This window comes from Salvia miltiorrhiza, chromosome 1 (genome assembly GCF_028751815.1).
Source record: "Salvia miltiorrhiza cultivar Shanhuang (shh) chromosome 1, IMPLAD_Smil_shh, whole genome shotgun sequence".
NCBI classification, from domain to species: Eukaryota; Viridiplantae; Streptophyta; class Magnoliopsida; order Lamiales; family Lamiaceae; genus Salvia; species Salvia miltiorrhiza.
Window position 1 is genome coordinate 28,967,645 of NC_080387.1, and position 60,948 is coordinate 29,028,592.

General features: G+C 36.4%; 3 protein-coding genes and 1 long non-coding RNA gene across 10 annotated transcripts in view; 3 read left to right on the forward strand and 1 right to left on the reverse strand.

The window, feature by feature from the left end:
- LOC131018597 (tubby-like F-box protein 8) overlaps positions 1–3,716 on the forward strand; it is a 5,173-nt gene extending 1,457 nt beyond the window's left edge. For 3 of the 4 annotated variants that reach the window (XM_057947311.1, XM_057947321.1, XM_057947323.1), the window contains 4 exons: positions 130–597; positions 777–864; positions 1,604–1,736; positions 2,796–3,716. In XM_057947311.1, the coding sequence (XP_057803294.1) occupies positions 250–597; positions 777–864; positions 1,604–1,736; positions 2,796–3,507 (1,281 nt within the window). In that variant the 5' untranslated portion in view covers positions 130–249 and the 3' untranslated portion in view covers positions 3,508–3,716. The remainder of the gene's footprint in view (positions 1–129; positions 598–776; positions 865–1,603; positions 1,737–2,795) is intronic. The other variant, XM_057947317.1, reaches the window with a different exon arrangement.
- An 11,396-nt stretch (positions 3,717–15,112) lies between these two features.
- Positions 15,113–18,066, forward strand: LOC131018614 (uncharacterized). The gene is made up of 4 exons (XR_009100088.1): positions 15,113–15,503; positions 15,976–16,307; positions 17,410–17,513; positions 17,621–18,066. It is a non-coding gene; the product is annotated as an uncharacterized LOC131018614 (long non-coding RNA).
- Positions 18,067–30,659: 12,593 nt separating this feature from the next.
- LOC131018619 (protein ROH1-like) lies at positions 30,660–33,006 on the forward strand. 3 transcript variants are annotated; one of them, XM_057947335.1, is made up of 2 exons: positions 30,660–30,976; positions 31,518–33,006. In XM_057947335.1, the coding sequence occupies exon 2, from the start codon at positions 31,561–31,563 to the stop codon at positions 32,719–32,721; it is 1,161 nt and encodes a 386-aa protein (XP_057803318.1). In that variant the 5' UTR covers positions 30,660–30,976; positions 31,518–31,560; the 3' UTR covers positions 32,722–33,006. The 3 variants fall into 3 exon arrangements, with proteins under 3 accessions (XP_057803318.1, XP_057803320.1, XP_057803323.1); XM_057947337.1 differs by having other exon boundaries at positions 30,703–30,976; positions 31,529–33,006; XM_057947340.1 differs by having other exon boundaries at positions 30,719–30,976; positions 31,642–33,006.
- A 1,804-nt stretch (positions 33,007–34,810) lies between these two features.
- LOC131018627 (bZIP transcription factor 12-like) lies at positions 34,811–39,627 on the reverse strand. 2 transcript variants are annotated; one of them, XM_057947342.1, is made up of 4 exons: positions 38,481–39,627; positions 38,271–38,342; positions 38,048–38,077; positions 34,811–35,226 (listed from the first exon to the last, which is right to left on the reverse strand). In XM_057947342.1, the coding sequence occupies exons 1-4, from the start codon at positions 39,195–39,197 to the stop codon at positions 35,152–35,154; spliced, it is 894 nt and encodes a 297-aa protein (XP_057803325.1). In that variant the 5' UTR covers positions 39,198–39,627; the 3' UTR covers positions 34,811–35,151. The 2 variants fall into 2 exon arrangements, with proteins under 2 accessions (XP_057803325.1, XP_057803327.1); XM_057947344.1 differs by lacking the exon at positions 38,048–38,077.
- Positions 39,628–60,948: the final 21,321 nt, after the last annotated feature.

Here is a 60,948-nt window from a genome sequence, read left to right on the forward strand (position 1 = left end):
TTCTACTCCTCTTTAAATTTTCTTTTCCTTTATAATATTAGTTTATTTCCTTCGCTTCTCCCCATGGATGCTTTTCTCCTTTTTACTTTTATCTTTTCTTCTATTGAATTTGTTTTTGTTTATTCACAGCCAGGGTGGTAACATTCCCAGTGGTCTATAAATTATCGATAAACGACTTCATATAAAGGATCAAGAAAACCTAGCACTTGATTCTGCCATTTCTCCTTACATACCACTTTGGGCGGTTCAATGTCTTTCCGCAGTATAGCTCGGGATTTGAGAGAGAGTTTTGGCAGCCTATCGAGGCGGAGTTTTGATGTGAGGTTGCCTGGACATTATAGGGGGAAATCACATGGTTCATTTAATGACTTGAGTGACCAGCCTTTGGTGATTCAGAACAGCAGGTGGGCTAATCTGCCTCCTGAGCTACTTTACGATGTAATTAGGAGGTTGGAGGAGAGCGAGAGCACGTGGCCCACTCGGAAACATGTAGTTGCGTGTGCAGCTGTTTGCCGGTCTTGGAGGAGCATGTGCAAGGAAATAGTTAAAAATCCGGAATTTTGTGGAAAACTTACTTTTCCGGTTTCTCTTAAGCAGGTATTCACTGCACATTTTGTGTTGTTTATACACGAGTGCACTAAAATTTCCTTTGTCTTCGATTGTTTCTGCTACCACTTAATGTTTTACTTGCACAATGTAGTACTAACCTTAGAACTAGAGCTTTCAGTATCCTTACAAGAAGTTGATATGGAATCTGCTTTTTTCCCATTTTGCAGCCTGGGTCTCGTGATGGAACTATTCAGTGCTTCATTAAGCGAGACAAATCTAATTTAACCTACCATCTGTTTTTGTGTCTTAGTCCTGGTTAGTTCACTTCTGAATTGGCAATATGCTATTACATGTTCTTCGATGTTGTTGTTTCAGCATATAATATTTGCTGTGTGTTTCTCCAATTCTGTCTTGTAAGTCGTAACTAGTGTTTCTATTCAATTTTTTATATGTAACAAGTATATTCTGCCTTTGCTTCTCTGAAGATGACTGTGTTCTTTTTAGTAATTCTTGTTACATATGTTAATTGATACAAAGATTTGCTAATTTTTTATTTCACAAATGGATTAAAGGTCATCTCTTAGTACCATTAAAAACGATATTTCAAACTGGCCGTACTAATATTGTAGGACCTTGTCTTGTTGAGGATTTGGTTTTGTTTATATCTTATCCTAACGAGGTGATTGAACTTAGTTTGCTTTTGGAATTTAATGAAACAATCATAGGTGCTTCAATGCTTAATCCAACTCAATTGTCAAGCAAATATTCGACTTCGGTTTCAAGAATCATGTAACAGTTGTCAGTGGTGTTCTGCTCATCATTATTTTTTTGTCCTTGCCAAGGAAATAGATTTCTTCCCATTTTTGTGAGGATGTAAGACATTAGAGTTGTGTCTTTTTGTGTTTTTTTGTTAGCATTATATGAGATAGTAGGGGAAATGTGTGTATTTAGAATAAAAAATTATACGAAAACATGAATTATGTATTCTTGTACATTGGGAGAATGTTTTGAGAATGACCCTAAGTATCATTGTGTATGATGTTTGATTTTTCAGCTTTGCTAGTTGAAAATGGGAAGTTTCTTCTGTCTGCTAAAAGAACTCGAAGAACAACTTGTACAGAGTACGTCATCTCTATGGATGCAGATAACATCTCCAGATCAAGTAGCACATACATTGGTAAACTAAGGTAGCCTTTACTTTCTTACTATCCTATTTCATGTTATACCTTTGAGTCTTCCAAAGAATGTGTTCATTGCTTACAGAAGCTTCTTGATTTCAGTAGTCCCTATTATTTTTCGAGAATAGTCAACCCCGTGTGTGTGTGTGTGTGGGTGGGTGTGCGAAAAACAATAGTCAAACCCACTTAGTTAAGTAAAGGCAGAGTTTGTGGCTGTTGTTTGTTATGCTTCAACAATAAGGGTGCGTTCACTTTGAGGTATAAGGGAGGGATAAGCTACATTTACCACCTTATACCTCGTTTGCTTTGATGTATGAAAAAATTCGGGCAGGTGATATAATTTTTCGGGCAGCCCCTTATCCCTTAGGAAAGGGATAATTTTATATCTAAGAAAGAGTGGTATAATTTTATACCACGTATAAAGGGAGGGATAAATGTATTATCATTCAAACCAAACAAGATATAAAATATGTAGTCCCACTTGAAGGGATTAATTTATACCTATTTATATTATCCCTCCATTTAGAGGGATAAAAAGCAAACACACCCTAATGATATATTCACTGTGCCTTGGAATCTATGCACAGTTATTTTACCTGTAGAATATAATTGAAAGAATATGCACATCTCTTTCATTTCGTGTATTCTAACATATATTTGTATTGTACAACATAAAAATTATGAATTTTAGTTTCTTTATTAACTGGTTCAGAAATAGAGCAATCTTATCAACTCTAGTCTTGCCTGCATCATCCGTCTCAGGAAGCACCTGCTGTAAAATTTTAGAAGATAGTCTTAATATTGAAATTTTATAGTATGATATTTAGCTTGAAATCTTTTATCATAGCATGAAGATAAATTATTCAGACAGTGTTTTGCAACGCCGAATATTAATAGGTTGCCCTAGGTTGTGTGAGGATTCCTTTCGAAGGGTGAAGAATGACAAAGAGTGATTGTTGCTGTGTAGAGTTTTAGCTTGCTATGCGCACCTTTAACTGTATTTATTATTATAATTATTATTCATTACTTATTTTAGCATTTTACTGAATTATTGATGGTAAATCGCAGATCAAATTTTCTGGGTACGAGGTTTTTGATATACGACACACAGCCTCCACATGCTTGTTCACACATCCCGCCGCCGGGGAGGTCGAGCCGCCGGTTCTACTCCAAGAAAGTATCTCCGAAAGTACCAACTGGGAGTTACAACATAGCTCAAATCACATACGAGCTGAACGTGCTTGGGACGCGCGGTCCACGGAAGATGAACTGCATTATGCACTCAATCCCCGCGGCATCCCTCGAACCCGGTGGTGTGGTGCCTGGGCATCCGGAACTTCTCCCGAGATCCCTAGAAGACTCGTTCCGGAGCATCTCATTCTCAAAGTCTATGGACCACTCCACTGAATTCAGCAGCTCGAGATTCTCCGATATGGCCCGGCTGTCGAACGAGGACGACAACAGTAAAACACGGCCCTTGGTTCTGAAGAACAAGTCCCCCCGATGGCACGAGCAGCTGCAGTGCTGGTGCCTCAACTTCCGGGGACGGGTGACGGTCGCATCGGTGAAGAATTTTCAGCTGATCGCCTCGACACAACCAGCCGCCGCTGGCGCCCCGACGACTTCCCAGCCGGCCCCGTCGGAGCACGACAAAATAATTCTGCAGTTTGGTAAGGTTGGGAAGGACATGTTCACCATGGATTATAGATATCCGTTGTCAGCATTTCAGGCATTTGCAATCTGCCTGAGCAGCTTTGACACTAAACTGGCTTGTGAATAGACGAAATTTCCCCTGGCTTGCTTCTAACTCAACCCATGCAAACTGTAAGTTGGTGTTTGTAGCTCTTTGTTTCTGGATATTGATCTTCTCCTTCTTTAGGGAGGATGGTGATGGTGATGGTGATGGTGATGGTGATTATGTTAGTTTGTATTTTCTTTGCCACCATAATTTGATCCCCAGCTTTGCCAGAAATAAGATTTCCTTCATCACATCGCTCACCGTTTCGAGACGTTTCCAATTTTACAGTGCTGTTTTCACCTCTTATTCCAATATTATCGAGAACATATACATTTGTGGTTTTATAAATTATTATTGTCAAAGGCTAGGATTAGCTGCAAATTCATTTGAAAATAGGAACGATTAATTCTCTATCAAATATGATGAATTAAAAAAAAAATGAATTTTGTTTCTTATGGGATTCAAATATGAGATTATGAATTTTATTTAACAAAGTAATGAATCTATCATAAATTTCTACGATTAAAAATGGTTAATTTATATTTTAAAATAAATTTTATTTTTCCAATCACTTATTGTTTAATTTATATCCTTTTCACGGTTTTTCCCTCTGGGTTTTCAGTGAAAAGGTTTTAATGAGGTTCGGCCCTTAGTCTGCTCCTTCTGTGCTTTCAAGGGTTTTTTTTTAGGTTTTTTCTTTCCTTTTTTATATAAAATCGTCATTTAATAATTGTTTAATTTATATATTAAAATAAATTTTATTTTTTCTAATCACTTATTGTTAATTTGTATCTAAGTATAAAAGTGCTCATTTACCTGGTAGAAGCAGTATTTTTACAAAGTGTCATACCACTTATGCAGTCTTTTCCTAATGATGCGTTATTTTTATGGATAAATTTATCATAGAAAAATTATGGATAGTAAAAATATTTAAATATCTCTTTTTTTTTCCTTATTTTTTATAAAAAAGAAGTTCACCATATTATCTTTTGACTAAGAGTGGGTTTTCCTTGATGGAAAATGATAAAATACATATATACAGACATACATATAAGGGAGGGCTACGATATAAACACATCTTAACCTATAAAATAAGATCTAGCTATAATGTATGAACACGTTGTGTAAATGTATTAATTGCGAAAAATAAATTTTTTGCTACCTATGACTCTATGAGATTCGAACTCGGGACCATGAATTCATCCAATAAGGTGATGAATCAACCGTAGATTTTGATGATGTAAAGGCTGAAAATGTTTCCTATTTTATATTCTAAAAGGTGTTTTTATTTTAGCCCCCCATATATATATATATATATATATATATATATATATATATATATATATATATATATATGGTCAGCTTCTATGGAGACCATTTCATATATAGAGAATGAAGACCAAATCAAGGCCATTCATCTCAATCCAATCAATGATCCAGATTATTTCCTGATTTGATTTTTCATGTAATTAAATATTGGTTAATTACATTTATTTAATCCAAAAAAGGGCAAAAACGTCCACTCAAATCCACGAATTATGGCATCTGGTTGAACAAATCCCGAAAATTACTCTCTTTCAATTCTGGGACCTGATCCGTCAATGAACATAATAGGTGAACATTAGTATGTTCATTTGTTTTCCTACAAACATATTGATGAATATTAGTATGTTCATTTATTTTTCAACGAACACAGTACAAAAAAATCGATGAACATTTATTTTTTTTCTACAAACACACTACAAACAAGACAATGAACATTATCATGTTCATTATATTTTTCTACGAACACAGTACAAAAACATCGATGAACACATGGAAAAAATTGATGAACAAGGGCGATAGGCGGCGTCCTCACCGGAGGAGCAAGGGCGGCGACGGCGATGTAAGATCTGAAAAATGGAGGCGGCGGCTGGGCGGATTTGCGGTCGTTGCTGCCACCGGTCGAAGTACAGATGGGTGCATGAACTAGCGGAGCAGAGGAGGAGGCGCCCACGACGATTGGGGAGGCGGAGCAGAGGAGGAGGCAGCGGAGCAATATGAGGAGAGATGAAGGCGATTGGGGAAGCGGCAGAGCAGCAGCAGGAGAGATGGAGGCGATTGGGAAGGTGGCGGGGAGGGAGGCGGTGGAGCAGTAGGAGAGATGGAGGGGATTGGGGAGGCGGCGGGGAGAGGGGAGAGTGATTGAGAGAGAGAGCGTGAATTGAGAGAGAGTGAGTGAGATTAGGGTTAAATAGAAAATGACATGCTTAACCTTTTGATTATAAAATAAATGAAAATTAATAAATTTAATCAATTAAATTACCACCATTAGATTAAGTTAGATCAAGGAACCAGATTTGGTCTTCATTCTCTATATAAGAAGTGGTCTCCATAGAACTCTATCCTATATATATATATATATATATATATATATATATATATATATATATATATATATATATATATATATATTTTCTTTTCTTTTTTCACTTTTTTTTCGCTTTCTCTTAATTGATTTTTTTTTTCTCGTGTAGGAAGGAAAGTTTTTCCGGACAATCCCAACTTTTCACTCCAATTCATAATAATAATATTATCACAAACTATCTATGTGATAATATTTTCTCATATTGTATATTTTTATGATCTTTCAATTTTACCTTCAAATATATATACTTCATCCGTCCACCAAGAGTGTAACACTTTGGGTGGATACGGGTTTAAAAAAAATAGTTGGTAGATGTGTATAAATTAGAAATAAGTTATTGTGGTTGAATTGAGTGTGGGACCATAAAATATGAATGATTGTAATTAAAAGTAGAAAGTATGGGTCATGTCCTAAAAAGAAAAGTGTTACAGTATTTGTGAACGCTATCAAATAATTGTGTTACACTCTTAGTGGGCAGATGTACAATTTAATTCATCTCTCTCTCTCTCTTCTCTCTATATTTTGTTCTATCTCTTCCCTCTCTCTATTTTCTTTTCTCCCTCATCCCAATCACTTTCTGTCTATTTCTTTGCTTTCTTCCCTCTCATTCTCTCTCTTTCCTTTCACCCTCTCTTTCTTTTCTTCTCGATATATATTTATATATGTATATATATAGGGCTTGTCTGTTACGCGCACGGTATGAAATAACGTGTGATATCTTTAGTTTAATAGATATCAATATTATATTTGATAAAAATATATTAAAAAACGTGTTATGCTATCACACCTCTCAAGTGTGATACAAAATTCAAAAAATATGGATAATAGAGTACGAGCCATTAATTTATAAAGAGGTTTGATCTTTGAAGCAAACAATATATTAAGGTGTTATTGGTATTTATCCGACACCTATCATGCATAGTAAACGAACCTATAGAGAATGAATCACATATATTGAGAGAGAGAATGGTTCGATGGAGAATCACGTAAATGGAGAGAATAGAGAATGAATCCCGAGCATTCAAAATTCTAAATCTAACGGATATGATTATGCAGGCTTTATTTTCTTTTTCTTTTTTTGACTGAAAAAGTCAAACTTGTAATATTAACTTTTATTAAAACAATTATTTAAGATATTGAAAATTTGTCATTATTTATTTATTTTTGGTAAAATATTATAATCCATATCTTTACATCTTTTTTATTTTAAACCGCGTGCACAAAATATATTTTTAACGTTAATATTTTCATAATCTATATAATTTTCATAATCTGTACAATATATTTTTATTTAAATGTTCGTAATTTTTTTACGCTTATTCGAAATGTTTTATGTTAACAAGAAAAAATCGAATATTTTATTTAGATGTTTGAAATTTTGTTACGCTTATTTGAAAAGTTTTATGTTAAATATTTTTACAATTCTCAAGCAGAAATCAATATTCAAAACTTTTACTAGAATATCATAATTTTATGATGTTTATTTGAAAAGCTTCATGTTAATCATTTTTTATAAATCATATTGTAACGACCCAGCTCTAGACTTACTGACTGTCCCCACAAACTAATACAATCTTTTCTAGCGTGTTTTGTCCTCACTTGCACGTTTCTTGAGAAACTTCTCAGGGGGTCTCCCATCATGAAATTGCTTCAAGCCAAGCACGCTTAACCTTGAACTTTCTTCCACGTGGTCACCAGGAAAAAAAAATATGCATCTTGTTAGTATGAATAACACCAATGAAATCATTTAATCTATCCTTGAATACGCAGTCTCATACCTGCATATTCTTGGAATTCCTCTATTTTTGGTGTGTTTTCGGTTCGTTTATGTACCCCTCTGCTTCGAAGCTTTAATTAGGAGCCGCTCTTTGTCCATGCCTTGTGCACCAGTGATCACTCCTTACTTCTGCCTTGGGCGTCACATCCCAACCAACTTCCGCTTGGTAAGTCCCTGAATCACACCTTATTGCGAGAGGTTCGGCACAGATATCACCTGTAACAACCCGGCTCCAGTCTTGACGACTGTCCCCATAGATCAATACAAGTCTTTTCTAGCGTGTTTTGTCCTCAGTCGCACGCTCCTTGAGAAACTTTTCAAGGGGTACCCATCATAGAATTGCTCTAATCTAAGCACGCTTAACCTTGGAGTAGGGGGTCACCCATCATGGAATTGTTCCAAGCCAAACGCGTTTAACCATGCAGTTTCTTCCACATGGTCACCAGAAAAAAAAAACAAAAGAATCTTATTAGTATGTGTAGCATCAATCAAATTATTCAAGCTCTCATCAAATACACAGTCACATACCTGTATATTCTTGGAATCCCTCTCTTTCTTGTGTGTTTCAATTTGTTTATGTACCCCTCTGGTTCAAAGCTTCAATTAGGAGTCGTTCTTTGTCTGTACCTTCTGCATCGACGATCACTCCTTATCTCTATCCCGAGTGTGACACATATTATTATTTTAAAATATTTTGGTGAATAATGTATCTGCTAATCATAAATTGTGAATAGTGAAAATGTTACACTGAATAAAGTAATATTATTCATGAATATATTACGTAACGAGTAATCACAATTTTTCAATGAACAGAACATAATTTGTTACTCATTAATTGTGAATAATAAAAATGTAAAGTCGACGATGAAGCGCAGTCTGTTGGTAAGACGCTTCCCCTCCAACCAATAGGTCAGGGGTTCGAGTCACCCTAGGAGCTAGAGTGTGAGTGGGTTTTTATCTTTCTTTGGTTGTAACAAAATTAAAATAAAAATAAAAATGTTAAGTTGAATAAAGTAATATTATCCATGAATATAATATGTAATGATTAATCACAAATTTTCAATTAACAAAACTCAATTCCTCAATGAACATAACACAATTAATCAATGAATAAAACACAATTCTTCAATGAACAAAAATCCAGATGAAAAGTCAGTCCAACGTAAACTCTTAGCTCAAACCTCTCACCGGAGCGTCATTTCTGCCAAAGTTTCAAACAATATTCACCATTTCGAATTCAGTCCCTTCAACATCTAGTTTGCATTTCTCTCTTAAATTTCTTCATCTAGTGAAAGAGAGAGAACTAAGGTGAGAGGCTAGAAAAACGTATAGAGGAGAGAGCGATAATGAAAGAGAGAAAAAAAAAAATAGGGACGGAAACCTAGAGCCTAACCGCGAAGCTCTGCGCCTCGTGCAAGGAAACATCAACGGTCGTCTTCTCCCACGCCGACTCAGCGTTCCTGTGCAATGCGTGTGACGACAAGATTCACGCTGCCAACAAGTCGGCGTTGCGCCATGGCTGCATCAGTATCTACGAGGTGTGCGAGTAGGCCCTAGCCTCCTTACCTGCAAGGCCGACGCCGCTTTCCTTTGCGTCGACTGCGACCGGGACATCCACTCTGCCAACCCCCTCGTCCACTGCCATGAGAATATCCCCGTGGTCTGCCGAGTACATGGTCACCGATATGGCAGCGAAAACCAGCAACGTCGTTGAAGAAGAAATAGATGGAGAGATTGCACAGAGAGTGAAAGATGGCTGAGAGGTAAATGAACGATATATATATATATATATATATATATATATATATATATATATATATAGGGGAAGGCTAAACTAAGAACACTTCTTAAAATATAAATTAGGAACCATTTTCAGCCCTTAGATCATCAAGATCTACGGTTGATTCATTACCTTGTTGGATAAATTCATGGTCCTGAGTTCGAATCCCAAAGGTAGCAAAAAATTATTTTTCGCAATTCATGTCTTTATACAGTTTATTCATGCGTGTTATACATAAAATTCATGCATTTTTGCTGGTTCGTAATTCTTAAAATAAGGGTGGTTTATTGAATAACCGCCCCTATATATATATATATATATATATATATATATATATATATATATATATATATATAGGGGCGCGCTCCAGTGAGACCCCCTACTTTTCGTGAAATACTGAGGACAATGAATAAGACATATAATACTAATGAACAAAACGTATATCTAACGAACAAGATGTATATACTGATGAAAAAAAAAATAAAAAAAAATGATAATGAATAAGACATATATACTGGTGAACAAGACGGTATATACTAATGAACAATGCAGTATATACTGATGAATAACAAAATTTAAAATATTCTGCTCCCTCCAGGATTCGAACCCTGCGAAAAAAAAATTCCCTCTAGAAACCATATCAGCCATATGATTGATAAAATAAACGAACCAGATCGTGCCCTAGATCTCACTAAAATTAGAGGGTCTCATTGGAGCGGCCCCCTATATATATATATATATATATATATATATATATATATATAGAGAGAGAGAGAGAGAGAGTAGTGAAATTAAGGTTTGCAGTTTTCACTCGTACGAAAGTTACCCAATTATCATTTTAGTAATTATTTTTTAACCATGTGATTTTCTTAAGTTTTGTTCTAAAGTTTTTCATATTCTCTTATAATCATTAGATCTCCTTAATTCAATACTGAAGGAATTCTCTATTGAACCTAACAATATATAAGGTGTGGTTGCAGTGAGATTTATATTTTTCATAAGAAATGAGAATACGAATAAATCAATATAATCTATGAATATATTTATATATGTAACTCATGAATAGTCGTATCCAATTAAATAGGAGTTGGTCTTGGATGCACTTAGTCTCACCCAAGAGACAGGTCGGGGCGGGACTAGGCACGAGTCATAGGTCGGTTGAAAAATATATACTCCCTCCGTCCACCAAAAGTATAGCACTTTTGGTGGGCACATGTTATAATAAAATTGGTGGTGATTTTTATGTAGTAGATAAAGGGTCCCACCATTTTTTGAAATGAGTGATTGAGATTGAATTGAGTATGATTTTTTTGTAAATAAAGAATATTTGTAAGGATAAAAGATAAGGAAAATATGTGAGCCCATGTTCAAAAAAAGAAAGTATCATACTTTTGGTGCACACCCAAAATGACAAAAATGCCATACTTTTCGTGAAAAAAAAAAATAACGATTGCCGTGAAAAAAGTACTCCATCTGTCCCAACAGTAGTGTCCCACTTTTCTTTTTGGGCTGACCCAATAGTAATGTACCATTCCATTTTTGGCAATATATTCTCTCTCTCTATACCTAACATTTAAATAATTACAACAATCCACTTTATCTACGTGCCCGAAGTAATAGGACACTACTAATGGGATGGATGGAGTAATATTTTTGAAACATTACCATATATATTTTTCTCTTTTTTATTTTCTCTCTCTTGCTATATGTTGACACAAATCATTAATATATATATATATATATATATATATATATATATATATATATATATATATATATAGGGTGCGGTTATAGTGAGAACCACAATTATCGTGAGAACATAAGAATCAATAAAATTACTGCATCTGCTATACAAATTAATGCATCCGCTATTAAATTTAATGCATCCGAAAAAAATAATTTTTTTGCTCCCTTCAGGATTCGAACCCAACACCTGCATCCATCCACCAAGATGATGCATCCACCGTAGATCTTGATGATCGAATGGCTTAAAATGGTTCTCCGTTCTTATTTTATTAGTGGTTCTTATTTGAACCTCTCCCTATATATATATATATGAATATAGAGAAAAGATCTAGTAATAATGAAAATTGATAACGAATAAGTTAATAAAATCCACAATTAACCTTTTTTTAATGCATGAATAGTCATTCAAACTAGGGTTCAAATCCTGGAGAGGACGAAAATTTCACTACATTAATTGAATTATGAATATTCGTGCATTACAAGCAGCATATTCGTTTATTCGTAGATTTATATTGGTTTATTTGTTATTCTCATTTCTAATGAAATGTTGCATTCTCATTGAATCCCAACCCTATATATAAAGGGAGACTAAAATAAGAACACATTTTATGATATAAAATAGGAACCGATACCATCCATTGGATTTAAAAAATCGAAAGGCCAAGATTAATCCTAAATTTAAGATATGCAATTCACGCCACACTACTATAGGATATTATGGTAATTTCAGTCTTTAATATTCAATTTCCCCTTAATTATGTGGATTACATTACTTATTTTTATATTATTTTTTAGGGTTAAGTATCAATTTCACCCCTAACGTAGAGGCCCCTGTAGCTATTAACACCCTATGGGCAGGGGTGTGTCAACTAAACCCCTAAAGTACCTATTTTCCTCCAATTAAGCCCCCCGACTTAACGGAGAGTTAACACCGTTAACTACTATTTTTTTTTGTTGTTGGTGGTGGGACCCACACCTTATTCTTCACCAAACTCGCCGAAAACTCGCCGAGCTCCGTTGATTCCTCGCAACAGCAATCCTCTCTGCATCTCCGTCTCCATCTTCATCTTCATCTCCATCTCCATCTCCATGGCAGAGGCTCGACGATGTCTCCTCCATATCGTCGAAGCTCTCGAAGCCCAGCCCCTCCGTGCAGAGGGAGAGGCTGTCGGAGGAGTTGTGCTTTCTCTGGTAGTAGCCCTTGTCTCTCTCTAGATTGGATGATGATGAAGGAGAGAGAGAAGGGTTGCTATGATTTTCCTTGAAATGCAATTCGCAGAACATTTCTGTCAAGGAGGAGTCGTCATCGATGTTCAAGGCTTTGATGTCTTCCATGGCGACAGGGCTTCTAGAAAGTTCGGAGCTTCCGGCATTGGCTTCTCAAAGATGTGTTCTATGCCACCGCAGGCTTCCATATTTAATTTGGCCTTCAATATCTCTCTTTGTTTTGCTGTGTAGTGTGTGATCAACAACTATACATACACACGTGTGCGATTTGAGTAGTGAAATGTGCACGAGATTGCTGCTGATAAAGTGAGGGGAAAATGGGTGACTATTTATTGGGGGAAAGCTGCTTTCTCTGAATTAACAGTGGAAATAGGAGGAGACATCGTCGGGCCTCTGCCATGGAGATGGAGATGAAGATGAAGATGGAGACGGAGATGGAGAGAGGATTGCTGTTGCGAGGAATCAACGGAGCTCGGCGAGTTTCCGGCATGTTTCCGACGAGTTTGGTGAAGAAGAAGGTGTGGGTCCCACCACCAACAAAATAAAAAAATAAAAAAAATAACAATAGTTAACGGTGTTAACCCTCCGTTAAGTCAGGGGCTTAATTGGAGAAAAAAAGGTACTTTAGGGGTTTAGTTGACACACCCCTGCCCATAGGGTGTTAATAGCTACAGGAGCCTCTACGTTAAAGGTGAAATTGATACTTAACCCTATTTTTTATATCTAAACAAATCTAAATGATTTAATAGTGCACCTAAACGTAAAAAAACTAAAACATAAATATTCTCACACCTTTCACACACTGCAAATGGATTTATGAATTCGCACACTGCAACACTGAATTCACGTTATATTTTTATGAATTCGCGTGTCGGAATATCACTGCAACACTGCAAGCTTATGAACTACGTTGAAGTATGGTACAAATTCATGTATTAAATTTATGTAGTTAAAATATGTAGCAACGAATTCACATAATGTTGTTTACAAATTCATATATTAATTAATTGTATGAATTCATGGATTTTAGTAATTGCTACGAGTCATCGGTTTTCTGATCCAAAGTATGACTGAACATTATATTATATCGATATGAATTTAATCATGCATTCAACATAATGAATTACATTATTAAAAAAATGTGTTTTATTTGCTAATTCACACAGTAATATCTTCAATTCACATCAATATATAATATGATTATATTATATTATATTATTATATTATATTATAATACGATTATAGATTCATGCGCTCCCCTTATTTCGAAGTCCTACGTGCCATCATCAGAATTCACTATTTAAAATCCTTGCAATTCTAGAACTTCTGGCTTAATATTACACATCCCATGTGGCAAATTAATTCCACATCAATTATTTTATTTTAAAAACACAAAATCAATACTCCCTCCGTCCATGAAAAAGAGTCCCATTTGGGACTCGGCACGGGTTTTAAGAAAGTTGTTAAAGTAGGTGTAAGTGGAGAGAGAAGTAAATTTATAGGGGTAGTGTTAATGACATGGGTAAAGCAATTCAGCAAATTCCAAACAAATTAAGGCATTATAGCAATCAAATGCAACAAATTTAGGATATTAATTAAGAAATCGATTGAGTAAACAAATTCAACAAATGGGTTAAGAAATCGATTCAGCAATTTCAACAAATTCAACAAATTTCAACAATCGATTCAACAAATTCAACAAATTTCAACAATCGATTCAACAAATTTACCAATCGATTCAACAATTTCAACAAATTTCAACAAATTCAGCAAATTCAGCAAATTCAGAAATCGATTCAACAAATTCAACAAATTCAGCAAATGCCAGCAACAAATCTAGAAAATTCCAAACCAAATTCAGGATATTCTCCTGCCGCATCACTCCATCCACCGCTACCAAGCTCCTCACCAGTGCGAGTTCCTGTGGTGCTCCGAGAGGATCGAGACCAGCCGGAGGCGGCGCCTTATGGTTTCAGGCTCCGAGAGGATTTGAGGGAGGCAGCGCCTTATGGTTTCAGGCTCAGAGGGGGGCGGCGATTTGGGGTTTTGGGCTGAGATGGAGGCGGAGATTTGAGGGAGACGGCGCTTAGGGTGAAGAAGAAGAAGCGAGGCGGCGATATGGCAACAGATCCATCGGAGCGGTGAGAGAGAGAAAGATGAAGCTAGGGAATTTAGGGTAGATTCTGGATTTTGGGGATTTAGGGCTGAGTGGTGAGAGAGAGAGATGAAGCCAGGGGATCGGCGCTCAGGCGCGGCTTCGCCGGAGAGGGAACCGCGGCGGCCGCAGCCCTTGCTGCTGTCACCTTCGCCGGCAGTAGATGAAGGCGGCGCGGCGTCTGGGTTCAAGGGTGCTTGAGAGTTTGAGAAGAGAGAGAGGGCGTGAGGCGAGAGGTGAGAGAAGGGAGGTGCACCGGTGGTGGTGCCCGGAGAGCCGGCGACGCCGGTGAGGAAGGAGGGGGGAGGGGGGCGCTGCATCTCTGTGTGTGTCGTGTGTGTTTTGTGAGTGTGTGCGTGAGTTTTAATTAGATTTTAATTAAGGAATTAACTCAATTATTTTTAGTTATTGAGGTAGATGTATTAATGGCAAAGTAAAGTAAATATTGAAGTCTTTGGAGGGTATAATGGTACAAAAAGTGAAACAGGACTCTTTTTTATGGACAAAAAAAAGAGGGGAAACAGGACTCTTTTTCGTGGACGGAGGGAGTATTTCTCTTCCATAATTCCCAAACCTAAACCCAATTACCCCCGTCTCTCACATACGCTCTCCCCTCACCCAGTCACCCGCCACAATTCGCTGTACTTCGGCCTCAACTTGGAGCCGCCGCCCCTCCCTCCGGTCTGCGATGCGCCACACACCGGCCTCAAGCCGGCGCCGTCGTCTCTCCCTCCAGTACGGCCGATCTGTGATGCGCCGCACTCCAGCCCTCGCCAGCTCGCTCCGACCTGTCTCTTTCGATTGACAACAGCAGTGCGTGACTACGCCGCCCTCACCTAGCCTTTCTGCGCCATGCCTTCTTCGGCCTCGATGCCTCCGTCCGGCGACGATATAATACATGGCATTCAGAGGAGCTCATCAAATACGGATTTCCTGAAGATATTTGGTATACTTTTTTCATTTTATTATTTTTATTATAACACCTTAATTGTTGAAATACTTTGAGTTGATTTTGTTGGGAGTTGTTGCGAGCTGCATTTGGGGGGAAGTGGTTTCCAATGTGTTTATGCAGAAGGAATATGGGAGAATGGTGATGGCACTTTGTTTGTAATAAGATGATTTTGTTTGTGAAAATTAAGAATTTGTTTTTTTGGTTATGTGAAGCTATGTATGCTCTGTTTAGAAGCTTATTTGATGGGACTGCATTTTCAATTTCGGTGGAAATTGAGTTGGGAATTTGTTAACTTTGGAATTAGAAACGATAGAGCTGAACTATTGATGAGATGTTTGGATGAGAATTAATTGGGTTGTGTATGGAGAAGGGGGTTGCATTTTTGAGAGTGTAGGTTGAAGGGCATATTTCGTAGGTTTCAGGCTATTTTTCAGTAATTCATTCATAATTCGATTTGGTTTTGCAGTGAATGAATCAGCTCAAGAACATGTGTCGTCTACTGAGAAACATATTCAAGAGGGTGGCGCTATTACTGAAAATGATAAAAGCCACAGAGACAGGGATGTGAATAGTTAACTACTGGATCAGAATAAAATGATTCACATCTGCGGCAAACTAATTGGGGTCTTTATGGTTTATAAGCCTGCACCAACTGATTGAAGAAGATTATTAATTTTTAGCAAGGAATGGAACAATATTCGACCCCACTTCTACACGAGATGTCAGGACCGAGCAGATAGTGAGAGTGATCCCGGAATGAAGCATAAGCTACTTCGGCTTGCAAGGAAGCTGAAAGAGGTATATTTCTATTTTTCATCATAAAGTAGAACTAGATGAATGAGTTGTACAAGATCTTCAAATGTTTTTTGCGCTTTTTAAATTTTCATATTCGTGATGCTTTTGTTGATTTACATTTATATTGATACACATATCCATAAATTTGTTGAGGATTATATTATATCTTTGAGAAGATAGAGATTCGTTATGTGTTGGTGATCATTGTAGTCATAGATGTTACTTGAATAATGTTCTATTTGTGAGATCTTTTTCTTTATAATTTTATTTTGAGAATATGCTTGTGACTGAAAGAAAATTTAAAACAATCATAAGACTTGACCTCGCGAGGAGGAGTTGTCCTTTTGTTCCTGAATCTCTCTTTCATATTCGAGTTCTTTAGTTTCCTATCGTCTTCACTCTATCAAAATGACGAACATTCCCCAACTTCATCAAATGACAAAAGTTTGGGTCTCTTAGGTTCATTGGAATCCTAAAGTAAATCATGCTTTTGTTCAAATTTAGCTGAATTTAGCATAGGTGATAAAAGGAGATAGAGGTTTGACGTTTGTTTTGCAATATGTAAGCAAAAGTTCACATATTGAGGAACTCCTTTATGTTGTGGTGTTCTTCTTCTACTAAAATCATGTGCATCATTGGTCCTTTATGAACTTATTGAGTTTTCTGAAGCTCTTACATTATCTGAACAAGGCCAATCTCATCATTTTCCAATTAAATTCGAAAGTGGTTGTTACGGCCAAATGGATCATGAACAAGCTGAAAATTAGCTGGTTTAATGTGTCTCAGATGTTATGCAAATAGAACAATGCAGTACTGTTGCTTCACAGTTCAAGTAAAATAAGAAAAAAACTGGCTTCCGTCCTAGCTTTGAGGTGCTTAAGCCATATTTTGGGAAGCAGTTATATAATGATTAGATTTTATTAAGTAGTGATGCTGATTTTCAATATTGTCCCACGAGTAATCTTTATATTAAACTCTTCGCAGCACCTTTGCACTTTTCGTAGTTTTTATAATGAATTAGCTTTAGGCATTCTGCTCTTCACATTGATTAGCTGAATAAAGAATTTCTCATATTCATAAATTTAAAGTTGTAACACGTTTGTAGATGGACCTAACCGGTAAGAATGGAATTTTGACAATGGACCTAACCTGTAAGATGGACCAAACACGATCACTTTGTGAAGCTTGAGGCTTGAGGAGAATTCTAAGGTATATTTTATGTCTCAATTGAAACTCTTTTTAGCATTTACTTCATCTATTTTACTCAGAGCAATGTCTTATTTTTTGTGATTACTATGTCATTCTTTTTCTCTCAGGAAATTTGTGTTTTTAGGGAAATGAAGGAGAAAATGAAGACGAGGAACCAGAAGAGGAATAAAATGTAGAAGAAGAAGAAGAAGAACTCAACGGCGGTGATTATGAGCAGGTATACTATATGTATACAGACGACCTCCTTGTGGACATATAAATGGTGGAAACAAGTAAATGGAGTTTTTGTTACGCACTTCATTTCTTGCTCATCTAAAATATGTCAGCTCATTGATTTGTCTTGCTTCTCTGCAGCTGCTTAGCTAATGTGGTTCGATTAAAAGATTATATATGCCCGGCCACTTGTTGCCCACATCTTAGTAAAGGCCACAAGCTAGAATGTAATTTACTTGAACATATCAATTTGTCCGAGTCCATCATACAAAATTCAATAACTCATTAACTCATGTTTGTACTTTAGTATATATTGTTATACTATTGACCATTCCTTCTATTGCCATGTTGGATGGATAAATGATGCTTCCTATGTGGTTTTTAAATTCATGGGAATAGGGTTAGCTGGAGTCATATTGTATTTACTTCTATTATAGTTTGAAATCTAATGTAAACTTATTTTTCAATAATAATTTCATTTATTGCAACACCTAGAGCATTCACAATGGCATAACCCATTTGGAGGCTCTAAGAGGATATTCCGCATTAAGAGTCACCCTTCCATAGCAAGGGCCTCTAAAATGGCTCTAAGAAATTTCATTTTATACAAATTAGAATTTAAATATTACATTAGTTAAAATAAAATGAGTAGTATTTTATAGATAAATTTTGCAATAAAAATAAAAAAGAAAAGATAAAATTTTAATATGATACGTGCATAGCACACGTCTTACATTTTCTTCTTTAAGATGTGTGCGAGACAAAAGACCAGATGTGGGGGAGGGGTCACGAACAGTGGGGCCTGAGCTGGGTGCAAGAGCGCTGTTGTGGAGGCTGTTATTCTAATTAAATGTATTAATATTATTATTTCATATTATATTGTTTGAAAACTTATTAATATATCAGTGCTTTAAAATTATTACGCCAAAAGATATCCGTCGAATTTCGACGGGTTACCCACTAGTATTAATTGTATGTATTTTCATTTGATGGCTTATAACAATTCATGCAATTTTCACTATTAATTCATGTCTTATGCAAAATGAATTGTGTCATCATCATATGTGGAAAATCCGTCTTTCCATATTACCAACCGAAAATTCTAGAAGGTCAACTTTATGCAATTTCTCTTATGCCCTTATTCTTAAAAATGCTACAAATTTAGAATTTAACTATTACAAATTTATCCGAATTTCCTATTTTAAATTTGGGCCATCGAATTTATGCTCATTAATTGTTCCTATTTTATAGTGTAAGGGTTGTTTTCACTTTTCGCCATAACCCTCCCCTATATATACGAGTTCATAAAATGTAAATTTCTTAATTTATATATAAAAATAATGAGGAAATCAGAACCTGGTGTATTTATGGCATAATAACTATTGAACAAATGAGGTACAAACTTGATTAAATCCCCACTGATGATATTTCCTATGATCTGCTCTAACAGATACACGAACACAATAATGATTGAGAAAACTCTAAAACTCTAAAATTGTATTGCTCTTTCTCTAAATAATCAGCGTAATCTTTAAAATGAATTATGACCTTCTATTTATATTATTCTATTAAACAAGTTATAAAAATTGATTCTTACTCTAAGTGATAAATTTATACCTCATTATATTATTTCTCTATTTAAATATATAAATGATAGTATAGTCATTTAACAATTTATCCATGTATTTTCAATAAAAAGAACAAATATATGAAATGAATGTGGTATGAGATTAACTTTTTTATTCATAAAAAAAAGATAAAAAAGTAAAAATTATTAAAGTATGAAGTATAATTAATTTTCTCATATTTTTTTCAGGAAGCCAAATTCTGTATTATTGCCCAAAGGCATATTCTACCTAAGAAAGGGGCCAGATGTTGGAAACCACCACCCAGAGGGGTTCTATGCCTCGATGTTGATGTGTCTATTCATGAAGATGGAGCCATTGTTGGTGTGGGATTCATTGTGCGGGATCATACCGGAAAACCTATCGCGGCTGCTGCACGCCGCATCTAGAGAACATAAACCACGTTGATGGGCGAACTGCATGCCTTTCTCCTAGGCATTGGTTTCATATAAGGGTGTGTATTTGGTTATATGGTTCGGTTTTTGCTAAAACCAAATCAAATCATATTTTTGTTCAGTTTGAAAAAAAAAATCGAACCAAACCAAATTAACCGAATAAACCGAACCAAATTAACAGAAATTCTTATAATTAAAACCGAACTGAACCGAAAAATCGAATTAATCCGAAAAAAATGAACAAAATCGAAAATTTAAAACAAAAATTGAAAAATTCCAAAAAAATCGAAAAAAAAACTATAAAAATTTTAAAAATAGTAGAAGTTAGATATTATAAAATTATAATTAAAATATTATATTATATATATGTATATATATATATATTATAAATATAATTCGGTTTTGTTCGGTTTTAAAAAATTCGAACCGAACCGAATTGAAACATATTTTAAAATTTCGGTTTGGATCGATTCGGTTATTCGGTTTCGGATTTTTTTGCTCACCCCTAATGCATACTAAGAAGTATTTAGTTTTGAAGTTTTGTCATGTTCGTAGAGAGGTCAATCGGGCTGCACATTGTTTGACGAATTTCGCCACTTGGCATTCTAATGTAATAGTCTGAAAGTCAAACTTGTTGGTCTGGCTCCAATAAATTGCACTTCGTGATAATGAGTAAATCATACCTTTTCCCTTAAAAAAAAATAACACACTCTAAAAATTAAAGTGATACTACTATTTTTGTTCTATGTAGATTTTTGTCTACAGTACCAACTCTTGCTACTTCATAAATAGTATACAAAGTGTGTGCGTGTGTGTTTTCTTTTAAAAATTGTCCACTTTTACACGTCAACACATATGCATGTTGTATTGATGAGAATTTACAATTAACTCATCGGTTAGAATATTAATTCAAAACCTAATTCCTCAAAAAATAAAAATAAAAATCAATTCAAAAGGCCAAAACCATCGTTTAATATAATACTTCATTCGTCTCACTTCAAGTGTCTTGTTTTTTTAGTATCCCACTTCAAACATCTTATTTTCTTTAATAAAAATAATTAGTCACAAAAAGTGAAAAAATTTGGGGTTCACATCAAATTTTCAACTTTCTACACTACGCCACTTAATAATCAAATTAATCTTTTTTTAAAAAATCTTATCGAAAAGAAACAAGACACTTGAAGTGGGGTAAAATGAGTATTAATTATACTCCATTTTCTGTCTCATTACAAATGTTCCATTACAGATGTACCATTACTTTTTGGCACGGAAATTAAAAAATATGTATACAATAAATAAAATGGGTTGATGAAAATTATTTAAATATTAGATATAGAGAGAGAATATATATTGTTAAAAAAGGGATGAGACATTTGTAATAGAACATCTCATTATGAAAAGTGAGACATTTATAATGAGACGGAGGGATTAATTATGGTTTATGGATCTAGTAGGACATCACATCAAAGATTAACTGCAATTAAGACACAGAATCATTGGAGTAGTAACCTTGGGAAATTTATGTAAAAGAAATGTCTTCTGGAAAAATAAAATAAAAATAAAATAAAATAAGGTGTCAATAATTGAAGGCAGCATGGAAGAGTCTATGCTACACCCATGCGTATTACGCCTTGCGCCTAGGATGCTTACACGTGTAAAGCTTTTTTACTGTTCAAAAATGTCCCTGGTTTGGACAATACCGGCGGTTTATGATGTATCTCTTTTACTGTAAAACTCTTAATTTCAATATTTTGGGAACACCGAACACTCTCTCAAAATAAAAAATAAAAATAATTTGGGAACACCATTCACATTTAGACACGTCAAACGTCGATCTCTGTACCTTTTTTTTTCGGTTGAACCAAAATAAATTGAATTACAGATTTCGCTGTTTAATTAATTTTTTTGTCGTCCGAAAAAGCTTGTGCGGGAAGTATGTTTACAGTACCTATTTTCTTGACATTGGAAATCTCTCGCCGGAGAACTTAGAGCACCGATGACAAAGGTAACTTATAAAAAAATACTTTATACATTTGTTTACTAAATATAAAAATTATGACATCTCTTAAAATTGTTATATTATTTATTTTGTGTGTATTAATAAAATATATATATATATAAATATATAATTTGAAAATATCTAACAATAGATTTGAGAAACACAGTTTGTTTCATATTTTTCTTTTCAATAACAATCTTGAATAAAAGCTTATATTTAATTTGAAATAAAGACACACACACATTATATAGATATTTATATAGACACACACACATTAAAACATAATTTTACAATTTGTTCCCCCACCAATTTTTTCATTCTATTTAATTTAAGAAGTATATTGAATAATTTATTATGAATAAAAAAATATGTATTTAATCTGTGATGAATTTGTTATATTCATTATTAATTAATAAAATTAATTGGTATTTTCACTATTGATAATCTAAATTTGACAATGTATACATTATCCGGCGGTATTCTCAATTTTTCCGGAGGTATTCTCAATTTACCCGACGGTATTCTCAATTTTTCTGACGGTATTCTCAATTTATCCGTTGGTATTTCTCAATTTATCCAGGAGGTATTCTCAATTTAATCTGGCGGTATTCTCAATTTACCCGGAGGTATTGGACAATTTTCACTTGAATATCCAATTGCACTTACAAACGAGGTTACCACTAACAAAAAAATGCAATTAATGCAAGCACAACATACGATCAGATCACCGAAACCAAGAACAACCCAATTGTTGGCGTGTGGAGATCTTTCACGTTCACTCTTTCGGGGCATCAATGTCGTTTTGAAATTATCTAATACTCCCTTCGTCCGCCAAGATTATGTCACAATTACTATATTGGGTGTTCGCCAAGATTATGTCACTTTCATTTTATGGCAATGGTCCCACTATCCTCTTTAATATTTTATCCTTACTACTCCCTCCGTCCACCAATTATATGCCACTTTACTTTCGGCACGGGTTTTAATAAAATGTGAGTGAAGTTGGTACTGGAGTAAGAGTCCCACTTTAAATGTGAGTGGAATGATGTGGACCCCACTACTAAAAATAGATGTGGCATATTTTTTGTGGACGGACGAAAAAGAAAATTGTGGCATATCTTTGGTGGATGGAGGGAGTAACACTCTTTATTTACAAAAAAATCACTTAAAATTCAATCTCAGTCACTCATCTCATAAAGTGGTGGGACCATTTCTCCACTACATCAAAATCATCACCAATTTTATTAAATCCCGTGCCCTGGCAAATTGCCATAATCTTGGCGGACGGAGGGAATAGTAGATTTTGGAGGCCCTCAGTCGTCAATCCCTTCAAAAATCAAAATTTTTAGAAAAATTGTATATGAATATTAAAATGTTTGGCCAAAAAAAAATTACTACCTACATCATATACTCCATATATCTGGGATCAAAATTATAATCAGATAGATTTTGAAGAAAAAACGTGGCTGATTCCAGGGGCGGAGCTAGGGGTGGGGCAGGGGGGTCACTGGGCCCCCCTGGGATTTTCAAAAATAGTAGGTATATTTTTGTAATTTTAGTATTAAAATATATATATATATATAAATTTATCTTCATACAGTTTTTGTGAGGTCAAAACGATGTTGTTCAGTTTTAATTAAAAATTTCTTTAAATAAGTAAGGGATGTATCATGTATTTGCACTATAATTTTCAATATTTAGTAATTTTATTGCAAACTATTTTCGTAACATGAATATTATGTGGATAATTAATCCACAAAAATTCCAAGTCAATAATCTGACGATCATAAAAAATTGCGAGGGACGAACTTGGAAAAATTGAAAAGATGGTGATTAATTCGCCACATTTAAAAATTCACATTAAAATTGTTAAATTCGAAATAGTTCATGATTTTATTTGCCAAAATCCCAAGTTTTATCCATCTTCAATTTTTGAAGTTGTTTTGTATGAACAAAATGTATTTTTGTAATTTAAAAGATATTTATAATTGTGTTACTCCCTCATCCGTCCGCCAAAAGTATTCCACAATTACTATATTTGGCGTTCGCAAAAAGTATTCCACTTTCCTTTTAAAGTCATGATCCCACCATCCATCTTTATATTTTATCCTTACAAACACTCTTTATTTACAAAAAACTCACCCCAAATTCAATCTCAACCACACATCTCATAAAGTGGTGGGACCCTTTCTCCACTACATCAACATCATCTCCAATTTTATTAAACTCCGCGCCCAGCCAAAGTGGAATACTTTTGGCGGACGTAGGGAGTAGTATTATTTATTTCTAATTTATTTTAATTAATTTATTATTATTATTTTTTTAAATGGACCCCCCTGGAGCGAAAGTCTGGCTCCGCCCCTGGCTGATTCTGATGAGAAGTAGATGTGTTGCCATACTCATGCACATAATCACGTACAAATATTTTACATTAAATCACGTGATGGAATATTTTTCAATCTACATATACAAATATAAAAGACTTGCAGTGGAATATTATTAATCACGTGACCGGTGAACCAAATGAAGGGAAAATTGACAATACCTCCGCGTAATTTGAGAATACCGCCAGGAAAATTGAGAATACCGCCGGAAAAATTGAGAATACCGTCGGAAAAATTGAAAATACCGCCGGGTAAATTGAGAATACCGTCGGAAAAATTGAAAATACCGCCGGGTAAATTAAAAATACCGTCGGGGAAATTGAGAATACCGCCGGTAGATTATTAATTTCGACAAAGGGTAGTGATTTTTGGACACTAGGTATCTTAGACACCTAGTGAAAAAATTATAACTTAAGAATGTTAGTTTGATTAGTGATTAACTCATCACTCATCACTAATTCCAAGATTCCTAGTAAGAATTCAAGATTCTTAGTAAGAATATTATAATTATAACTTAAGAATGTTAGTTTGATTAGTGATTAACTCATGATTGGGTCGTTCTTGTTTTCGGTGATATGGTCGTATGTTGTACTTGCATTATTTGGTTTTTTTAGTGGTAACCCCATTTGTAAGTGTAATTGGATATTCAAGTGGAAATTTGCCAATACCTACGGGTAAATTGAGAATACCGTCGGATTAAATTGAGAATATCTACGGGTAAATTGAAAATACCGTCGGGAAAATTGAGAATATTGCCGAGTAATTGAGAATACCACCTAGTAAATTGAGAATACCGCCGGAAAAATTGAGAATACCGCCGAGTAAGTTGAGAATACCGTCGGAAAAATTGAGAATACCGCCGGAAAAATTGAGAATACCGCCGGATAATGTATACATTGTCAAATTTAGATTATCAATAGTTAAAATACCAATTAGTTTTATTAATTAATAATGAATATAACAAATTCATCACAGATTAAATACATATTTTTTATTCATAATAAATTATTCAATATACATCTTAAATTAAATAGAATGAAAAAATTGGTGATATGGTCGTATGTTGTACTTGCATTATTTGTTTTTTTTAGTGGTATATTCAAGTGGAAATTTGCCAATACCTACGGGTAAATTGAGAATATCGTCGGATTAAATTGAGAATATCTACGGGTAAATTGAAAATACCGTCGGAAAAATTGAGAATACCGCCGGAAAATTAAGAATACCACCGAGTAAATTGAGAATACCGCCGAGTAAGTTGAGAATACCGCCGAAAAAATTGAGAATACCGCCGGAAAAATTGAGAATACCGTCGGGACAAATATTTGCTAACAAATTAGGCATCATTTCATAATTGTTATTATTATTCTTTATTTGACACTAAATTGGTGGGGGACATATTGTAAAATTATGTTTTAATGCGTGTGTGTCTATATAAAATTAGTATGTTTTAATGCGTGCGTGTCTATATACAATTCTATATATTGTGTGTGTGGTGATTACATTAAAGTGCTCATAGATTAAGTAATAGCCACAATTTTAAGTTTGTAATTTGAAGATGTGTGATAGAGATTGATTTATGATGAATAAATATGTGTCCGCTCGATACATGTGGGATATCACATATGTCCAGCCGATACACTTGAGCTTCGATCGGATATTTTTTAAAAAATATTTTTGTGGACGGTCTTTATATTCGATAAATAAAGTTTGAGATTCGATTCGATACTAAACTAATATTTTTGTGGACGGTCTTTTTAAAATACGATGGAATACCACTTAATTATACTCTCTTCGTCCCAATATAAATGTCTCACTTTTTTTAATGGAACGTCTTAATATAAATGTCTCATTCCTTTTTAGGCAATATATTATCTCTTGATATCTAATATTTAAATAACTTTCATCAACCACTTTATCTACTTTTTAAACGTTTCTTAATCTCAATGCTCAAAAGCTATGAGACATCTATATTGAGATAGAGGGAGTAATACTTTAATCGATTAAATCGTTGTTGATTATTAAATTTATGATGTACTAATTCTCCACTTCGTTTTTTTATTTTCTTTTAATTTATTTTTTATACATGCGAATGGTGAATGGTACAAATGCATTGTTCTCACATTATGATCATAAATATAGTTCTCACAATAATCAACACCTATATATAAAATTGTTCAAATGAGAACCTTATTTAAAAAGAGGATTGATGACAACCATTCTCAGACCTACGATCGTAAAGATCTACGATGGATGTATGCAATACCTTAGTCGAATTCTGACGTGAGCGAAATTCATATTTTTTATGTGTATTATTTTTTACAGTGAATGTATTAATTTTAAGAACAAATATATTGTTCTCACATTATCACTAAAATACTAGCAATGAATTAATCAATTAAATTGACTAGTCAACAACGATTTAAAGTATTTAAAATTTATCATTTGATGTTTTTGTTTGTATTGATGATTACCTTATGAATTAACTTCATATGTATGTAAAATTTTATATTATTTATAATAGTAGTAACTACAAAATTATCACTCAATTTTAAAATCCACTTGAATTTGATTTCAAATTAAAATCTTGACCTTTTGATATATTATAATTTAAATGAAATTAATTTTAATTTTAAATTAGATCTCAATTTCACAATTTACGTTTGTTTCATTTTATTTGACTTAAAGGATTATAATTTATTGATAATTGTGATTCTTATTCCCACATTTATCATGTAATTAATTGATAATGACCTTTTGCGAACTTCTTTTTTTAGGAAAGCTTTTGTGACCATTAATTAAACATTTTTCTTTGTTATGTAAATTATAAGTGATTTCTCTCATATTATGTACGAATAATGCAATACATATATATTAAAAATAATTCATGTTTTTTTTTCAACTGAAAATTTAGAAAAATCCAAATCATAGTATTTTTTTATTTATTCTCTTCTTTCTCTTGTAAATCTATCTCGCTCTCTCATTGTCTCTCTCTCTCTCTCATTTGTATATCTCTCTATCTCTCACTCTCCACCACGCAAACTCTCTCTCTCTCCTCCTCTGCATCCTTTTCCTCCGCCAACCCCTGCCTTCCTCGACGCCGTCGCCGTCGCCGCCTGTACAGTATTTCCTCCTTAACCTCCACCCACCCAGCTCCTCCTTCCTCATCTTGGCTGAACATCCAACAACCAAAATAGATACCGCCACCCACCACCTCGTCTGGTTTTCACCATGCGCGAGCCTCACCACTCTCTCTTCATCTGAATCGACGACAATTTTAACTGTTTTCTGTTGCGGTGCGAAATTTTCGATTGTTCTGATTTTGGAAGAGGACAGGACAGACAGCTAGAGATCTATTTTTAGTGAGAGAAAATGAGTTTGCAAATTTGAAAGAAGATAAACAAGAGAGAAAAAGGGTGTGGGCTTCAAAGAATTTGAAATTAAAGTCACCGATGGATTCAAATTTCATCAAGAAACAAAACATGTACTATCACTTCAAGTAATCTCCACAATCCAAATGCCGCATATAAAACCGACTAATGTCGATGGTGAAGAAATGACACAATAGGAAAATGAAGACAAACACTGCCGGAGAAGATGAAAACCAGCTACTGGAGATGGTAAACACATTCAAGATTTTCAAAATCAAGAGCAAGTGCAGGAGAAGATTAAAATTCAATAGTAGGTCTTTTAGGTAGTAGGTTTTCTAGGTACTAGGTGCCTTCACAAAAAACAGGAATAGTGTTGGAAGGTGGTTTATCTCGAAACCGGATACTGTTCAAAGTTACCTTTTATAAACTACACGTGTAACAATCGGAGCGGAGAGCGCACTACGCCCCCGCGTAGTGTAGACTCTTCCAGCATAACATGCAAGAATGTGGGCTAAGAGGGTGATTGTCCATCAATATTTATGTTGCCTACCTATTATTGACAAGTGCCAGAAACATTAGGAAGAAATTAAATGTTATACATATATCATTTTTACAATTCAAATTATTGTTATCCACCCAATCTGGTGGACCATCCTATTAATTTTTATTATTCGTTGCTTTTATTGCAAGCATTTTTCTCATTAACCTCATCATAATTTGATATTTTGATGTATACATTTTTTATGAAGAAAAAAACTCGCAATTATTATTATTATTATTATTATTATTATTATTATTATTATTATTATATTTTTTAATATTATTGTGTGTAACAGAATAGTTAAACGTACAGAGTTTAGTAAACGAAATGATGAAAAAAATGAAGTTAAGCATCACGTTGACAATACCAATGGATAATGTCTTGTCGATCGCATTCAATTCGGAAATGCATTATTGCAAGAGTATTATTTAATTTCTTTCAAAATGATATAAAAATAAGTTATGTTCATGTCACGAAGAAAATTGGGATTATAAAGTATTATTAAGATGTTGGTTGGTACTTTGCGATGGGACTGGCGAATTAATTACATGACAGAAATATAATCAATTCAGAATTATGTCTCTTACAAAGTACTTTGATGATTTTTTTAAATATAAAATATAGTTTGACAGAAGCAGTTCTTGTGTATCATTTTTTTAAAATTAATTCTTTTATTGTATGACGCATACGTTCAAAGACTCTTCACATTTTGGTACTTCTTGAATTATTTGTATGTGGGGATCGGAAAATTAAAATACACACCATATAAATAGGATTAGCTTCCAATCAGAATTTTACATTAAAGTGGGAATTAAGATTAATTATAAATCTTAAATTATTTTAAATTTTACGGTCATGATTTAATCTATGTTTGTAAGTTTTTAGGGTAAAAAAACTAATCTATCTAACGAAATTTTAATAATTCTGTCACCTTCCATTTGCAATGAAATTATCCTGATTTGCCGTGAATACATCACAATTTCCCGTGAATTACACAATAAAAATAAAATGAATTTTGCCTAAGTTATTCTCAATGATATTACCGTGAATATTACATAGTTGGTTGTGAATAAATAGGGCTGTAAACGAGCCGAGCCGAGCCGAATACTAGCAGGCTCGAGCTCGGCTCGTTTAAATATTCGGGTGTTCGAGCTCGGCTCGAGCTCGATTCGAGCTTTTATTTTGATGATCGAGCTCGGCTCGTCATCCACTTACTAAGCTCGGGCTCGGTTCGAGTTCGGCTCGGGTGATGCTCGATAATATCGAATTCGAGCTTGAGCTCGAGCTCGGCTCGTTAGATGTTCGTATATATGGTGTTCAAGCTCAAATTTGTTATAAATTTAAGAAAATCTTCTTAATTAATATGTTACACGAGTTCGAGTTCGAGTTCGACTCGTTTAAGGCTCGTGTACTAACTCGATTGAAGGCTTGACTGAAGGTTCGTGAACAGGCTTGCGAACATGTTCGCGAACAATCGAATTCGAACATGTTCGCGAGCTCAACGAGCCGAGCACTGTCAGGCTCGAGCTCGGCTCGATAAAAATTTCGAGGTCGGCTCGTTTATTATCGAATCGAGCTCCGAACGAGCTTTTTTCGAGCCGAATCTCGAATAGCTTGCGAGTAGCTTTGTTCATTTACAGCCCTATGAATAAATACCAAATACCAATTAATTGTGAATAATCATGATTTTCGTGAATAATTATTTAATTGAATTTTTTATAATTAAAATCACTATAAATCTCACTTAGCAAGAAAGTGACCAATTATAGTACATTATCATATTATAAAAATCAAATCTAACCTTATAATTAAAAAATAATAATAAATACGATGAATTCTTAATTCTCACGAATATTTCAAGTCACACATATTAGAAGTTTTCGTCTAATCCTCTCTATATAGTAGTACTATATTTTTTGATATAGAAAGGGTGCAACATCGGCTTTTAATTAGGTTACATCGACACCACAAGTTGAAGCTAACTTACAAATTACAACGCATAACCCGTGATTTAAACATATTAAAGTAGTCATTTGAGTTACCCTAGGTTGTATCTAATAGAATTACCATATCTGTAAATAAATAATCAAAAAACACACATACATCTAGATTGTACCAGGGCCGGCCCTGACATTCCAGGGGCCCTAGGCGAAGAGGAAAAAAAGGGGCCCCGGCGAGGAGCACTCCTCCGGCAGGAGCACCGGCGCCGGCAGAACGCAGCCAGGCAGGGACAGGAGGTCAGGAACAGACGTTTGCTGCCTTGCTGCGGCTGCGCAAGTGAGAGCCGAGAGTACAGTCGCCGGAGAGAATCGAGAGAGTTCAGAGAGCATTGAGAGAGAGAGAGAGAGAGTACGAAGAGAAGGAGAGAGAGATTGAGAGATGAGAGTCGTTCCTCTTGACCGTTGATGAGTTATTGAGTTTGAGAGATTTTTTTTTTTAATTGTTGCCTCCAAACTCCTCACTCGTTAGAAATAGGTAGAGTAATTTTTTTTTTTTTTTATATGGGTATAATACTATTCTTGGGCCAATATTTTGGGGCCCCCAAATTGGGGGCCCTGGGCCATTGCCCCACAAAATACACTAAAGGGCCGGCCCTGGATTGTACACATGCTCAAACAAAATAAATTGCTTTTTTTTCTACTAATAAATTTGATATTAATATATAGAAAATCAAAGCACACATTTATACGGGCGCGCACACAATTGTATTTGTGTTGTGCCACCAGCAGCTATACAGTTGTCTTTCCTCTCTGGTTTCCCTTTCTCTATTTTCGCTTTATTTTTCTTGGTGTCAAATATTTTCCACTCTACTTCTCTTCCAAATCACTCGTAGCTATGCCTTTACTAGGGTTTGAATTTCCGTTTTGCTTCAAAATTTCACATGTTTCTGGCGTCCTCATTTTCATGTAGACATCATATAGCCGTAACAATCAAGGTACACTAATAGTATTAGTTTTCTCTTATTTCTTCTCTGCAAGCGGCTGTACGGCTCTGAAAGCCTGATGTTTTTTGGTTTTTTTCTTGATTGGATTTTGCTTTTTGTTTTTTTCGCTAAAGATCTGTTTTTTCACGCAATTCTTGATCTGTAGGTTGGTTGTTGTAAAACCATGAATTTCTAGGCTTTTCATTAGTCAGTGCGTTAGTTTGACTGGGATTATGTTAAATCTCTTTAATTCAATCGTGTTTATGAATTTGACGTTCATAAAGACTAAACTCGGTTGATTTTCTGGTGAAATTTGTATGTGTTTTTTCAGTTGTTACTTTTTGGTGTTTGTAAAGTTATAGTTTCTTACTACTTGAGTTAAATTCACAATTGAAACGTGTGTAGTTGAAATCTGAAGTGGTTTGCTATGCTATGTAATTTGATAAAGCTAAAATTTGTCCTAAACATGGTTTGGAGATTAGCAAGTTTTTTGCATTCTGATTTGGGGCTTAATTAGGGTTCACTTAATGCGTTATTTTTTTTTTCACTCAAGTTTGTTTTTAGGAGTTTGAGGAGATCTGTTACAATTTGAAGAAATGCCTTCTCCAAATAATCATGGATCCCATATCCCTTTTGCATCTTTTCGTCGCTCTATATTGACTATAAGAAGTGATCAGGTTCATTCAGAAATGAGCCATGATTCGAATATCAAGTACCTGGAGTCGTTCCAACGACAAGTTTTTGCCCGTTTCCATGACCTTTCATTGGTTAATGCGGACGAGCTCCTCTCCGTTTCTTGGATACACAAATTGTTGGACGCGTTCACTACGTGCCAGGAGGATTTCAGCGCCTTACTATCCGATAACAAAGCATTTCTCTCGAAACCACCGGCAGACAGGCTTGCTACTGAGTACTTTGAGAGAACCATCAAGGCAATGGATATCTTCAATGCAACTCGTGATGGTGTTGAGACTGTTCGTGTCTGGCAGAAGCATTTGGAGATTGTGGTATGTGCTCTTGATGATCGGCAGAGAATGCTTGGTGAGAGCCAGTTTCGTCGTGCTAGAAAAGCCTTGATGGATTTGGCATTACTGATGTTAGATGACAAAGATACCGGTTCAGTATTTTCACACAGAAACCGCTCTTTTGGGCGAAAGGGCAAGGAACACCATCGGAGCTCATCAGGGCACTCGCGGTCACTGTCTTGGAGCGTATCGCATTCTTGGTCAGCGTCTAAGCAGCTCCAGTCCATTGCAAATAACTTGGTTCCTCCAAAAGCGAGTGAAATAGCAGCGACTAATGGTTTGGCGATGCTCATCTTTGCAATGAGCTATATTCTGATGTTTGTGTTATGGGTTCTCGTTGCTGCAATCCCTTGTCAGGACCGAGGCGTGCAGATTCACTTTGCAATCCCTCGTCAGTTCTCGTGGAGTACGCCTCTGTTCTTACTCCACAGCCGAATTATGGACGAGTCCAAGAAGAGAGAGCGACGTAACACCTGTGGATTGTTAAAAGAGATATATCAGATTGAGAAGTGTGTGCATCAGTTGACAGACTTGGTAGATGCCGCTCAGTTCCCACTGTCGGACGAGCTGAAGGAAGAAGTAAAAGAGAATGTCAAAGAGCTGTCTCTAGCATGTGAAGCTTGTAAGACGGGACTTGAGCCACTGCAACACAAGTTACGCGAGACATTCAGGAAAGTCATGGCTTGCCGGTCCGAGGGCCTTGAGTTCCTTGGCAAGGCTACAGAGCCTTAATGAAGGAGCTGTTGGAAAGGAAGTGCAAATATGATGCTATAGTTTTTACCATTAAAGAGAATCTTTGAGATGTTGCCTACACTAATAAAAAATTTCAGGTAGATTTTGTACTTAGTGATATATACTTTCTTGTATAATTTTACTTTGTGTCTGTTGTATCATTGTGTTTCCAGATCTCTGTCTGTGTGAGGCTGGCCTTCAATTTTTTCTTGATTGATTCTTTATTCTTGTTAAACATGTATGTCTGGGAAAAATATGCCCTTTTGATCCAGTCCATTTCAACAACACTTTCTGTCTCTTGATGATTCCTTTTTGCAATTATAGATTTTGTTGCTACTAAATTGTTTAATTATCTGATGATCTGACCATTATGGTACCTGATCTTCTCTTACATGTGTCTATATAATTATTTAAATGATTAGATATTGTGTTTGTATAGTTTTGGAATTTGTGTAGGGGCTGGACTAATTTTGATACCTCTGGGCTCTAGATATAAAATGTGTAAAGTATCAAAATACAAATCCGCAACAATCTGATTAATAGGAATTTTTAATTCTCAACTCTCTGGCATATAGCTGTACTTGCAAGCTGAATTTGAGTTGAGTTTCCCACATTGGATTCTGCAGATGTTTTTTGTTGGATGGTTGTCTCCTCTCCTACTTGTTGATTTGTGTCTCATATTTATTACCAACAAAATGACAAGAAGCAGTGGCGGCTCAAACTTGGGCTTTTCCTTGAGCTGCATGCAGCGAATGTCTCTCTCTCATAGGAGAGTGTTATTCAACTGTATACCATATATAAATATTACTCCCTTCATCCTGCTTCATTTAATCTAATTCTTTTCAATGCAATCATTTAAGTGTAAGTGTATAAAGTGTTATGACTCATTTATTTATGTAAATTAATCATTTTTATTTTTGTTAAAATTAGACTAAGCTAAGTTGAAAGAAACAATCCGAAAAGAAATATAAGCATAGCTCACAAAACCCATATTTTCTCTTTGGAAATTGTTTGCTGCGTCAATTATCTGCAGAGCATTGAATACTACTAATATGTAATTTTTATCCTCTCAAACATTGACAATGTGTGAGCTCTAACATATTTCTGATTGTTTGAGTGTGTGTGTGAGATACAATAAGATGGTGAGTATTAAATTGACCTTGCTTGACGTGGGTGCAAAAGGGCATGTGAGGAAACAGAGTGGTCAAACTATTCATCCAAATTGTGTTTCTAGAGAGACCGAGAGATGTGTCGAACAAATTGTGGCTGTAATCATTAAAATAATTAGCCACTAGAATTGTCTAGTAAAGACAAGTGAGTCGCACGAGCTGGTTGAGTTTAGTGGAGTTAAAATGTTAAAAAGCTTTATACTCCCTCGGTTTCATATAACATCACATCTTTATCATTTTTGAGTTCTCCTACAATAAATGTTGTATTCTGTTCTCACTGAGAGAGAGAGAGAGAGTCGAAAGGGATCAGTGGCGGCGGTTCTTTGCTGTGATTAGAGGGGAGAAAAGGGGACGACTCCTTGCCGAAATTTCGGCGCAGCGTCGGCTGAGCCCTTGCTGGTTTGTCTTTGCAAAGAGGCGAGAAAGGAAATCAATGGGGGTGTGCGGCACGAAATGACAACGTTTTTTGTTTAAAAAACACTTGACAAAACGACGTCGTTTACATGATTATCGGTGCGTCCACGTATGCATCTTCGGGAGCCACGTCACCTTTGATTTGGGTAGTGGTCAACGCGGCGTGCAAATTTCAATTAAATCAAAAGTATATATATAAGGCTAAATTGAAAAGTCATATGCAAATTGCAAATTCGTGTATTTTGGGGTCATTAACTCCAAAATTTCTATAGTTTTTACATTTTAATCACTCTTTTTCTTAATAATCGTGCTAAAAAACTATGAGCCATAATAGAATAGAGGGAGTACGATACATACCTGACTCGTCCGCATTCAGTCATTAACATACAAAATTGAAAACTTTTCAATATTTATCTTCAAACCCTCTCACTTAAATTCTTTCATTTCAACAAGTAATAGATACAAATACTAAAATATAACATGTCATATCACATTATCACTCTCAATTTAAATATAAACTAGAGATTTAATAAACAAATTAATTTTTGTTACATATATCATTATACAATCAAGCGGTATTCAAATGGAGAAACTGCAATTTGATTAAAAGCATGTCGTCTATAAACAGTATAGTGATCAACATGTGGATTTGATTTACATCTCAGACTGCTTTCATTCAGAATTTCCCCTTTGAAGGAGAACACTAACTAGTACGTCTGTAGCTAACTGTCCATCTAGCCCGTGCCAGAACGTCCTCTCGCGACATTGCTGGAGCTCCATGCCAGCCCAAGACCTACTTCCTAATATCTTTATCGTTATAAGCCACCCAGAGAGTGAAAACCTACCATTATATGGAACGTGTGCTCCTCAGAAGTCTAGGAGGTCTTCGCTTCTCTACCACTGGAATTAAGTTCTCCATCAGCTGCAATACACCATTACGGATGCTCGGTAATTTATACCAACACAATCAAACTGTTCAAGGTCTTAGATCCAATTATGCATACACAGAGATCAAACTGTATATCGAGTTGAAACAGTTGGCTCAAACAATCACAAAGCACCACTGATAACTAATGTTTTCTAGACAAAATATCACTTAGGGTGGTGCATTTTTTCTTTAGTAAAAATAGATGCCTTTGCATTACATAATAAGTAACTTATCAGTCATCATAATAGCTTATTACAGCACCATATCCACCAATGTAACAAACAAATTTAGACTACTCGTCTTGCCTTTATTGTAACAAGATTATTATAACTGAAGCAAGTCCCTATCAAGGTTCTTTCCTAACCAATGGATCCTTCCATTTATCATCTGTATATCATGAGGTCTCTTATTATGGTTTAACTTCTCAAGGAAGTTCTGTATTCAAATCTAGCTTAGTGAACTCTTAAATTACTAACATCAGTAATAACAATAAGTCCTAGTTTATCACAAAGAGGACCAATATTGCAGAAGAACAGAAAAGAAGTACAAAGCTTGGCAGTTCCTTTCATGGAGAAAAAATGGTCAGATATTAATCTTGTCACCATCCTGAACATCTATCCTCAGGACACTCATGTGGATTCATGCAGTAAAGAAGAACGAGAACATAAGCATAACTCATGAGATTTTTAGACTTACTAGACGGCAGTGTGGTTGAAGTTTCCACCATAGTTAAGTAAGATTAATTGATCATTTTCATGCTACGTGCATTCAGGAGACAGATTTATTGGGGAAAAAGAGATTTTCTCATAATATTTTATACTATAGTTTAGAATTTCCTTATCATTAGAGGTAATATAGTACACATAAACTAATGTCTTCAATATAATGATGAAATTATGGACTTCCTCTGCTTTAAACAATTAGAGAACCCATCCAAGCTTACTGTCTTCAACATGAAGATTAAAAACAAAATAATGAAATAGTTAGTAAACTAAATGACATCGAGCTCCAAGGTATATTTGCGAACTTTATGTTCTAAAGACCTGGCGTATTTGTTAAGCTTCTGTAGTTAAAGTACCCTTTGTAATATATACATAATAAAGTTTCAGTGACCTAACATTCTTCAATTATCTCAAGAAACAATTGTTTTTGCCACCAAATCATATATCATGTCTCTAACAACATATCATCCTTATTTACAAGTTTCCTGATACACAATTCGATGTTCACCTTGTTTCAAAACCTTAGTCAAACGAAAGAGCATGGAATCTGTTGAGAACATTCCGAAATATGAATACCCTTGAAACACACAACATATATACATCTTGAGATCACATGCAGTTGTGTTGGATAAATTAGTGCAGATAGCTAACAGTGTATGGATGATCAACAGAGTGATTAGAACAAATAGATTCAGTTAGGTCAGTACTCCCACTCTTATCTCAGACCAGTCAAAGTTAATTTCACCGACCAGATGTCCCTCCAGCTAGAGTATGAGCAATAATAACCAATTGCAGAAGATTACCCATCTCTCGCTCTGTTACCAAGTTCGACCCAAACTTCCCATCATCAACAATAACAGCCAAACACACAAGTTTTAATCAAACACAGTTCACAACATTTATATATGTAACCTAATCTAGCTAGTGACACTCATTTAGATTCACCTTGACTACTGTAGAAACTAAAGACACTCAAATACTACATGTTAAAACTTAGAAGAACATGCAAGTAGGGTCAGATGCCAAAATATGAAGCTGATTCTGTAAGGGGCGTTTACTTTGCATGATTGATAAGATACATGATTGAGCATTTTTATCTTCAAGAGTAGTATTTCTCCAATCCCACATTTTCAATGGGATACGAATCAAACAAAACTAGCTTAAATGATAAAAATAATCAAGGGCCTTGAAATATCTCAAAGTTTCAATCCAAAGTAAATAAGAGATTAGCCTTACTATTTTTACCTATCAAGACCCCCTCCAAGTAAACCCCCCTAAGTTGATTACAGACAATCCTAACCTAGAGATACAAGTGTGTAGCCGTATAGACTTCATAAGCACATGGTCTAGAGAATACATTGACACTATGGTTTAGCACGAAAATCATGGCAAAGTAACCCTTTGCTTACTCCGACAGAATCAAAGTGAAAAGTAAAACAGGTGGATACATCTGAAACCGCATATATAAAGCACTTTTCATGTAAAAAATAGGGATAATTGCCTATAAATACACAAACTATACTCAAATTTTGGTTTTTAACCAAATCTATTTTTTTGGTCAAAAAATACATAAACTTTTAATTTTTTGGAATTTGACATGACCTTAAAAGTTCGTTGGCCAATAACTTGATTGACTGAATTCTGATGGCCGATCTGAATGTACAGTTGGAAAGCTATTGATGTTGTCTTTCTAATGATACTTATATTGTTGGGTTTTGGTAACCGAAAGTGGTCGAACAAAAGAAAAAATATAGAGTTTCGTGACCTCGACTTTCATGCCATTTTTTTTACCACTTTCGGCTATCAAAACCCAACAATATAAGTATCATTAGAAATATAGCATTAAGAGCTTTCTAACGGTACCTTCGGATTGCCATCAGAATTCAGACAATCAATTTATTAGCCGACGAACTTTCGACTTTGGTCAAATTCCAAAAATATAAAAGTTTATGTATTTTTTGACCAAAAAAATAGATTTGGTCAAAAACCAAAATTTGAGTATAGTTCGTGTATTTATAGGCAATTAACCCTAAAAAATATGTGTAAAGTGAGGAAAAAATGTCAACATATTCTCAGTTATCAAGGTGCTATACCTGCTTGTATCTCTCCCTGTTCAATTCAGCCTGCAAATTAGAGTTTTATGAGAACCTTCATCCACATCAAAAAAGCAATTAAAGAGGGCAAAAGGTTCAGCAATACGATACATAGCATTCCCAGAAGACTAAAAATACGGCTGCTAGGTATACAAATTAAAAAGCGATTTTAAGGTTATCGACATAAGTGCATGTCCAGAGAGAGAGAGAGAGAGAGGAGTACCTCTTCTCTCAAAAGCCGGGCATGTTCCTCCTCTAGGCTTGTCACCATTGCTTCCATCTCCACGGTATAAGCCTACAAGCAAACAATTGAAGCTTTCTTTATGCATCACAATCAAGATAACATAAAAAATCAAGTAGTGGTACAATTACTTAATTTAAGAATTGGGGAAAAACAAAAAACAATAAAAAAATATGAGAGAGAGAGCTAAACCTGCTTCCGCTCTCTGGACCTAGCAGCAGACTCCCTATTTTTAATCATTCGTCTCTGTTTTTGCTGCGTCGCCTTATCGAGAGGCACTTCGTCCACTGCCACTCTCCTCTTCCCTCTCCCACCGCCTCCGACGCTACCACTCACCGCCGCCATCCCACTACCAAACTCCACACCAATTACATTCTGCACACACCCCGCCGCCGCAAACTGAACCGCCGGAACCCCCGGCGCAGGACTCATCATCACACCTTCCATTCCAAAACCCCCCACAGCCGGCGGCGGAGGCGGCATCGTCACCACCGCCGGAACCCTAACGTCCTCCTCGTTCACGGCCCCCGCCTTCGCCAGGAAATCCTCCAGCGTCATCGCCGTCTCTCCTCCGCTCACCCCGCCGCCGCCACCGCCACCGCCGCCGGTGACGATATCCCTCCACACCTCCTCCACCGTCTTGCTCCCGCCGCCATTCCTCACTCCTCCGTCTCCGCCGTCCACGGAGGACAATCCTCCCCCCGAGGCAGCTTCTCCGCCAGCGGCGCCGTTGTCGAATGAGGTGGAATCGGGGTAGATGTTCCGGAAGATTTCGTCCATATTCATGGAGCCGAAACCCCTAGCTGCTTGATCGGAGTGGATATTTATGGAGGAGGTTGGGGAGTCACGCGGCAGATCCGAATTGGGCGGTGACCTGGACGCGATCACCCTCGACGACGCCATCAACATGAAATTCAAACCGCCCGCCGCTTTTCACGGAATTCAATCAATTTCGCTCCCCGACTGCAAAATCGATAAATCCTAATCCTACAGTAAATTTTATTACAAAGTCTCGGAATGGCGTCTTTGTAGATATAGAGATGACTGAAGATGGATGGATTATTCGGAAAAAGCGTAGAGAGAGAAAGTAAGGGACTAGAGAGAGAGAGAGAGTCAGAGACGAAGATAAAAGAAATGGGCGACTGCAGCCCCTTTTGCGAGAGTAATCAAAGTTTTTCGTACTCGCTAGTTACGGATTGGCACCTAACGTCTTTTTTTAACTTTCTGCTTTTCAGTATACTTTAATTTGTACTATTAATGTATGCATTCATTTCATATTCTACGGAACACCTATAATTTAAAGATGTTTCTCAATTTTTTCAAACAAATTGTAGGACATGTCAGATGTTGACCTTCTAAGATAAGTATAGTACTCCTTGCGTCCGAACCAACTTCTTGTTTGCCTCTAAAATTTTGTCCACCAATTAACTTCCTACTCTGCTTTTTGGACATATATATCATCTCTTACTTTTTAAATAACTACATTTTACAAATTGGACCCACCACACTTTACCATTACTTGTCTAATTAATCCAATTTTGAAGTTAATTAAATGGAGTAGGATATTTCGATTTTTTCAGTTTATTTATTTATTTTTTGAATTTTCAATTTATTTATTTTCTGAAAATTTTATTTCCAGTTTATTTATTTATTTTCTGAATTTTCAAGTTTATTTATTTATTTATTTTTGAATTTTTAGTTTATTTATTTCCAGTTTATTTATTTATTTATTTATTTCCAGTTTATTTATTTATTTATTTTCGAATTTTCAGTTTAATTATTTTCCAGTTTATTTATTTATTTTTTGAATTTCAAGTTTATTTATTTATTTATTTTTGAATTTTCAGTTTATTTATTTCCAGTTTATTTATTTATTTATTTTCAGTTTATTTATTTATTTATTTTCGAATTTTCAGTTTATTTATTTTCTGAAAATTTTATTTCCAATTTATTTATTTTCCAGTTTATTTATGTATTTATTTATTTATTTTTGAATTTTCAGTTTATTTATTTATTTATTTTCTGAATTTCAAGTTTATTTATTTATTTATTTATTTATTTTTGAATTTTCAGTTTATTTATTTCCAGTTTATTTATTTATTTTCTAAATTTCAAGTTTATTTATTTATTTATTTATTTTTTAATTTTCAGTTTATTTATTTATATATTTTTGAATTTTTGCTTATTTATTTTTTTGAATTTTCAGTTTATTTATTTATTTATTTTCTGAATTTCAAGTTTATTTATTTTATTTTTGAATTTTCAGTTTATTTATTTCCAGTTTATTTATTTATTTATTTCCAGTTTATTTATTTATTTGTTTATTTATTTTTGAATTTTCAATTTATTTGTATCCAGTTTATTTACATATTTATTTATTTATTTCCAGTTTATTTACTTATTTGTTTATTTTCTCAATTTTCTGTTTATTTATTTATTTACTTTCGAATTTTCAGTTTATTTATTTTCTGAAAAAATTATTTCCAATTTATTTATTTTCCAGTTTATTTATGTATTTATTTATTTATTTTCTGAATTTTCAGTTTATTTATTTATTTATTTATTTATTTTCTGAATTTCAAGTTTATTTATTTATTGAATCGGCACTTTTGTTTAATGTTTTCTCATTTAAATGCTTTCATTTAATTCACCTAATAAAATAATGCCAAATAGTTAGTTCAAGATTAGTAAAAGTAACCACAAATACATTAACACTACCCTTTTAGTCTTTTACACCACCTTTTTCAGCTTTCTTAAAACCCGTGCCGAACACCAAATAGGAAGATGATTCGTGGACGGAGGGAGTACTTTTTTAAATAAAAATAAAAATACTTCATCCGTCCCAATAATCTTGTCCCACTTTTCTTTTTGATTTGTCCCAATACTCTTGTCCCATATTTTTTTTAGGAAAATTTTAGAAACTAATTAATTTCTAATTAAACACTATCCTAATTAATCCCCCTCTAAACCCTAATTTATCTCTATCTCTCTCCACACTCTCTTGCCAGTTGCCTCCCTCTCTTCTCTACCCTTCGACGCCCTCCCACCTCCGCCCCTCTCGCCTCTCGCCGCCTCTGCCGCCCTCCCACCTCCATTCACCCGGCGCCGCTTCCCTCTTTCCCCCTCTGTAAATCTGTCTCCCCCTTTCCCGCAGCGCCACCGCCGCCACCGCCCTCTCGCCTCTACCGTTCGAGCCTCTTCCGCCCTCCTGCTTTATCTTCTTCGGCCGAACGGCCAGAGCCACCACCTGTAGAAATGAGGATTTACAAAAGAAATGAGGGTTAGCAATTTGGGGGTTGGGGTTTTCAGAGGGTCGTGTCGCCGTTTGTGTGTGTTGTTGTGAGGTGTTGCGCTGCTCTGAATCTGAGATCTGCGCGGCGGCGGGCGGTGGTGGCGTTGCTCTGCAGCGCTGAATCTGAGATCTATGTCGGTCCGTGAAGAATGATCAGTGAAGAATGATGGCGTGTTTCTTTAATTTCTTGAATTTCCATAAACACTTCTTGAATTTGGGGGAAATGATGTGTGTTAAATTTTTTTGTTGGTTGTTTGAATGATGGTGTGTAGGGGGTGGAGAGAGACAGACGAGGGAAAACGGCGCCGGCTTGCCGGAGTTGAGAGCGACGTCGGCAGCATAATTTTGAAGAATTAATTGTTGCTTTGTTAACAATACTTAAATCAATTAACAATATAATTAAACATGTGGGTCATACAATTTAACCTCTAATACAACTCTCCTTAATACCCGTGCCGAAAATTGTTGGAAATTGGTTGTGAGTAACCAATGTTTGATAATTTTTCGAGTACCGGAAACATTTAATTTAGCAGAATTAAATGGGACAGGATCGATCTACGTTCCGAGTAGATGATCGTAGTATATTTATTTAGTCAAAACCGATTTCCGGTGAGTGAGAAATAATTGTTTAAAGTTGGGTACTTGAAACATGGAGTTGTGGGAAAAGATAAGCATTAAATAAGATTTAATGCTTATCCCACATCGGGATGTGGATCACATTTATTACAGTATAAAAGCTATTACATCACAGGATGTAATAAAACTGTGTGCACACGTGACGGGTTGCAAAGCCCACACGCGCGCGCCGCCGGCCTGGCCCCGGCCCCGGTCCCGGTCCGTCCCCGTCACCCGACGCGCGGCGATGGACTTGGATCTTGGCAATTGGTCTTTGGGTGGTCTTTGGGTTGGCCTTTGGGCCTACCCTAGGCCCACATCGACTCTTATCTTTTTGGACCAACGAAAACTTGGTTCGAAGGGGACGAGGCCCAACTCGGTTGGGCCTACGCGCACGCACACGAAGCCCGCTAGGGCTTGGCCCGGGAGGACCCTTGGTCTCCCAGGAAGCTTCCCACGTAACTGCTGCTGTCGGAGGAGTCATGGCAGAGCTGTTACATCTGTAACTGCTGTCGGAGGAGTCATGGCAGATTCAAACAGCAGGGCTGTTACTGCTGTAACCCCCGACACCTTTTGAATACCATCAATGGTATTAATCCCGCAGGCTCCCCCTATTGATGTGGACTGTGCCTATAAATAGGACAGCCTCCATGCATCATGAACCCCTGAAATTCATCACAAGCAACATCACTCTGAAACTCTGCATACTGCATCGTTGAAGTTCTGTTCTCACCTCGTTCCAGTTCGCCGGAGCTCGTTGGTCTGCGGTGCTGCTACCTACGAGACGAAGCTGTTTCATCTTTGGGGACGACACGCCAAACCGAGAGCACTACCGGGGCGTATCTCGTCTTGCGGACAGAGGACCCTCCTCGACTCGGCTATTTTTCTGGTTCTGTTCTATTGTAATTTCAATTCAGTTTTCACCTTGTAATCTCATCTCCTACATTTCTGGTTTCATTGTAACTACGCCCGCGAGCTTGTATTCCAACAATCGCAAGACGAGATATAAGCTTGCAACGTGGGAGTTTTTGAACTTGTAATTGAACTTAAAACTTTCGAAACTTAAACACCTTTGCTGGAGATGTCGACCGGTCCTGCGAACTCCACCGAGGCTGCCAACGCCGTTGCCGCTGCCAACGCCGCTGCCGCTGCTTCTGCCGCCGCTGCTGCCGCCACCTCTGCTGCTGCTGCCTCCACTTTTAGTGGTGGCCCTTTTGGTGGTTCAACACCACTTCCGTTCATGTTTGGTGCTAACCAAACAACTTTTGGAGGAGAAAGTTCCACGCAAGGAACGGTTGGCCAAACTCCGTTTGGGTCAACGTTTGGTTCCACTTTGAGTGGTTCCATGGGGTCCATGTTTGGACAAAACGTTGAGGCCTTCGGGACCAACATGATGGGCTATGGCCACATGGCGGGGTCGGTGCCAACACAACCCCCAAGGGCGAATGCAACCGCCGACAAGCCACCAAAGTTTTGTGGCTCCGACTACAAGAGTTGGCGTCAAAAGATGTTCTTCTACCTCACGACTACAAGTGCCTCCACCCAAACAAGTCACAATCGGTCCTAAAACAATTGATTGTATCTTTATTGGGTATGCACTAAACAGCAATGCACATCGTTTTTTGGTTCACAAGTCAGACATTCCAACTATGACTGTAGGAATGACGATGGAATCAAATAACGCTGTCTACTTTGAGAATATCTTTCCTTGTAAAGACAAGGAAAAATAAGAAGCTAGTACAAGCAACAATACTAGAAAAGAAGCTAGTACAAGCAACAATACTAGAGAATAAGCTACTAGTTCTGACCCTGTTGAGGCAGTGCCCGAATCGCAAAAGCGACCAGGCTCTGACCTTGAAGTATCAGTACCAAGACGTAGTAAACGAGGCAGGATAGCCAAGGATTTTGGTCCAGAATATATCGCCTTCATGCTAGATGAAGAACCTTCATCTATCAAGGTGGCGTTCTCTAGACCAGACAGACTACTCTGGAGGGAAGCAGTCCTGAGTGAAATTGATTCAATCATGCAAAACCACACTTGGGTGTTGGTTGATTTACCTGAAGGTTGTAAACCCTTAGGATGTAAATGGATCCTAAAAAGGAAATACAAAGCTGATGGATCAATAGACAAATATAAGGCGCGCTTAGTCGTTAAAGGATTTAAGCAGCGTGAGGGGTACGATTTTTTCGATACCTATTCACCAGTGACGAGGATTACATCTATTCGAGTGCTTCTCGCGATTGCTGCTCTGCACAATCTTGAGATTCATCAAATGGATGTCAAAACTGCGTTCTTAAACGGTGATCTGGAAGAAGAAGTCTATATGGAGCAACCTGAAGGGATTGTAGTACCTGGACAAGAGAAAAATGTATGCAAACTAGTAAAGTCTCTTTATGGACTAAAACAAGCGCCGCTGCAATGGCACTTGAAATTTGACAATGTCATGTTGTCAAATGGCTTCAAAATCAACGAATGTGACAAATGTGTCTACATCAAGAGCACTAGTAATGGGTACGTTATGGTGTGTCTCTATGTAGACGACATGTTGATTATGGGAAGCAACAATCGTATCATTGTTGATACAAAGAACATGCTGAAAAGGAATTTTGACATGAAAGACATGGGGTTAGCTGACGTGATCCTTGGAATGAAAATTCTCAGGACCACCGATGGAATAACTTTGACACAATCTCATTACATTGAGAAAGTGCTCAAAAGGTTTAATGCGTTTGACAAATCGCCTGTAAAAACCCCATTAGAACTCAACGTTCACATGAAGAAGAACACGGGTGAACCTGTTGCACGTGAAGAATATGCAAGAATCATTGGGTGCCTTATGTATATTACAAATTGCACTCGACCTGATCTTGCATGCCCAGTGAACAAATTGAGTCGCTATACAAGCAATCCAAGTAAAGAACATTGGAAAGCACTTGAGAGAGTTTTGAGATACTTAAAGTATACTCTAAATTTTGGAATACACTACACGAGATACCCCCCGGTACTTGAAGGGTACTGTGATGCTAACTGGATATCCGACGCGAAAGACTCGTTATCAACGAGTGGTTACGTGTTCACTATAGGGGGAGGAGCAATCTCGTGGAGGTCTACAAAATAGACATGTATTGCTAGATCCACCATGGAATCATAATTCATCGCTTTAGACAAAGCAGGTAAAGAAGCCGAATGGCTACGAAACTTTTTGGAAGATATTCTATGTTGGTCAAAACCCGTGCCGCCCGTCATGATAAACTGCGACAACCAAGCAGCTATTGGGAGGGCGAAAAGTGGGTTGTACAACGGTAAGTCTCGACACATACGTCAACGACATAATACCGTAAGACATTTGATCGAAAGTGGAGTTATCTCAATTGACTATATAAAGTCAATAGATAATCTGGCCGATCCGCTCACTAAAGCTTTGAATCGAGATCAAATGTATAAATTGCTAGAGGAAATGGGTGTTAAATCCACAAAATAAGGATGATTATAGTGGTAACCCAACCATGATGACTGGAGATCCCAAGAACGTGGTTCAATGGGAAAACTAAGCTATAAGATTCCAAGTAGAACACTCATCTACTCGCATTCCCTAGAGAGCAACTGAGTGTTGAAGCCTGCTTAGTGGTAAGGTTAAGTCATTGACTTTTAATGATTCCTAAACACCTCGGGGAGGTTGAGTATAGCAGGATACTCGGGAAAGAATCACCTATATAAGTGAGATGTGGGGGCCGCATCGACCTAACACTTATGAATCCAAAGAGTTGTCCAAGGCCCGCAAAGGACAAAAATGTGAGAATGAAATGAGGTTGAGGCGTTAGTGTGTTAATACTGTTGTCTCGGTATACACGAAGGAGAAATGGTTCAAAGACATCAAGTTCTACCAATTCACCAGTATATCCGATAGTATTAACTAAGGATGGTTCAAGGCCGCAAACCACCTATTCTAATGCACTAAGGTCTCTTGAGAACAGAGCTTGTGTCTGCATTTGCATTTGGCTATTTCCACTCATGTGGGGGATTGTTGGAAATTGGTTGTGAGTAACCAATGTTTGATAATTTTTCGAGTACCGGAAACATTTAATTTAGAAGAATTAAATGGGACAGGATCGATCTACGTTCCGAGTAAATGATCGTAGTATATTTATTTACTCAAAACCGATTTCCGGTGAGTGAGAAATAATTGTTTAAAGTTGGGTACTTGAAACATGGAGTTGTGGGAAAAGATAAGCATTAAATAAGATTTAATGCTTATCCCACATCGGGATGTGGATCACATTTATTACAGTATAAAAGCTATTACATCACAGGATGTAATAAAACTGTGTGCACACGTGACGGGTTGCAAAGCCCACACGCGCGCGCCGCCACCGCCGCTGGCCCGGCCCTGGCCCCGGCCCCGTCGCCCGACGCCCGGTGCTCGGCCCTGGCCCCGTCGCCCGGCCCCGGCCCCCGGCACCGGTCCCGGTCCCGTCCCCGTCACCCGACGCGCGGCGGTAGACTTAGATCTTGGCAATTGGTCTTTGGGTGGTCTTTGGGCTGGCCTTTGGGCCTACCCTAGGCCCACATCGACTCTTATCTTTTTGGACCAACGAAAACTTGGTTCGAAGGGGACGAGGCCCAACTCGGTTGGGCCTACGCACATGCACACGAAGCCTGCTAGGGCTTGGCCCGGGAGGACCCTTGGTCTCCCAGGAAGCTTCCCACGTAACTGCTGCTGTCGGAGGAGTCATGGCAGAGCTGTTACATCTGTAACTGCTGTCGGAGGAGTCATGGCAGATTCAAACAGCAGGGCTGTTACTGCTGTAACCCCCGACACCTTTTGAATACTATCAATGGTATTAATCCCGCAGGCTCCCCCTATTGATGTGGACTGTGCCTATAAATAGGACAGCCTCCATGCATCATGAACCCCTGAAATTCATCACAAGCAACATCACTCTGAAACTTTGCATACTGCATCGTTGAAGTTCTGTTCTCACCTCGTTCCAGTTCGCCGGAGCTCGTTGGTCTGCGGTGCTGCTACCTACGAGACGAAGCCGTTTCATCTTTGGGGACGACACGCCAAACCGAGAGCACTACCGGGGCGTATCTCGTCTTGCGGACAGAGGACCCTCCTCGACTCGGCTATTTTTCTGGTTCTGTTCTATTGTAATTTCAATTCAGTTTTCACCTTGTAATCTCATCTCCTACATTTCTGGTTTCATTGTAACTACGCCCGCGAGCTTGTATTCCAACAATAAGAAACGGGACAAGTTTACTGGGACGGAGGGAGTAGTATAGTCTAAACTTTTAAAAAGTTTATTTTTAGAGCATCTCCAAGGGTTCCTCTATTTTAGAGGGCCCTTCACTCTACGATAGAGTTGAAATGTAAAGTTTTTAGATTTTCATCTCCAAGAATCAACTCTACGTTTATCTCTACAATGGAATATTCCCTTTTTATGCTCTTTATTATTAATTTATTTTGTCAATTTAATTATTATATATCATATATATTTATAAATAAGTATATTTATATTCAATTAAATGTAATTAAAATTCAAATTCAGATTGAATTAAAAGTACCCACCCCCATAATATGTCTATGAAAAATACCCACCCCCTTACTAGGGGGTGGGTATTTTTCATAGACATATTATGGAAGTGGGTATTTTAATATATTAAGTCTTTAAATACTGTAGAACGATTAATTTATTTTAACAACATAAAAAATGAAATTACATAATACTCTTAGAATTAAACATTACATAATACTTAACAAAGTATAAATATGATAAAACCAACTAATTTTCTAAATTAGAAAACTCATCACATATATGATCAACTAATGCATCACGAAGCGCAAAGTGAGCCACTCTATCTTTGATTTTTTTTTTTTATATAGTGTCCAAGAAATTCTTGAAAATGGCTTGTTTCATTTGGCATTGTTTCAACATCTGGAATTGGCACTTCTCTTGCAATTTCAATTGGTGCAGATAGGTCACGTTCATCCTCAACAATCATACTATGCATAATAATGCACGCTTTCATTATATAATGCAAATGTTTCTTTTTTCAGTAGCGAGCTGGATTTGCAACAATTGCAAATCGGCTTTGAAGAACTCCGAATGCACACTCCACATATTTCCTACACGATTCCTGTCTCATTGCAAAAAACTTTTTTTTGACAGAGCGTGGTTCATGAAAAGTTTGTACAAGTATGGACCACTTGGGATATATACCATCTGCTAAATAATAGCCCACATTATACTCTTTTCCTTGTATGACATAATGTGCAGGTGGAGTGATACCTCTAGCAAGGTCACTGAAAAAATGAGATATTTCCAACACATTAATATCATTATTGGATCCTGTCATACCAAATAATGCATGCCATATCCAAAGGTCATAATCAGCAACAATTTCAAGAATAATTGTTGGAGAGCCACTACGACCGGCATACGAGCCTGCCCAACCTGTTGGACAATTTTTTCACTTCCAATGCATACAATCATGACTACCTAACATTCCTAGAAATCCACGTTGTTAACCAATATAAAGTAGTCTAGCAACATCACTAGCATTAGGAGATCTTAGATATTGATCAGAAAATATTTTCACAATTACACGATAGAATTTCTTGACACATTTAATTGCAGTGGACTTACCAATATTTATGTACTCGTCAGTAGCATCTGCTGGTACCACCCTGTATGCCAATATTCGAAAGGCAGCTGTTATTCTTTGCAGTGTGGACAAGCCCCATCTTCATGTGCAATCCATGCGTTGCTCGAAAAAATCATTATAATTTTTTACAGCATCAACAATGCGGAGGAATAGACTTCGAGACATTCGAAAGTGTCTACGAAACATTCCTTCGTTGAATGTTGGATTTTCAGAAAAATAGTCGTTGAAGAGACGATGAGTTGCTGCTTCTCGGTCACGATGGATTACCTTGTGACCAAGAACTGAACCTCCATGAATTTTTGTAGCATTTTGATATTCAGCCAGTTGAGCTACAATAAGATTGTTATTCAAAATATGTTGACCCATCAATTGATGTTCAACATCACATACGTTGATTAATTGTTCAAGCTCATCATCAGATGAGCTTGAACTTGAATGAGAAAGTAGTGAAGAAGAATCAATATTATGATGATTCATATTTTTTAATTTTCTATCTTATGACTGAAAGAGAAGAAATCGGTGTGGTGGTTATTGAAATCGTGTATGTCTTAAATAATAAAAAATTGTCCAATACTATCTTATCTGAAAATCTTAAATATTGAATCGCCACCGTCCATTCAGATTTCATTAAATCTACATCATCCACCTTATCACTCTCCTACTGTACGAAAGCATTGATTTGACAACACCAATCTACACATGTGATAAAGATAAAGTGCAGTACCTACACATCTGATAAAGAAAAAGATAAAGCATTGGTCCTACATATCAAATAATGCAGCTTCGATTCAATCAATCTTATCTGAAAATCTACACATTTGAATCACCACCGTCCAACCAGATTTCATTAAATCTACAACATTTATTATTTATACCTTATCAATAAATCATCCTCTATATATATGAGCTATTTTTTCATAATTTAACACACAATAACCCTCTTCCATCTTTTACCAACTTGTCTTTCTTTAGCTGTTATTTCATTTTCCATGGCTTCTTTCCGACAGCCTAATTACACAATTGATGAAGATAATCATCTTTGTCATGTGTATGTGGAGATATCTCAAGATTCAAAAACGAGAATAAGCCAGAGAAAAGACAATTTTTGGGATCGTATTAGGGATATTTACAACGAGGAGAAACTCAGTCCAAATATGTATACTCGAAGTCCAAGATCACTTGAAACTCGCATGCAGGTTATTTTGAGTTCAGTTTCAAAACTCAAAGGGTGTATACAATAAGTGGAATATCTAAATCCAAGTGGTTGTTCTTAAAATGATATTGTAATGAGTAGTTATCTATACATTTTTTATAATTATTATTTGTCTTACTCATTATAATATTTTTATTATGCAGTTCACTCGTGCAAAAGAATTGATGGTGCTAGACACAAAATATAAGAAAGGCTTCAAGTTCGAGCATGTGTGGTCTATTATGAAAGATTTTCAAAAGTTTGATTGTCCTTCACAAAACTCTTGACAACAAAGGTCTGCATCTCAGTCAGAAACACTACCACAATCTCCTAGTTCGAGCATGTGTGGTCTATCAATTTAAGCGATGGTAGTGGCAATGCATCTGGGTCGTCACACCGTCCAGATGGTGTGAAAAGGACCAAAAACAAAAGAAAAAAATGTGAAGATATGTCTAATTTTTTTAAAGTAATTGAACAAGGAAATAAAGAATTGGAGATTTAATGGAAAACTCATTAACCACAAAAGAGCAAATTTTGCAACTACAAATGCAGAAGATTGAAGCAAAAAACAAAGCTACTGAAGCAAAAATGCAAGCTATTGCATTCCAAATGTGGGAATCAAATAATAAAATTCTAATGATGGACACTGACAATATTTCTGATCCCATTCGACGAGATTACTTCAAAAGTGAACAAACAACAATCATTTTTAAAAGACAACAACATTCAAGTCCATATGATGCTTTCAATATGTTTGAAGGAAATTTTCAAGATTTTGGAGGATCAGGAAGCGACATTGGAGGATCGGGAAGTGACGTTGGAGGATTTGGAAGCGACGTTGGAGGATCTGGAAGTGATCTTGGACCTTACTAGAGTTTATTGTATTATTAGTTTAATTTTCTTGTATTTTTATGTTGTAATTTTGTGCTATTGTGTTTTTGTATTGTAATTTATGTTATTGCATTTATGTTAATGTGTTTTTATATTATATTTCATGTTATTGTATTTTCAGATTTTATTTAATATGTTTTAAATATTATATATATTTATGCTAATTTAAAAATATAAATAATATTAAGACTCATAAATTAAATTTTACAAATTAAATCAATCAAAAATAAACATTTTTTAAACATAAAACAAAGAATAAATATGATAAAACAATAGAAAAGAAAATGAAAAAAAAAGTAGCGAAATGAACAGTGCCCGCTACATGAAGCGGGACACTATTCAATAACTTCAAATTAGCGTAGAGGTAGCGGAACTATTGGAGGAAGAGTCTACTCCAAAATAGCGGCCACCGCCAATTCAGCGGGCCCTTTGGAGTTGCTCTTAGATATTATATTTATTCTGAACAATTAGCTGGATACAAATTTTAACAAAATCTTTAAAGTACTTTATCAATACTTTTTATGTCCCTTTAATAATGTCTCAATTATTATATTGGAACGTCTTATTAATAATATCTCATATCTTATTTAATAAAAAATTAATCATGTAAAGTATTAAAAATTTGTTGAACTCATTTTATACAATAATTTATTTAAAATAATTCTTAAATATTTTTCAGCAACTCATTTTATACACTAATTATATTCTTCTTAATTTATGTGCTTAGAAACATTAAGCTCTCGAAATAAATCATATTCATGTAAATTTGGTATGTGAAAAGGGTTGCACAACGCAGTCTTATGATTGGTAAGATCTAGATACATATTTAAGACAATTTATGTAGTTATAATTTTGTTTTTCTTGATATTCTATAATTATTGTCATTAAAAAAAAATGAGAGTTAGCCCAAGAACTAATAAAAAATACGTATAACATTTTACCTATGTAAACTTTATAAATAGTATCCAATGTAGCTTAGAACTTTGGTTGATTGGTACAACTTGCTTATATTTGAAAGTCTTCTTTTTCGAGTTTAGCATTAATAGTCAACCAACAACTATGGCTGCATTCAATTCAATTTGTCTCTTCTTCTCTTGTTATTCAATTTGTCCACACTCCACAGTAGATGAAATTATACCATTTGGTGAAATAATAGAAACACAAGCACAAGAATTCAATTATTATTATTATATAAGAGTAGGAACGAGTACTATAATAATTTATATTGAGTAATACTATAAAATATCTATATTTCATTTTTATTCGATAGTGGAGAATGTGAAATTTGGGTGCTTGAAGAGCGCGCGGTGGGAAAGCGACCAGAAATGGCATAGACGCTTTATAAAGGTATTTCCGTTTCAGGGGCTGACTTTATTCTTCTTTAATAACCAAATCAGTGCCGGCCCAGATATCGTGCCGGTTCACCCCGATAACGACAAACACAGCTCTATTTTGCTATTTCCCCTCCAGTTTTTGCTACTCCAAAAAGATTCTTCTTGTCGCTTCCGCAATCCAACGTTCATCAGCACTCGAGCAGCCTGGAACGAACTATAACCGGACTGGAGATAGCGATTGGAGTACATATTAACCAAAGGTAATTCGATTTTGGAAATTTAAAATACTCATTTTGATAAGGTGTATATGAATATATTGTATATAAAAATTGTATAAAATATATCCAATAAAATTAAACTACTCCTAGTGCTTCAATTATATCAATACATGTCCAACATATTTCTTATACTATTTTATACTCTCTCCGTCCCACTATAATATAAAATATATCCAAATAGATTAAAGTACTACTCCTAATATTTGAAATGACAATTTCAGCAATATTTGAAATCACAATTTCTTTAATTCTATTATGAGACGTTATATGTTTAAAATATGAATGACGATATTTGAGATCACTATTTCAACAATTCAAAAATCATAAGAATGAAATGATCGGTGAACACAGTCACCAAATAAGAATAGCAAGATTTTTAATTTCAAAAAAATATGAATGGCAACATTTTTTAATTAATCAATAAAAGAAAAATAAAAAATTATTTTATTTGGATAAAATAAGATTAATAAACAATCTCTTAAACAGAATACTGAATAAGTGGGTCACACACCTTTTTCTCTTCATTTTTTTCTTTAATGTATGTGTCCAAAAGTCATAGGCCATAAATAATGGAATGAATGGAGTACAATTTTAGTCAAAAGTGTACTTTCGGTCTGACACAAATTATAAAAATTCGATAATTTTTCGAATTTAATCTTGAAGCAAACAACTTATCAATTATTTATTCCATTACCCGCCCTTCCAAACACACTAGAAAGAAGAGTGGGTGTAACGGGTGGGGTAGTCTCCCGTGAGCTCGGATCTTGGATCTGACCCAATTCGGTACTTTATATATTAAAAGAATGGAGATAAACCAACAGAACAATTATCTCAATTGGTTGGTGTTCGAATTGAGCAGTGATGAGATAAGTATCAACACCTTTAAATAAAACGAATAAAAAACAGAAGGATTTCACGTGGTTCGATCGAATGATCTACATCCTCGGGAGATTGCAGGAGTTTTCACTATATTTGAGAGAGTTTACAATTTACAGGTTTTCTGCTCTTGAGAAAGAGATGACCGATCCAGATTTAAATGAATATAATGTCTTATTTATACAATAGATACAAAGGGGTAAAACGGTAAATCTAACAATGTTCACGTACACTGCATGGTGTCTAACTAACTATATCTTTCACGAGCACTAATAAGTAACTAACTGCTCAACTTTTGTCAGGTGTCGTTACCTTTCTGATGTTGATCTCCAGCCGTGGTGGTTAAATCAGCGTTGGCGTTTATGTACGTCGTCAGTCAGCGTTGGCGTTCATGTATGTGGTCAGTAAGCATTGGTATTTCTTCACTACAATATCCATATTTCTCATAAGGTTCCCACCTCTCATTCTTTCTAAGTCAAAGTTAGTACCAGCTCCCATGTTTCCTAAAGGTCAGCCAGCATGGACCTTCTCCCTAGCTAAGGTTGTCTAGCGTTGGCTTTTGCTCCAGATAGGCTAGCGATGGCTTACCCTTGCTGGCGATAAGCCAACGTTGGCTTTTACCCTTGATGGCGATAAGCCAGCGTTGGCTTTTACTCCTGCTGGCGTTGGTTTTTTTCCCTTGCTAGACTTATGTATATACAAGAAAGAATATAATCGATTATCCTTTGTAAAAGAGGGTATTATCAATGTTCATGTATATTTCACTCCTCATCAGGTTGTTGTTCGAATCTCCTCATGCATAGTTGCAATTTTCACCTAATATTTTCAACAGCGATTGACCGATCTGATTTGCGTCCGGTTTCAGCCACTGACTGGTCCAATCTAGTTGGTTCTTGCCCGATTCAGTTTTATTTTTTTATATAATTAACATTTTTTATTATTTTATTTTTTCAGCTTCTTTTCAGTCAAATTTAAAAGATAGTGTCAGTTACTAATAAAAAAAGTGTTATTTACATATATTAAAAGTGTCATTTAAATATAAATATAGTACTCCCTCCCTCCACGAAGAGTGAAGAGTGTGTGGTAGAGTAGAAGGCACAAGTTTTAATAAAATAGTTGAAATATCTATTTTAGTGTTGAAAGGTCCACAAAGGGTAGTATTGGACCCACCGAATTGTAAAAATGGTGGGTATTTTGTAAATATTGAGTGTGAATGAGGTTTAAAGTATAAAGAGAGTTTCTTAAAAAGGAAAACACATAATTTTTGTGGACGGGCGAAAATATTCACAAACACACAATCTTTATGGATGAATGGAGTATCATTTATTAATGCACATAATGTCATTTTCTAGGAAAAATAGTATCATTTACGTATATTAAATAGTACTCCATCTGTTCATAAAAATTGTGACACAAAGGAGATGACACAGATTTTAAGAAAAAATGTGTTAATTGTGTTTGAGTGAAGATTGGCTCCATACCTTTTTGTAAATGGTGAGGAAAAAATTTGTGGGATCATTTTCAAATAAGGAAATGTCACAATTTTCAGGGACGTACTATTAGACCATCTTTATCGGTCATTCTCAATAGAACGAGTCGATAGCCAACAAAGATAAACAAATTAAAAAAAAATACTTAATTGTTGAGTTGTTCGACCACCTTCAAATTGAGATCACCACGGTCTCTCTCTCTCGTCCAAAATGCACCAATAGTAGTTTGACACTTGTTTGTATTTGATTGGTTTGAAAGATTTTATTTAGATCTTCTTGCACATATTTCATTCAAAGAAAGGTTGCGCAGGTCAATCGAGATCTGCTGGTAGTTGGAAAAGCTGCAAATCCATTAGTGAAATGACGAATCGCAAGAGATAACGACGACCATCAACTTTTCTGCATGAGGACTACGTGAGATATCAAAAAGACTATTGTACCCTTCTTCTTTGTAAACTCTATAAATACCCCTTGTAGTTCATTGTAATAAGGGGAAATTTGGGAGATAGATTTAAAAAATAAGTGTTCTTCATTTTCTTCCAAGTTCTTTATTACCTGAATCGTCTCTGCGCTCCCGGATTTGGACTATTCAGGTTCTCATTTCTCTATCAATTCGTTATTAGACTATAGTAAAGGTTTTATGTTCATGAATCCCACGTGCAAAAGCTTGGTTCTCCCTCTCCACAATGTCTTCCTTTAGTCTGTTCAAACGCTCCCCGAATACCTCAGATAGAGAATGGCGGAGAGCATCAAATACCTCAGCCTTGCTCTTAGTCACCCTCTCCAGCTCAAAACTAAGAGAGTCCCTCTCCGCTATCACCTTAACATTATCCACCTTTGACTGGCGCAGCTCCTACTACAGATCGGTGCACCTGTCCAGCGCCGCTAGAAGTTCTCGCTCCTTGGCTTGAAGGGCAGCCACCGCCCTTACTAGATGACGGGAGGCAGCTAAATAGCTTACCCTCTCCTGTGCAGATCAAAGACAATGATTAGTATGCTACAAATGAATGAATGATACAAAACGAACAAATAAAGCAAGCGAAATACCGTCTCAACAGACAAACACATGTCGTCTGCAAAATTTACCAACTCCATGGAGTCGAATTTCTGTAGATCTATAGAGGCAACCTGGGCCTCCATCTGGGATCGGCATTCTGTGCCGGTCAAGTCCTGAAGAGCACGAGGATCGGAGGGCCCCAAATGGAGGACATCACCACCCAATTTCTTCTTGGAATGATGAGAAGGGCTGGTGAGAAGCTCTTCGAAGGAGGAATCACCCTCCTCGATGATCACCTGCGCAGTCGGCATAATTTTCTTTTTCTTTTTAGAACCAGAAGAGGGAGTCTTCTGACTCTTTCGGCGTTTCCTGTCCAAAAGAGAGACATCGTCATCAAAAGCTTCCTCTTCGTCCATGAGCTTGAGCTGAGGAGGATCTTGAGCAGCCGAAGAAGAGCGAGGCTGCCCCGGATCAAAGGACTCCGGGTCGACCAGCTGGGCGGCGCCGGCTCCCTCCTGCGCAGCTTCATTAACAAAGGTATAACCAGCGACCTTACCGTGCTTGGCTGTCTTCCACATGCCTGCACATGACGACATGATTAAAGGTACAATAGATTAATGAGACCCTGCGAACACACCAAACATATGAGAAAAATCAAGGGATCACAATTAAAATTATACCAACGGCTGAGGCAGGATATCTGGAAAATAGGCCCGAATCGGCAAGAACAGAAGGATAAGACACAAATTTCACGGTATCAAATTATTTTAATATGTGACCTGAATTTACAGCTTCGAGCAGATAATACTCAGGGTCGGTTAGAAGAACTTTAGGGAATGGAGTTCGGTGTTGGAGGCGATGCCATTCTACCTCGACTGTGCTGGCATAAGAGGCCCACTGGCCTAGTCCCCATTCCTTATGTTGGAAACTTAATGAAATATCCTAGCCCTAGTTTAGATGATACCAAAATCCTTAAGTGTTCTTTGTAATAGACTAGAACTTTTCGAACTCAAGTGTTGGAGTTCCTTTTCTAATTTAGCTTGTGTTCTGAAGACTGAAGACCAGAGGTATGAAGAATGAAGAACGAAGGACTAAAGACTGAAGAGCTCGACTGATATTGCGAATAAAGGCTGAGTCAAGCACTGATGTTTGACTGATCGTGTTTCTCAACTAAAGGATCAGTTGCGAGTTAATTCATTAATGCAGGCCACATGGATTCAGCGGACTGATACTAAAGTCAAGTATCAGTTAACATTCTTCCTCAGACTGAACCTCCAAAGTTAAAAGGAAGCCACGCACTGCCAGAGTACAGCCGCATTAAATGCAGAGATTTCAAGGATCGTCATTTCTCTGCAGAGCATTTCTTTTCGGTGACTACCTTTTCAGAGATGTCCTATCTCCTACTCCTTAGTAGCCGTTCTCACCAAACAAGGAACCTCAAAGATTGAAGCCTCAACAAAATTCAAAATACACTCCAACGGATGAATTCTTGAAGACCATCTCCGCCAATGGATCTATTCCAGACCTCTCCTATAAATAGAGATCGAGGATCACTTCAATCTTCACCGATTCAAATACATAAGCTGAAACGCTGCCGAATTTGTTACTGAGCAAATCAAAGCCTTCCAAAGTTTGAATCGAAGAAGAGAATCACAAAGCCAAAATCAGTCCACTACTGATTACATATATTCTCTTAGAACCTTAGGCATATATTATTTATCCAAAGCCTAAGTTACTGATTACAGAGAGCCTGTTCTCTGTGATCTAGTTAGTAGTTTTTGAACCTCCTTTCAACTGAGCGAAAAGAGTGTTTGAAGTTGTGCGGATTTCAGACCAGTGTTCTGACTCCAGAGAAATCTTAGTGCCCAGTGTGTGCTAGGTGTGTTTGAGAAATCCAACCTAGTGTGTTGGTACTAAAACGTGTGGTTTCAGTTGAAGGTTTGTTGTGCACCCGTAAGCATAAGCCCATAGTACTTGTTAGTGTGATCAACTGACCGTGGATGTAGGAATTGGATTCTGAACCACGTAAAAATCCCTTTTATCGTTTATCGCTTTCAGTCTTTACTTTTTTATCTGTGCGCAAACTCTTTATCAACTAAAACTGATTAACTGCAAAGTGAAATTAAATCTTGACAACGTGCTTAATCACAAAGGCTATTTCTTAAGTAAAGTTTTCCGCTGCCAGTGTTATTAGTCTAACTGATAAATCTTCGGATAGTCAATAAGATTCATAACACTCCTCTGTTTTACAAACCTGACTGAAGCCTAACGTATGTCAGTGAAAGTCTAGGACTTAACTGATAACTCTTTACTGAAGAGATAATCAGTATCAGTCACCAACCGAAGTTTTGCTAAACTCTTTTACTGTCAAATGTTGTGTTGGTTTGTCTTAAGTTTCAAAACAGTCTATAGGTGTATTCCCCCCCCCCCCACATACACCTATTCCAGACCTTCCGGGACCTAACACCTTACTTTAACAAAAAAATATTTATCATGAATTTTTTTATCAAGGGAAGTCAAACCCCCCAAGAAACCTATATTGCAACCCAGTTTAGAGGTAAAGTTATAATGACATTTAGTCCTTTTTAAAATGTGGGTTTTGTGAAAAAGTTCTACATTGTCGATATAATTATTGGCTGCGCAGACGATATGAAGAATATGGGCTTGACGAAGGAAAAATGGTAAAATTTGAAAAAAAAGAATACCGAAACGCTCGCAAACATTGACAAGAAATTTGGAAGGTGGAAAATGAAGCCCGGTCTCTACTTGATTCAACCACACATGAATTGTATCGGGCGGTTGTCCTCTATCGGCATCCGACATATCGCCGTCTGCCAATTGTACCCGAACTTTCAACTCCGGGTCATTGGGAGGAATGCGAAGGAGTTGACGCATTTCGGCCATCGTAGAACATCGATGGTCGATCGAGGGAAACCGGCGCAACTCATATCATCATCTCAGTTTATTTATTGTTGACGAGCTTCGACAGTCACCATAACGACACGAATGTATGTATATATTCAAGGAAATCGAAGAAAATTTACAGAAAAGTGGGAATGATCACAGAAAGCAAGGAGAAGAGGGAACCTAGTACCTGAAGGAGGGAGTTCTCGAGCGTAAGGAAGGGGACGAAGTAGACAACGGCAGGAGATCACAAATAACAAAGAGAACTTGATAAAATTATTAATGGCAGACGTGAGAGAGAAGGGGAAAAAGAAGAGAAGAAGGCGGCATATAGATATATATATATAGGGGGAATTCGAAGAGGGAGGGGAGGGAGTAATGATTAGGGTTGAAAACTATGCGATTTGAAAGGAATGACTCAGATCTTCTCAAAAAGGGGCGATTATAAATGGAGGGACAAGATTGCTTTGAATACGAAAAGTGAGGCGTGGGGAAGTCCAAATGAATATTCAAAAAGATGAGAGGTGTCAGAACATTTAAATGCGACAAGACAACATCAATATTGAGTCAAACAACATAAGCTTGGCGGCGGAATACCTACGCTGGAAAGCCTTCGCCGAACAACCTGCGCTGATGTGGTCTATAGCGCCCAACCTACAAAAAGTCATGATAAATACTGTTTCTTTTCGTAGACTAGGGAGAGTAGCTGATGAGGAGTAAATACTTATCAGCACAGATTATTATTTTACATTTTCATTTATTTATTACTCCATCCGTCCGCCAAGATTATGTCACAATTACTATATTGGGCGTCCGCCAAGATTATGTCACTTTCCTTTTATGGAAATGGTCCCACCATCCTCTTTAATATTTTATCCTTACTAACACTCTTTATTACAAAAAAACCACTCAAAATTCAATCTCAACCACTCATCTCATAAAGTGGTGGGACCCTTTCTCCACTACATCAAAATCATCATCAATTTTATTAAATCCTGTGCCCAAGCAAATTGCCATAATCATCATTCTCTTTAACATTTCCTTATTGCATAGAACCAACAAGGACTGCACGGATTGCTGGATATTTAGAGGCCTGAGCAAACTTTGCTAGCACCAAGGAGTTCCTTCCTGCGCGGACTTAGCTGGCACCAAGGAGTTCCTTCCTGCATAGACTTAGCCGGCACCAAGGAGTTCCTTCCTGCGCAGATTTAGTTGGTATCAAGAGGGTTCTTCCTGCGCAGACTTCATTCAAAGAAAGGCTGCGCAGGTCAATCGAGATCTGCTGGTAGTTGGAAAAGCTGCAAATCCGTTAGTGAAAGGACGAATCGCAAGAGATAACGACGACCATCAACTTTTCTACATGAGGAGTACGTGAGATATCAAAAAGACTACTCTACCCTTCTTCTTTGTAAACTCTATAAATACCCCTTGTAGTTCATAGTGATAAAGGAGAATTTGGGAGATAGATATAAAAAATAAGTGCTCTTCGTGTTCTTCCAAGTTCTTTATTACCTGAATCGTCTCTGCGCTCCCGGATTTGGACTATTCAGGTTCTCATTTCTTTATTAATTCGTTATTAGAATATAGTAAAGGTTTTTGTTTCACCACATTCTCTAAAAATAGAGACCACTCTTGCTATATTTCAACACATCTTCAAATTCTCTTGTTTTTCCTCTCTACATATAACATCTAGTATTTCTTTCTCTATTTTGCAATAGATCGAGGCAATAATTCTTTCTTCAACTCTCAAAATTTCAATGCATCCCAAGACTATTATTCAAATCTTGGTGATATTCCAAGCTCCAATGAATTCTCAAAGGTTGATTATGCTATGAAAATTTCTGAATTCACGCGTAATCCAACCCATTTTCCTATTTCTGAATATCACCAAACCTCTGAAAATTTCTCTAAAGGGTCACTTCAAAATGTTCAACAAACACACGCAAACCTTTCAAACAATGCGCAAAGTTGGACTGATCTAGAAGATATAGCACTAATGTTTGCTTGGTGCTTTGTCAGTAACAATCCAATTGTTGGCACTAACCAAAATAGTTCCTCATTTTGGAAAAGTGTTGGAAATATGTATGAGTAAAGTCGAGCAGATAATCCAGAAATTGGAGGACC

What these genes read in the sequence shown, in the direction of transcription:
- LOC131018619 (XM_057947335.1), top strand. Translation starts at nt 31,561, where the DNA reads ATGCCTTCTCCAAATAATCATGGATCCCATATCCCTTTTGCATCTTTT.
- LOC131018627 (XM_057947342.1), bottom strand. Translation starts at nt 39,197, where the DNA reads ATGTTGATGGCGTCGTCGAGGGTGATCGCGTCCAGGTCACCGCCCAAT. An exon ending in GGTCCAGAGAGCGGAAGCAG is followed by an intron (nt 38,343 to 38,480) that starts GTTTAGCTCTCT and finishes GTTTGCTTGTAG; the next exon opens with GCTTATACCGTGGAGATGGA. An exon ending in ACAGGGAGAGATACAAGCAG is followed by an intron (nt 35,227 to 38,047) that starts GTATAGCACCTT and finishes GGTGTATTGCAG; the next exon opens with CTGATGGAGAACTTAATTCC.